The 72,089-nt window shown below is 44.0% G+C and overlaps 1 pseudogene across 1 annotated transcript; it reads right to left on the bottom strand.

The window, feature by feature from the left end:
- Nucleotides 1-41,734: 41,734 nt before the first annotated feature.
- Nucleotides 41,735-46,448, bottom strand: LOC146811422 (up-regulator of cell proliferation pseudogene; annotated as a pseudogene). The gene has a single exon (XR_014966137.1). The product of XR_014966137.1 is annotated as an up-regulator of cell proliferation pseudogene (transcript).
- Nucleotides 46,449-72,089: the final 25,641 nt, after the last annotated feature.

The raw sequence follows: 72,089 nt of genomic DNA, 5'->3' as shown, positions 1-72,089 counted from the left end.
TCTTTACACCATCAAGAAACAATCGTCCCAACTGACAGCATGTCGTGCTGAGCAAAGATGCGAAAATAAAAGCCACACCTTATCTGAAAAACAAGCTCTTTTATACCCTTTCACTAACTTTCTATACCCGAAATTGAAACTTTTAGGGCTACATCCATTTCTGATTGGTTCGTTGAAGGGGTGGTGATGATCACCTCATTGTCCTTTTTGCTCAAACCAGTTCATATTTTGCAGAATCATTAATTCACATGCTTCACACTGTTAGTATTATTAAAGTTATGAGGGCATTAACTTCGAAGGGGGTATAACATTTTTTTGTATTTCCCCTGCTCCATCAACTCCCCCCTTTGGTGATTTTTAAACATCACCACAAAAACCATCTCTACCAATTTTTCAGAAACATGTTTCTTGTCCATTTTCTTTTTAGTTCAAGCTATTGTATCTTTTACATTCTGTCTTTTAGAGTTGTTGTACAATTTTTTTTTAATCTCTTCTAGTTCAATTTCTCCCATTTCTCATTTTCTTTGTCTGTTTTTCTCAATTTGCATTTTTATTTTGTTTTCTGTTTTTCTTTTCCTAATACACACTAAGGCTAATCTCAACATTAGTGTAATTAATATCACTATTGTTACTGATATTAGTATCTTTCCCACTAATGAACTACCTATTCCTGCAAACCATTTATTTATTGCGGAAAACAACTTTCACCAAGTTTCTCCAGAATACCGTCAACCTCCAGTGGAGCAATTTCTCTATGCAATTCAGTGACATTCTTTATATATTTTTGTATATTTTAACTTTTGTCAGGAATGTACGTCTAACAATGTTGCACTTTCAACACTCCACAGACTCCTCCTTCTTTTGCCAAAAGAATGTCAAGAGCAAGTCGATTTTGCATCACCATAGCTCTCATGGCAACCATATCAGTATTTACCATTAAAAATCCTCCAGCAGTATTCGTTGATAAACGATCTACTATTGTTGACAGTTTCCTAATCTTATTTGAATTTAATGATATAAGCACTGCTGGTATCAGTGCTCCAAAAATGTCACCTATTATTTCTGCAAAACTCTCCCTTCTTCTACGTGTTAGGGGTTTGCCTATTTCATGAATTCCTTTAGACCCTCTATCTACATGAAATATGTTTGGAAAGACCAGGCCTAGGTAACATGTTCCGTACCAATGGTACGGTAATCTGTAATAAGCTTTTTGCCACATATAAAATAGATCCCTGGAAATACTGGATCTTTTCCTCCTTCGAATCCCCATCCCCCTAAAATTCTGTATGTGTCTTTGCATTCACTGCCACCCACAAAATAATTGTCATACATAGTGTTATCTCTATGAATACACAATTTTCCTTGCTGTGGCATGTCTAATCCTATTGCTACATTAGTATCACTCTTATCATAATTTACTTCATCAAATCCCTAAGGTGGAGATTTCATCTTTTCTCCAGTTGCTTTTCTTTGAAATGTTGCCTTTCTTTCTTCCACCATATCTAGAAATACTTTTTTTTCTTTTCTCAATCTACAGGTAAGATTATATCTAAATGCATATTCTAGAGTTAATTCTTTTGTTTCTAAGAAAAATTCTCAAAAACTTTACTAGGCTTCACCTTGTTTAGTTTAGAAACAATAGAGACTTTAGCAAAAACATCATCCATATCAGAATAATAATATTCTAATTTGCATGTTCTATAAAATAAACTAGCTAATACACTACAAGTTATTCCATATGTCAAAGGAAGGTGATGATAGGCCTACATACATAACAATCTCTCACATCCATTGTTTCAACATATTCATACAAAGGTTTTGTAAAAACATTCTTTGAAAAATCATTAATTGATCTATCTCTATGAAGTTCAGTATTATCTGTCAGTGTTACAATATTCTTTGTGTTATGCATCTTATTAATATTCGTGTTATTCTTCATTTCGGATACATTTTCTGTATTTAGTCTAAATGGAATAATTATTGCTAGAAAAAACCAAATAAGCATTAGCAAACCTGTACAATAAAAACACATTTTACACCATTTGCGTAAAAATCTACATCTAAATCTTCTATTTTCATTATTTGCCATGGTAAATTGTTGAAAAAAAATTGTATATATGAAATATGTAATTTTCCCACACTTAGAAGTATGTCCTTTGGATCAACTGCTCTCAGTCCTTCAATATTTCTTCTGATTCTCCATTTTTAAAATTTGTCAATTTTTTATCTTATCTTTATTTTTGTTTCTCCAGTCTTTCATTTACGAATACAGTTCACTTTTAGTCCTTTTTACTCATGAGTTTCACTTTGGTTTTGTTGACTGCTCTCCACTTCCTCAATATCAGGTAGTGCGATTTAAGTCCATTCAGGCGATTTGTATTTCAAGTTAGGTCTTTTTACTCTTTTCGGTCTTTTCAAATGTTCTTTATTCTCTTTTACTTGACTCTCTTGGCTTGAAAAGAGAGAAGGGGCCGAAAATACACTGCAAGCTCAGTCTAGGATTACAACTGAGGATAAGAGAGGTACCAGATCAGAGAATGGATGGCAAACAGCTTGGAGGGAAAAGGGTGTAAAAAAAACGAGAACAATCGGGAAGAAGGGAAATAACACGAGACAATAAGGCGAACGAGATAACAGATAATAAAGAACATAGTAGCCGAAATTCAATCAAGATCACAATAAATAGAAAAGGAAGATCGTGCAAGTTGCCATTTATCGACAAGCACAGCGAGCCAAAAGGGCCTGCAATACAAATAGAAGCTGGAAAATTGGAATAAGGGTTAAAAGAAGTAAGAAAGCCCGAAACTTTGCAGGAACAGTTCATCAGAGAACAAAGAAGTCAAGTAAGACAGATTGATAATGAAACTGCGTGTGCCAAAAATATACAGGCAGGAATAGAGGAAAGTTCGGGAAGTGTCAGCTGCTCTGAAAATAACCAGAGGGAGAACACCTCTAAGTTGACATTTGTACCAGAATATTGTACAAAAGGAAGGCAAGACACACTAAACAGAGGGAATATTTTAAGGTTGTTCAAAGAAATTCCTGAACTAAATGGAATACCTTTGCAAGATCTTTTAGCCGTGGAATTTAAGAATTCCCCGGAAAACGAAGACATTGAAGAGACCTTGACTACCTGGTCCTCAAAGGACCTAGTGGACAGGATATATGCTACCAGAACAACTTTCGAACTCTGGGGAATCATACTGCGGCCGCATAAACATCCAAGGTATCCTTACCCCCTCTTAATAAGCCAGAGGATTCAAAAATTGGAAGACGCATCCGCGAAAAGGGAAAAAACATGCTTACACGGCGCACGATCCACCACGCCTCCGGGGCAAACAAATTTAAAAGAGGGCAAAGAATCCGGGAGGCAGCTAAATTACCACACAGCCGACGGCACGGACTGGTCTTGGGTGCCAAAAACATTGAGCAACTCGCGTACCTAATGAACAGTTAAAGACTCCAACGACTGGCGAAAGGTGCGGGCAGATTGTTCAGGCTAAATAGCAGGGCCGAGAGTTGAAGGATGAAAGTCAGAACACGATAAAGATCTGTTCATGGAACGTCCATGGTTTTAAAAACATGAGTCATGACCAAGAAACTCTGTCCTTCCTCGAACAACAAGATATAATACTCCTTCAAGAAACGTGGATAGTGAAACCCACTGCAATATCTGGTTACATTGAACATCACACCCTAGCAGAAAAATTTGCAATATTTGGTCATCCGAGGGGAGGCTTATCAACATACATATTACAAAAACACGGTTGGCAAACAGAAGAGTTAGATGCCGAGGCAAACTGGCTCCAAGTTACAAAAGTTACTGGAAAGCGAAACTCAAATAAAATGGATTGGCAACTAATCTTAGTCAACGTATACGTTCATCCCGGAAAAAAAAATCAGAAGGAAAAATTTACAATACTTATTAATCTGATAATTGCATTGCAAAAGTCGCACGAATTCTGCCCTCTGATCATTTCAGGAGATTTTAATTATAACCTACTAAAACAAAATAAAATAAAGAGGCAGGAGGATTGGGGACATCATATCATAATGTGAGGGTTAGAAAGGTACAGCCTGTCAATCCTGAATGGTAACACCGTAGCGGATAGACCCTCAGCCATAACGTACTCCAACGGAAAAAGTCGATCTACAATAGATTTCACCATCATCAGCATTAACCTAGTCCCAAGAATAGACTCATTTCAAATCCTCACACGTATAGAAAGTGACCATCACCCGCAAATTACAAAGCTCAATATTAATCTAGCGCGGGGGGCGCAAAAAATAAATACGCTGGGACAACATGTAGAAAAGTTTAACTTGAGGAAACTAAAATGGCAAGGTACAAATATGGCGAATATAATGGATACCCTCAAAGAACATATGACTCAAATAGGGCCGCAGAAAGAAGAACATCGAATAACAACTTGGGAAAATCTATGCCTCTTCCTTACCCGAAGTTTTCTGGCCACTAACAGAAACACAAAAAGAATAGACATCAGACAGGATCCATGGTTCAACCTCTCCTTACGAGATGAAAAGAGAAAGATGGCAAAAGAGGCACGAATTCATAACATGGCGGCCAAAACGGGTAAGAAAAGAGACAAGAACAAATTAAAGGAGCTACAGAAGAATTATAAGAAAATGCTGAGGGAAGCTAAGACAGAATACAAAGAAAAAATCTGGACACAGTTACTGTGGGCAACTACTTTGCCAAACAGCAGGTAATTCTGGGGCATTATAAATAACATGACCAAGGGTAGAAAATTACAACAAGAAGCGGGAATTGGTGAAAAAACCTGGATGGAGCACGTACATAATAAGTACAGCAGTGCGAGGAATGATAAGCAGGCAATGGCAAAACCACTAAAGGACCTAAAACCGGTAGTAGTAGAATATACTGGTCAAGTAGAAAGTAACAACGACCAACATTTTCTAATTGATAATAAACAATTGAGAGGAATAATAAGAGGGTTGAAAACGGAGGCGGCAGCTGGCCCGAATGGATTGCCCAACGCACTATTCAAACACGCGCCAGACTTTTGGGCTGATTACCTCGCGCCATTATTTAACCTGATCTACAGTGAGAACAACATCCCCAAATCCTGGAAAGGGAACATCATCCACCCAATATTCAAACAGGGAGACCATAATAAACCAGAAAACTACAGGCTGATATCATTGATTGATGTTGAGGCCAAACTATACGGATCATGCCTATTACTTCACCTTCAAGAGTGGATGGACAAGACAAGCATAATTTCAAAGTTTAAAACTGGTTTTAGACAAGGGATGGGTACCTTGACAAATCTGGCCACGCTAGCACTCCTAACCGAGAAGGCAAGAAAAATGAAAACTCGGTTATTTGCATGTTTTGTCGATTTGAAAGCCGCATTCGACAAAGTAAGCAGAAATCGCCTCTGGGAAAAATTAAGGGCATGGGGGCTGCCGAGCAAATTACTGCATGCAATAATAGCCCTGCACAGCGAAACCTGGGCTAGAGTGAAACTAGGCAATGGACTTAACACTACCAGCAGTATCTGCACAGAGCAAGGGCTAAAACAAGGCCGTGTCCTTGCCCCAAGTCTATTTCATTTATTTATGGCAGATATTAGTAAACATATGCAATCAGCCAACTGCCATCCGCCAAACCTAGTCAAGGAGCCAATACCGTTCCTACAGTACGCAGACGATATCGTGGTACTGAGCCAAAGCCCTATTGGGCTACAAAGAGCGATTAACAACTTAGTCATCTATCTGGACAGAGACAGCTTGGAAATAAATAAAGACAAAACCAAGGTTGTACGTCTTGTTGACCCAAAAAAAACCAAGTTTAAATGGTACATAAAAGGGACTCCAATAGAAGAACAAGTGGCCTACAAATATCTTGGTTTAAAACTAGGGCGAGGCTCAACACACAAAGAACATAAAATGGGCTTAAAGGCAAAAGCACAATCGTTAATCTTTGTGTATAGACTCCTGAATAAAAAAATGGGCTGTCCGAGTTATGTACATCTTCTAAAAGTGATGGCAGCTCAAATTGTACCGACATATTCATACGCCCTAGTAGTTTGGTGCGGCAAAGAGGCGGAACTGCTAAACGATCTCCAGACAAAGGTCTACAAAGCTGTTTTTAATTTACCAAAGTCCGCCACTCCAGCTCAGGTCCGGCTGGAGTTCGGCCTTCAGAATCAGAAACTTCGGAGCATGAGCGGATTTGTGAAACTATGCCATAAATTCCGTGCATCTGAGCCAGGGTCATTGAACAACATTTGCTGGGAAGAAATCAAAATCCAGATGGACCAAGACATTACACATTCATGGGGAGCATACCTGAGAAAATCATTAGCGGAACTTGATATACAAACAACATGGGACAGCCAGTTAGAGCGGGTAGCTTTTGGTAAATTGATAAATAAAACATCAAAGATGAAGTCTTTCCTGGAAGACAAAATAACAACTTCGAAACGCAGACATGGGTGGACCGTGATTAACTCTTACATATCAATAAAACCTCAGGCATACTTATTAACACATTTCAGTACTGAGCTAAAAAAGAGTTTCACAAAATACCGCTTGGGCATGCACGATTCGAAAGATTTACAACCCTCCTGGCAAAGCAATCATCAAGCGGCACACTGTCGACTATGCGGCTTCTGTTATGAAACATTAACACACCTGCTGTGCGCTTGCTCAGCAGTTAAGGATATAAGGAGGAGGATTTTAAAATCAATTTTTAACGAATTGAATATTCGCACTTGCAGGCAAGCAGTGATACGTTGGCTGGAAGGATCCTCAATTATTCTGGCATGCCGGGGTTTTAAATACCTAGCAAAAGTAGGGAAACTTTTAAGGCAAGCCGATTTAGAGGCCATGAATAAAGCATGATCAGGGACGGCAGGGGCGTTGCGTACACGACTTACTAGCCCAAACAGCAAGTAAAAAAAATCAATAAACAAAAAAAAGGACACTTTATCTTGAACAGGATCTAGCTGAAAGTAATTCTGGACTTTCTCAGACATTTGCGCAACTCTGAAAGCTTTTCATAGAATCCGCACAGATCATTTTAAATTGTTAGATAACATTTTATGTGTATTATAATGTTATTCAGATTTTTAAATCTTGGTAACTATGACACTAAAAAGTAGTATTCAATGGAAGATTAAGTTTAATATGTTTTTTAAAAATGTACATTGTAACGATTTTAAGTAATCATATACAATAAACTATTTTGACTTTTGACTCTCTTGACTTGTTATTTCATTCACTTGATCCTCCTTTTCTTTATTCACATTTATTATTTAATATTTTAGTCCTTTATTTTCTTCGGGCCAATTATCTCCTTTTCTTGACCTTTTTATTTCAGTCTCTGTTATCTCTCATTCCACTTTCCAAGTCCTCTTTCTAGGACTTCTCCTTTGTTCTCCTTCTCCTTCACTTTCCTCCGAATCTGTCTCAGACTTTATTTCATTTCCTCTTACTTTGAACCTTATGATTTCAGATTCTTCGTCTGAGCTTTGTTCCTCTTTCGTTATCTCAGTTCTTTCAGGAGGAATTGCACCAAAGCTTGTACTCGGTTGTTCATCCTCACTGTGAGTTATTTCTGTTTCGTCAGTTTCAATATCAACAACTGTCTTTCAGAATTTTCTGTTTGTTTTGCAGAGTCTTCAATCTGCTTTTCACCAGTTTCAAATTGTCCTGTTTCAGTTGCTCAACTGGTTTTCGATTTTTTCAGATATCGACTTACAGGTCGATCTTCAAGATCTGGAATTCTTATTATTTCAGTCTCTGCTTCAGATGCTGAACCTGGGTCTGATATTTCCAGATGTCGACTTACAGGTCGAGCTTCTGAATCTGGAACTCTGTTTGTTTCATTTTCTGTATCAGATTCTGAACTGGTGTCGGTTATTTCCAGATGTCGACTCCCATGTCTATCTTCAGGTTCTGGAACTCTGATTGTATGACTGGCATGGATCCACTTTTTAACACCTGCACACTTTACTGCTGTGGTAGTGACCAGGATCACTTGGCGTGGTTTATCCCAGCGAGGAACCAGGCAATTTCTTCTTCTGTGTACTTTTATACAAACCCAGTCTACGGGGCTCAGATCATGGGTTGGATGTCTCTCAAGGTTCACCTCTGTTCCAACCTGATGAGACACAGAATGTACCACATCAGCCAATTCTTTGCAACAGTCCAGAATCGGATCATCAGTTATAGTCAAAAGCTTGTTGACAGGTACGAATGCTTGTCTCATTACTCGTCCCATTATTATTTCATGTGGACTCAAACCTGTCTTTCTATCAGGTACACTCCTTAAGGTCATGAGGACTAGAGTCAACGCATCTGGCCATTTAAGTCCTGTAGCAAGACACATTTTTCCCAGTCTGTTTTTGATTGTGCCGTTCACCTGTTCAACCACTCCAGAAGCCTCTGGTTTGTGAGCACAATGCAATTTCTGCTGAATGTCCAGTGCTTCACATATAAGTAGAATGATTTCATTCTGGAAGTGACTTCCTCTATCTGTCTCTATCGTTAATGAGAAACCATACCTAGGAATAAATTCTCTCAGCAAGAGTTTGGCTACTGTAACTCCATAATTTCTTATAGTTGGGTATGCCTCTACCCACCGAGAGAACAAACGGACAATCACCAAAACATATCTCAATCTATTACATGGTGGCATTTCAATAAAATCAAGTTGCATTCTAGGAAAAGGACCTTCTTCTCGTCCAATTGCCCCTAGACTCACAACTGTCTTTCTTCCTGGATTCAATTGTTGACATATAAGGCATCTTTGACGCAAACTCTCAGCTATGATCCTAAACTTTGGGTTATACCAAGTTTGTTTGAAAAGTCTGATCATTCCATCTCTACCAATGTGTGCCTGTCCATGGTACATCCGTGCCATGTTAGAGATCATGCTATCAGTCATAACTGGTCTTTCATCTCTGTAAACCCAAACTTCATCCTCCTATCTTTGTCTGCATCCTGATTTTATCCATCTATCTTTTTCCTCATCACTTGCCTCATCTTGCAACTGTCTCACTTCTTCCCAAGTGTCAACTACGTTAGTAAACAACAAAGGACATGAAACGTGTTCTTTTTCCTTTCTCCGATTCAATGAGCTCTCATGTTTAGCACAATATTGAGCTATTGCATCAGCAAATGTGTTTCCTTCAGTGATGTAATCATCTCCATCTTGTGAGCTGCACACTTCACAACCGCAATCCTTTTAGGCAGGTGTATCGCCTCAAGCAACATTTTCACAAACTCACCATTTCTTATTGGAGATCTAGAAGAAGTCATAAATCCCCTCTGGGACCAGATCTGTCCGAAATCATGCACCACTCCAAAGCCATACTGGCTATCCATGATGACAGTGATTCAAAAATTCTTTCCCAGTTTACAAGCTCGAATCAGAGCAATCAGCGCAGCAACTTGGGCTGAACGTATTCCTCTCAAACAAGATGCTTCCATTATGGTTTCCACTGTACATACAGCATGCGCGGCACTCAAAACTCCTTCATCTGTCCTCAAACAAGATCTATCCACAAACATCACATAATCCGATTCTTCTAGAGGTTCACCCCTAATGTCAGGTCTGGGCTTTGTACAATATTCAAGTACATCTAAACAATCATGATCAACATCATCTTTGACTTCTGCATTCACTGCATCCGGCAATAAGGTGGAAGGATTCACATTTATGCATCTCACAATTGTCACATTGTCTGCACCCAAAATCACTTTCTCATAGTTGGTCAATCGACCGTGGGTCATGAAATGGGTTTTGGTTCTGGTCACAATAATTTCAACTGAATGAGGGACATATAGCATCACAGGACATCCCATCATGATACCTTCACTCTGTTCCAGACTTACACAAGTAGTTGCTACAGCTTTCAGACATCTAGGTAATGCTTTTGCCACTGGGGTAAAACAGCTGAAAAATAGGCTATTGGTCGTCTCATTCTTCCATGCCTTTGTATCAATATTGAAAGCACGCATCAGTCCCTTTCACTGCAGTACAGTTCAAATTCTTTCTTATAATCAGGCATTCCTAATGCTGGAGCCTCACACAAACTGTTTCTCAATTGCTCAAAAGCTTCCATCTCTTTCTCATTCAACACAATTGGGTCTTTTACATCACCTTTTGTTAATCGCTGTTAAGGTTTTGGAATCAATGAAAATCCACTTATCCACTGTAGGCAATATCCAACCATCACAAGGAACATTCTCTCCTCTTTCTGTGTTGCTGGGGGTCTCATTCCTTTGATAATCCTGATTCTTTTTGTCATCACCTTTCTGATCCCTTTTTCAATCTTATGACCTAAATACTGTTATGTTAAATGAAGCTTGTAAAGCGCACTGACACCAATGGTTTCCTGGCGCTAATGACAGAAGAATGAGAGCAGCAGCAGAATGACAGACAGCAATAGGCAGGTTAGCAAGGAGGGGGGAAGAGGGAAGTCTTTAACAGTTTCCTGAAGTCGAGGAGGGAGGAACTAGACTTGATGGGGAGAGATAATGAATTCCAGAGGGAAGGGGCCAGAAGGGCGAAAGAGCGGGCACCGAACTTTTTAGTTTTGACTCTGGGAACAGTCAGTAAGTGGAGGAAGGCAGAGCGTAGATTACGTGATGGCTGGTATGCCGTGACTAAGGATTGCAAGAAGGCAGGGCTAGTACAGTGAAGTGCTTTATAGATGATGCACGCCATCTTAAAAGCTGCCCTTTGACCGATTGGCAGCCAGTGAAGTCGCTGTAGTAGTGGTTTTGCCGACTGCCACCTGGGGATTTTATAGATAAGACGGGCCGCCTGGTTCTGGACAACCTGAAGGCGATGCAGAAGACACTGAGGAAGACCATGATAGATGGAGTTGGAAAAATCCAGGCGGGACAGGACCAGGGAGATGACGACCTGGATTAATGCAGGGGATGAAAGTAGGTGGCTAATCTTACGGATCTTCCTGAGCTGGTGCATAGAGGAGGAAATGACAGCCCCCACTTGGGCTTTTAGAGAAAGTTCTGCATCGATTATCACGCCGAGACTTTTCACTGTTTTCAGCGGGACCGGAAGAGGGCCTAATTCAGTGGGCCAGAACTGTGGGCCCCAGTGACCAGAACTGGAACCAGGGAGAAGTAGTTCAGTCTTCCCCGGGTTCAACTTTAATTGATTAATATTCATCCATTCCAAAATGTGGATCATGACAGAATGGAAGGTATTAACAGCATTAGGGGAGTTCAGAGGGAAAATGATTTGCAGGTCGTCGGCGTAATTATACACCGTGATGTCCCAGTTCCTGAGTGAATGAATGAGTGGACGAAGGTAGAGGTTGAACAGCAACGGCGAAATGGAGGAACCTTGGGGGACTCCACAAGTAGTTGCAGTTCTCCCGGCTGTGTAAGGGCCTAAGCGTACGGCCTGAGTTCTGCCGGTTAAAAAAGACATGATCCAATTAAGGGCGATGCCCTGGATGCCCGCCTGTGCAACACGGCGGAGGAGGATGTTATGGTCCACCGTGTCGAACGCGGCGGACAAGTCCAGGAGCACCAAGGCTTGAGGAGTACCAGCGTCCGCATTACTTCTCAGAGTATTCAAGACTGCGAGAATGACCGCCTCGGTCGAATGGGCAGGTCTGAACCCAGCTTGATTGGGCTCAAGGAAGCCAGAGGATTCAATAAAGTGTGACAGAAATTGAGTAACGTGGGCCTCCAATAACTTTGAGAGGTAGGGGAGGAGGGAAATGGGACGATAATTAGAGAGTTCTCCCGGGTCTGCTCCAGGTTTTTTTAAAAGGGGCACCAAAATTGCCTCCTTAAAAGATGCAGGGACAAAGCCGCTGTTGAGGGAGCTGTTCAACAAAGGGAGGATGTGATCCGGTAATTTAAGACAGATGTCCCGCATGACTGAGGGTGGGCAACAGTCACTAGGGGAACCAGATTTGACTCTAGTTGCGAGTCGAGCCAATGAGTCAGCGTTAAGAGCAGGGAGCGTAGTGATGACCGAGTGGTTGTCAGGCATGGAAACCTGGGGGGATGGCTGGGGAGGAGAGTGGATTGAGTCTTTGATTTTTATAATCTTTTTGATAAAGAAAAGGTTGAGGGCATCGCAAGTTTCTTGAGAAGGGGTCTGAGCAGGAAGGGTTCTGTCATCGGTGGTAAGCTCATTCATAATTTTAAACACTTCCTTGGATTTGTTGGCTGCAGAGAAGCGCCTGTCCGAGAAGTGGACTGATTTGGCTAAAGTGATGGCTGCTTTGTATTCTCTACGAGCACTAATGTAGAGTAATCTAGCTGAGTCGGAGTAAGTGTGCCTCCAGATACGTTCCTGTTGGCGTACTTTTAGTTTATGTAATTTAAGGTCATGCGTATACCATCTATGAGAGGAGGCATGCTTAGTGGGGGGGAATCGCGTCAGCGGGGCAAATTGATCGCTGGCCGACTTCAGCCAATTAGTGATGTTACTGTCTAATGTGTCGATATCAGGGCAGGCTGTAAGATCCCGGGCTGGGCTGGTGTCTGCTAGGGTCGTGAGAAAGGCCTGGGAGTCCAGTGTGCTCCATTTTCGAGAGAGCCCGCCAGCCATACGAGGGGCCGGGAGACTGCCGCGGAGGGTAATAACCGTGTCGACTAAGAAGTGGTCTGACCAGACAACGGGAGAGACAATAGGCTGAGACAACACTAGGTTGTGTGACCAAATCTGGTCCAGGATGTGGCCCTTAAGATGGGTAGGGCAAAGGATCTGTTGCGTCAGGTTCAGACTATGAAGCATTTCAAACAGTTCAGAGGCGTGAGGGCCGGCATTAGGGTCGTTGTACCAATAATTGAGGTCGCCAACAAGTGCGAAGCTAGCATGATGTGTCAAGATGGAGGACAGATGTTTGCTCAGCATAGTGGCAAAGGTGCTCATGGGGTGTGGTGGCCGGTAAAGGAGGAGCAGTGTGAGGGCACCTGAGTCAGTTCCCATGCTGAGTAGCAGATTATCCACCCCCGGTATGGGGAGAGAAGAGGAGGAGAGAGCGTTGAGGCGTTTAGATATGATGGCGGCTACTCCACTGTACTTCTTGCTGACAAAACTGTCATTTAGATGGGGACACCTTATGTCCTCCTTCTGCCAAGTGGTTCATTAATGCAATTGTGTCAGAAATGCAAGCTTCTTTTGATCTTGATGCCAAAAATAAGTCATCAAAGTATTGAACCAACACAGATCTCTCTGGCTGCTTTAAACTTTTCAAGGATTTCTTCAATATCTGATTAAAAATGGAAGGACTTTCAGTATACCCTTGAGGGATACGGCACCATGCCAAAATACGCTCACCAAACCTGTAGGTGAAAATTGGTTGGCTGTCAGGGTGTAATGGAAATGAAAAGAATGCATTGCACAAATCAATGACTGCGTAGCATTCTGCATCGTGTGGAATTTGGTATAAAATTACAGCAGGATTTGGCACGATTGGACAACAGGAGACAACAATTTTATTTTCCTTTCTCAAATCTTGCACTATTCTAAAAGTTACATTAGGCTTTTTCAGCCCCATTATAGGTGAATTACATAGACTACTCATTATTTCTTTTATAATTCCTTGTTCAATCATTTTATCAATTACTGCTGTTATTCCTTCAATGATTCCTGGTGTCAATTTGTATTGTGGGGTATTCGGGTAAACTGCTTCTTCTTTTATAGTAATTTTCACAGGATCTACTCCTTTCATTAAACCTATCTCTTCGCCTGTAAAATCCCACACCTCATTCTTAACTGTTCTTTTCAATTCATTGGGAATTTTCTCTTTGTCAAACACAGGAAACATGTCACCGTTTCCTGCATCAATTACTGACACAGTCATTTTATACAAAACATCATCATCTGATGTCTGGAAAGCAATGCCAACGGGGGTACAGTAAACGGCACAATACATTTTACATAATATATCGCGTCCCAGCAGATTCACAGGACTGCTGTCGCAGACCACAAAACGATGCATCTTTTTAAAGGGACCAATTGTGAGAAGTTGGCCTGGTATATGCTGTCCACTAATTATAGTGGGCACCTTGTACCAGTCCAAACAACCCTTATTGATGATAGGTTAAAGACAACCTTTATTGAAAGCTATCCTAGTGGTAGCTATGGAGAGCAGCCTTCAGGCTAAGTCTTGAAGGAATGTAAAGCAGCTTGTTTTACCAGTCTATCATGTCTTGAGTGACCAAATGAAAGAGGACCACACCAGGTATATATATAGAATATATGTATTTAGTCTTAAACACACCCCTCTAGTCTCTTTATGAGGCTAGAGTTCAAAGTACATAAGTTACAATGCAAATATCAGCAGTTATTAGCACAATACACGTTTGAGCCCTAGGGACGTACCAAACCATATACCAAAATAGTGGTATAAGAACCACGACTGAGCTAGACACAACGCCTAGAGTCTGTAGAAGTGCTTGGACCACAAGGAACCACCCAAGGTAGTGACACAGGAGACCCACGGGGGACGCGTGCAGTGTGTTAACACAGCCGCGAAACGCCGTTAACTTATATGAGGAAAGTCGCGGTTTGATTTTTAAAGAAAAATCACACTTCGGAGAGGACTTCCAGTTTACCCCTTAAAACTTAAGAGTTTCTAGGGCCCACACCCACGTGAGTATCGAAATACTCAAGTTACCTCACCCAGGGAAGCCGGATGCATACGTGTAAAAAGGTGTCGGGAATTGTCGTTGTTTTCAATGGCGATCTTCTGGAAAGTGCTGCTGCCGTGAAGAGGAAGAGTGTCCTGTGCGATCCAAGCCTGGATCGAGGAAGAGGAAGACCTGAAAGCAGAGGGGACAGAGTCTGGGTCACCAGCCAGTGACCAGGGGCACGATAGTCGAATGCCATCAGAAGTTGGGTGCTTCAGGTGAGTTGACGGGTGCCTTGACTCTTCAGCCATGAGGTTCAGGAGGCATCGACGACGACCAGTAGCTGGATTCGAGCGCTGCGGTATCGGTGACCAGATTGGACCCAACAAGCCTTGACAACGGCAAGTCATGTGGAAACAAAGAAAGGACTTCGGTGCAGACCAGCGAGGTCTGAGGGATTCACCCAGTGAGGGTAAGTCAGGGCACATCTGGAGCAACCAGGAAAGCCCAAGCAAAGAAAGTGTTGCCTTCGTGGGGACCCACTAGCCAACAGACTAGAGATCACGAAGGAGCCTCAAGCGGCCGCACTTGGAGCTGGCCCACGGAATACTCGTGGAGTGTAGGCCAGTGATCTTCGGTGCGGTTGGTGCTCAGGGCTGGGGCTACTTGGAGCCCAAAGCACAGCTTCAAGAGATGTCAGGAAGATGATGCACTCGCAAATGTGCTCGGTTTCCAGGGGTCACGGTTCCACGTTACCCACGACAGCTACGTGCCTCAGCTTTGCTGGGGACTCAGGGCAGCCTCAGGGAAGTCTGGAAATCTACCTCTGGTGATGCAAAGACATTGGCGTCCGATGGGTGCTTCAACGATGCAGACCGGACAGATGCTTTGTTGGTGCCTGCCAAGCAGGGGAGTCACTCCTTGACTCCAAGGAAGATTCTTCAGTCCTCTAATCTTCAAGCAGAACGTCGAAGGTCCAGGATTCACGTTCAGAGTTTCGTCTAGGGATAATCTAAAGTCCTAAGGACTTATACCTAAGGAAGGGGTTGGACTAGCTCTGGGGACCCACCAATGGGAGGGTATGGAAAGAGGGGAGGCTGCACCCATTTCCTTTGTCCTTTGTTTGAACTGGACTATGCACAGGGACACCAAATGTGCCCCAGTGCAGGACTTCAAAGCACTCGAGAGTGCTCCCGTCCATCCCCAATACACATCATCCTGTCTGGGGAGGTGGTTACACCTCCCTATGACAGGAAATCTATTGTCCAGGCCTCCCCTGCCAGAGTTTCGGTCAGCAGCAGGAGGCCAGACTCGTGTCTGTGGCAGTAGCATCCATTTTGTGATGCCAGGGCTCTGGAAAGTTAATACCGGGTATACCGGTGGGTACATGTCTCTCCCTCTAGAAGGGTGGAATTCTACCCCCGCCGCCAGGACTGGCAGGGGGTAGGATTCCAAGATGTTTGACACCAAACACGACATGTTTCCGCGCAGCCATCTCAAAGTTAGCATTTACCGCGAGGATATAATGCACTTAAGAGTATATGGTCAGGCTGCACCACAAACAGCATCAGAGGATTGACTCTGAACGCTGCAGAGGGGCTCTGCTCATGCAGGGGCACCCTCTCACATGAAAACCAAGCACTCTGCCTTCAGGATTGATAAGGCCTGCCATAGGAGTGACTTATAGGTTTATATGTGTGTGTATATGTAGTGATACAGGTAACCTATATCACAGTAAGGGGTGCATGCACCACCTTACCCAGACTGCAGTAGCAGATCTGTGGTGTCATTTTGGAAGTCTGTCCAGGGGTGGCATAATACATGCATCAGCCCCTGGTGGGCCTCTGGGGTACCAATGCCCTGGGTACATAGTATACCATATACTAGGGGCTTATAAGCGCACTCCAGAATCCAATCTGTAATGTACCTAATGTACATGGAAACCATTTTAAAGAGAAAGCAGATAGACTGGGGCCCTGATTCGCAGGATCCCTGTCCAACTAAGTCATAAACCAGCAAAACACCAGGAAAAAAGTGGGGGCAACCATCTATTCAGATTCCACCTTCCTATACCAATTTCCACCTTTACTGGTTGAGCAAGAGGAGCTTTAATTTGTCTGTTCGCTACACCTACAACTTGGATATTTTCTCCTCAGATAGGAAGTTTTGGAACTTCTACTGATCTAATAGTAGAACGGGTAGCACCAGCGTCCACAAGGAAAGTAACATTTACACCATTCACCTTTCCATCCACAAAGGGACATTGACTGATCTACCTCTAGAGTTGCGCCAAGCAGGCACTCCTCCTCCTCTCTTAGGCACCGTCATAAACTTTGATCTGATTCGTTTCCATCCGGTTGCAACCAATACTGCGAAACAGCAGCTGTGCGCGCCAATTTTTTTACCTGCTCTACACTGTAGAATCCTGTCTCTGCACTGTATCTCTGAGGATGTACACTCTGTGGGAGAGGTGGCTATGGCACCTGACTCTGTTGAGTAACTACCTGTTGCTGTGGTGGTGATTGGTAACTCACCTCATTCTGCACCTGTAGATTCAATGATTTATTTTCATCATTAATGTTTGGACGTAATTTACACTTGTTCTTCCAATGCCCTAATTTTCCGCAATTATGAAATGGCCATTTCTTTTTAGCTTCTTCTATATCTATTTGACCTTTTCCTTTACCAATGTTAGGTTTACATTTTATCTGCCCTTTTTCATTAGATGTATTAATTATCTGAGCTTCTTCCTGTTCTACAACTTTCACCTGTGCCCACATTGCCTTTTCTTTGTGCTTACGTTGCCTAGTGTCAATGTCATCACTACAATATTTCGCATATCTCAGTACTTCATCTACTGTACTTGATTGCCAACACAACATGTGCTGCTTAATCATTTCACTTATCTCAGGTCTCAACACAAACACGAATCGATATACAAAGTGACTCATATCCTTTTCACTCAAGTCTCATACCCAATATACTGTTTGAAAACCAAAAGTAACCTTTCATATTAAGCATGCACAGATTCTTTAGCTTCTTGAGTTGTTCTATCAATCTTTACCCAATCTGTTTTTTGGGGGGAATCTTATTTTTCAAAAATGTTATGACCTGTTCATACTTTCTCATTACCTCCAGACCTGGAGCCCCTGTTTTTGTACCTTTAGGATATTCTTCCTTTGGCCAGTCAACTGTAATTTTACATTATCTCCATAAGTCAGCGGATACAACAATGTCAAACAATCCGTCCAAATCTTCCCACAAAACTTTCGAAACCTTTACAAACCTTTCTACTTGTCTGTACCATTCTACAGGTTTTTCTCGCTATCTTGGAAAATCATTTGTAAATGACTATATCTTGTCTAGACCATGGGACATGTACATAACCTCCTCCCGGAATTTCTCCCATTGGACATTCTACAACCACTGGTTCTTTTTCTTTTACAGGTAAAGCTAACGTTGATTTATCTGTTGTCTAATCTTTCTTCTTTGTCCACCTACTTCTCCATCGGTCTAAATCTCCCCATTTACTCAGCAATACAATCAATTCTTTTATCTGAGTTAACCGTCCTGAAGTATTCAGATTCTCTATATCTTTCTCGGTGAAATCTACTCTGTAAGTTTTCTGTAATCCTTTAACTTTTGACAAATCTACTCCTAACTCATTCGCTGTTTCTTCCAATTTGTCGTGCAAATTCTTGGCTCTCCAAGTAATGCTTTTACACATAAACATTATTTTGTCATCTTGATATGTTTTCAGTCTGTCTGTACCAATTGTTCCGATAATCAGTTCTTCCATATCTATTTTTAATCTAACCACATCCAAAGGATGTGGTTCTTTATCTTTCTTTTGTAAAGTTTTAACCCACTCATTTAATTCTTCTGCAGTTGGACCTACAGGGGTTTTAGTTAAATCTATCCTATCCACATTTTTCTCTGGTGTTTCTGTGGCTGATTCAGTTCCCATAGGAATTCTATTTATTGGACTCTGATTTATTGTTAAATCCATAGGTGGAGTCAACCTCATCAACTCTTTCATCTCACTCAGGTTAGGATACATTTTTTCTCGTAGTTTCTGCATGCTAGAATTTAAAGGAATCGTTAATGAATGTTCATCTATTTTCTGAATCTCAAATACCGGTACCACTGAACCTATAGTTACTGGCACAGTTACAGCTTCTACATTCTGTCAATTCTCAATACATGTTTCTTCTTCTCAGTACACTTTCTTCCCACTATTTCATCAACCGTTCTAACAGGAAACATGTCAGCTGTCATATCAGCGTACCTCCATCGTCTCATTCTATCTTCATGATTTTCTCTCCAATGTCTTCCTCTATTATAACCAATCTCTTGTATATCTCTATGTCTCTCTCGCTCTGACTCATATATCTCATCTTCCCATTCAGTTAAAGCTTCAAATTGAGTCGGTCTAGGTCTTGGTTCAAGTTGCATCATCCTTTCTCTCAGATTTCATAGTATAGCTATGCTAAACAAACCTGTTTCCGGAAATGCCAATACTCCATCGTTTTGTGTATATCTTACCCAATTTTCCAGCCAAATACAAGTGTGATAACCATATTTCGTCATCATGTAAGACGCTGGTGTTTTCGGCAGAGGAAGCACTTTTCCCTCTCTTGTTACAATCTCTGTGTCTTTCTTAACCCCTTCAGCGCGGCGCGGATTCCCGCGCCACGCTGAAGGTTTGTTGCGCGGGCGGGCTCATGACGGAACGGTTCCGTCATGAGCACAGCCCAACCGACGCTCATGACGGAACCGTTCCGTCATGAGCGTCGAAGGGTTTAAAAAGGTTCTTGACTTTTGTAAACCATGAAGGTTTCTCTTTCTTATAGTAGTAATCCATTTTTCACAATTTTTCACCAAAACAAAGTCATAGGCTTCTTTCTACTCTGTTCGAGTATTCTATCCTATCCCAGCGCAGACCACACTAACGCACCAATCACAACACTTCTACGTCACACTTAAACTGTCCAATCTCAGCGCGAACCACACTAACGCACCACCCAGAACGCTTAACGTTCTACAGCAGCTGTCCAATCCCAGAGCGGTTCTTGTTGACGTCAGCTCCACTCCTACTGCTGCGGACACCTCCTTTACAAAAATTATCGACACTGACTTTTATAAACCTTTTTCCTTAACAAAAATCTGTTAGTTATGACATAAAACACATTATAATCTCTTAAATTGCTAATTGAAAGGACACCACACAGGTATATATATCAAATACATATGTATTTATTACTAACAACTCTCTGCTAATCTCGTTATGAGATTAGAAGTCAGGAACATATGCACAAATCAACATTTCACAATAACTTAAGCACAAATATGGCTGGGGCCCTAGGGGCTTACCAGACCATATATTAAAAAAGAGACCTAGAGATAACGGCTTGCGAGGGGACAAGGCCTAGGGCCTTCAGAAGCTCTGGGGCCTCACAAAACCACCCAAGGCAGGTAAGTAAAGGACCCATGGGAGACGCATGCAGTGTGAGAACACAGCCGCGAATCCCTATTGACTTTAATGGAGCAAGTCGCGATTGGAAATTTAGAGTTTAAGGATACTTCGGGAGAGTCTACAAGCAAGTCACTTACAGGGTAAGTAGTTCTAGAGCCACCACCCACAGGGCACTGTAGTGCTGGAGTTACCTCACTCAGGGAAGCCGGGTGCACAGGTGTCTTTTGATGTCGGGTCGCGGCGTCGTTTTCAATGGGAGTCAAAGAAGACTTGCTGCTTGAGAAGACAGGAGAAGTGTCCGGTGGAATCCAAGGCTGGATTCAGAAGAAGGAAGACCTGAAAGCAGAGGGGACAGTGTTCAAAGTCGCTTGGCAGTGACCCGGGTCAAGGAAGATGGATACCCACAGTCGTTGGGGGATTTCAGGTGATCCACGGGTGTCTTGACTCTTCAGCCACGAGGTCCAGGAGGCGTCGACGATGAACAGGAGCTGGATTCGGCCTGTCCCACGAAGTCTGCAGCTTACTGCGGTGTCGGTGACCAGATTGGAGCCAACAAGCCTTGGTAACAGCAAGTCTCGTGGAAAGGATAAAAAGTCAGCGGTACAGACCAGAAAGGTCTGAGGGACTCACCCAGCAAGGGTAAGTCAGGGCAGGCCTGGAGCAACCAGGGGAGCCCTTTGGAACTGTAGAAAAGTCTTCTGGGGACCCACGAGCCAACCGGCAAGGGATCGCGAAGACGCCTCGGGAGGATTCACTCAACAGGGGTCCACGGTCACTCGGGACGGGGTAGGCCTCTGATCTTCGGAGGGTTTCCTGCTGGAGGCTTGACCCACACGTGGTCCAATGCAAAGTTCGTAGAACATCGTGAAGGGGTTGCACTTGAAAATAGTGTACGGTACCAAGGGATTGCGGTTCCTCGTCACTCGTTTGGTCCACTTGCCTCAGTGTCGCTGGGGACTCACGATGGCCTTGGAGAAGTCAGGAAATCCTCTTCCTGGGCTGCAGGGACTTCGGACTCCGGCGGGAGCGGGAAAGTTTGTGACCGTTGATTGCAAGATTGGGTGCCTGCCAAGCAGGGGAGTCACTCCTTGACTCCAAGGGAGATTCTTCCGTCTTCCAGAGGTAATGGAACGTCGAAGGTTCAGGATTCGTCTTCAGAGCATCATCCAGGGGTATCTAGTTTGCAAAGGCAAGGGTTCCCTAACTTATACTAGAAGGAAGGGAGGGACTGGTTATATGACCCCAACTATGGGAGGGTCAGGGGAGTGGGTGGCTACACCCACTTCCCTTTGTCCAGTTTCGCACCAGAGCAGGGGCAGGTAGCCCCTGAGCCGGTTTGAACTGGTGTATGCACAGAGGAGCCTACTGCTCCCCCAGTGCAGGACTTCAAAGCACTCTAGGAGTGCACCCACCCAGCCCCAATACACTAAACCCTGTCTGGGAGGTGGTCACACCTCCCTGTGACAGGATACCTATTGTTGGGCCTCCTCCACTGCGAGTTTCGGTCATCAGCAGGAGGGCAGCCCAGTGTCTGTGACTGGTGGCATCCAGTTAGTGATGCCAGGGCTCTTCAGGATTCTACCGTGTTTCCACAGTAGGTACATATCTATCCCTCTAGAAGGGTGGGATCATACTCCCACACCAGTTACTAGTGTGGGGGTATGATTCCAAAGCGTTTGATACCAAACACAACATGTTTTGATGCAGCCATTCCAAAGTTAGCATTAACCATGAGGTTATAATGCACTTAAGAGTATATGGTTTGACCGCATTCAAAAACAGCCCCAGAGAATGGACTCTGAGAGCTGCAGAGGGGCCCTGCTCAGGCAGAAGCACCCCCTCACATGGACACCAAGCACCCTGCCCTCAGTATTGATAGGGCCTGCCTTAGGGGTGACTGATAGGTTTAAATGTGTGTGCAGGGAGAGATATAGAGAACCTATATCTCAGTGAGGAGTGCTAGCACCACCTCACCCAGGCTGCAGTAGCAGGCCTGTGGTGTCAGATTTAGTCTGCTTCCCAGGGGTGGCTTCAGCCCCTGGTAGGCCTGTGAGGTACCTAGGCCCTTGGTACCTAAGGTACCATATACTAGGGGCTCATAAGATACCACAGTATCCAATCACTAGTGCACCTAATATGCACTCCAAGTTGTTTAGAGAGAACAGAGAGGCTGGGGCCCTGATTAGCAGGGTCCCAGCCAGACTATAGCCAGAAACCAGTGTAAACATCAGAAAAAAAGTGGGGGCAACATAAGAGGCAGATCCTACTCTCCTACAACCATTTACGGTGCTATAAATTGACATTATCTCACAACAACTCAACTTTAAGACAACTGGTTAGTGCTTAGGTTAAGTCCACTTGAATCACTTAACATTTCTATGCAGTCAAGAAACAGATCTTTTATGACATTTACATAGTCCCTTTTTCCACAGTTCGTTATAGTACATTCAACATTGGGCAGGATCATAGTCATAGGCACTTAGGGGCGAACCGGTGTATCATTCTTTTCTGATGCATTGTTGGCGGGGAGGCTAGGCTCAACGCTGTCATCCGTTGCTCTATTGCGGAACCACGCCAGCATTGGCTCCCAAATATCCTTTGGCCTAGAGGCAATGGGCATTTGCACCCAAAATAATGACAATTGGGTATGACAAAAGGCAATATCCTGTAGCCAATTTTTTACTGTCGGGTCAATAACTGACCCCCAATGTATAGCTACTCTATGTTTTGCCAGCAATAGTAGCATGGCGAGCAAATGACGGGAACTTGCTGGTGTATCATTTACATATCCCAGTATGCCTTATAGGGGTGTAGGCTCAAACAATGTTTTCAGAATATCCCCTATGACGGTGAGATCAACAACCCAATATTTCGCTATCACCGGACAAGACCAGGCCAGGTGTAAAAAGGTTGCAGGTGTAGCCCCACATTTCCAGCAGCTAGTGTATGATCTAATCCCCATCCAATACAGCTGTGTAGGGGTACGATAAAATCGATGTAAGTATTTAAAATTAATCAACCTTAGTTTGTAGTTGGGGGACAGCATGCGCAATTTGACACATCAGTATTTCCATTGCTCCTCCGTTAGTGGAGGACTCAGCTCTTTATTCCAACTGGCTAGCGCTTTGGGTGTGATCACCGGGTGTGTATTTTGCATGCTGTTGTATAGGCTTGTGATAAGCTTACGCTGTGACGAGCATGTTAGCATTTGTGCAAGCGCAATTAATGTAGGTGGAGGGTTGGGAAAGGTCTCATATTTCTGCTTACATGCTGCTCGCAAATGGTAATATAGGAATAAGTCAGTGAGTTTTGGTCGCGTACCCTCTTCCCCGACCGGAAAGGATTTGAAACTGCCCTCCGGGAACAAGTCAGTGAAGGTATGGAGGGCTAACTGTTGTGCCCAAGCCACCTCGCTCCTGTCACTCAGGTGTAGGATGTGTAGGTGAAAAGCCAGCTGAATGGCTGGAGCATATAAATTCTCATGTTTAGCCCTTTTTCTTAAGCCCTACCAGCTCCAGCGTAGCGCCTCCACTGTAACGATCTCATCTTGAGGGCGTTTGTATGTTTTATATACCACTACTGAGAGTGGGGTTGGAGCTACTCTGTCCAGGTCCACTGCCACATGGGGCTGGAATGGCACAGGGTGAGTCCAAAAATGCAGGAACTGGGCTTGTGCACAGTAAGCATAAAGTTGGAGATCCAGGGCACCCAGTCCACCCTGTGTCAGCGGGAGAGTCAACAGTTCCCAGGAGATTCAAACTTGCTTGCCTGCCATCACACAAGAGATATCATCAAGGAACGTAAGGTGTTAAAAAAGGCCTGTGTGAGAATGAGGGGTAAATTTACAAATAAATATAAGAATTTTAGCAAAACCACCCTCTTGGCAATCGCCACTCTTCCGGCCCGGGAGAGCGGTAATTGAGCCCAAGTTTGCACCTTGCTCTCCAACCAGGTAATAGCCTTACCATAGTTTGCTTCCCACAGCTCCTGCAGATCTCTGGAGCGCCAAATGCCAAGGTAACAGACAGGGCCCTGAGCCCAACCAAGAGGAAATTCTAGCGAAAAAGGTGTAGTGTCACTTGTGAATGGGAAGATGACCGACTTTGCCCAATTTATTTGCATGCCTGACAATCCACCGAAGCCGAGACGCTCGCGCAGTACCGGGTTGAGATTCTCTGCTGGGTTGTTGATATATAGGGTAATGTCGTCCGCATATAGTGATATAATAAGTCCCCTGGTGGAGAACCCCAGACCCCTAGCAGCATGATGCTGCCTAAGTCGCGCCGGGGGTGGCTCCATGGCTACGGCAAACAATGATGGAGATGGGGGCAGCCCTGTCTCATACCACAGGTGATTGCCAACAGAGCTGAAATTACGCCATTCAGTCTGAGTCTAGCGTCGGGAAAGTGTATAGCAATTTTATTTGGTTTATAAATAGTGGGCTAAACCCTACTCTAGTCAGGATTGTGAATAGGAAGGTCCATTCCAGTGAGTCGAAAGCCTTGGTCACATCTAATAGAGCCGCCAAGGCTTTATAATAGGGGTCTAGATAATGTAACACAATAAAAAAAGCTGCGTAGATTATGGGCAGTAGACCTCCCCGGTATAAATCCATATTGGTCAGGGTGCGCAATCAGGGGTAACAGGGGCTGCACCCTAGTAGCCAGGAGCTTTGCATATATTTTTGTATCAGTATTGATCAATGATAATAGTCTATAGGAGTCCATTTTGTTTGGTGGTTTGCCTGGCTTAAGGAGGGTTAAAATTATGGCTTCTCTCATTGTGGGGGGTAGAGTACCCGTCTCTTGAGCCTCCTGATTAAGAAATTGTAATTGGGGCACCAACATTTCGGCGTAGCATTTATAGAATGACGCTGTGAGGCAGTCAGAACCAGGTGCCTTTCCCGAGGGTAGGCCATTAATTACTTAAATAATGTACTCTTTTTTGAAGGGCTCTTCTAAGAAAGCTCTATGTGATCTGCCCAACCAGAGCAACTCAAGGGAGTCCAGATATTCCTCCGGGGTTGTACTCAAGGTAGATGTGTATAATGAGGCGTAGAAGTTAGTGAACTGCTCCATAATACCCTGTGATCCCTGTACCAATTCCTGATTGGCACCAAGTATTTCTGCAATACATGTATCCCTGCTAGGTGGGCGCCAGAGGTTAGCAAGTGTCCTTCCTGGTCTATCACCTTCCCCTTATTTCCTAGCTTGAGTATATTTCCTTAAGAATTTTACTTCTCCCTGCACCTCCTCTTCATACTCGAAGATCTTAGTTCTAATGTCTCCCCGCAGTTTGAAATCTTCTGACTCGAAGTAATGAAGCTCAAGGCCTCTGATGTCTGACTCGAGTTTACCGAGAGAGCCTCCTATGAACATTAACACCCCAGCTTGCTTGGCTATACATTTCCTGCATATCACTGCTTTGAAGGACTCCCACAGTGTAGCTTGAGTCGTGACTGATCCCATGTTTGTAGCAAAATAATTGGCTATGTCACCCCTTATCTCCTCACGGAACACTGCATCAGTAAGGGCATGTGTGGGTAGCCGCCAGCTAAACAAGCGAATGGGGCCATCTGGCATGTTTAATCGAAGATGTACAGGTGCACGATCTGATAGTGTTCTAGGTAAGTGTTTCACCTCTGTAGTCCAGGCAGCAATGTCACGAGACACCAGTCAGAAATGTGACCAGAGGTTGTGTTGAGATGTTATGCAGGTGCCCTCTGGTGTGTCCGGGTGCCATTCCCTCCAAATATTTACTAAATTACCCTCTAGGACAATTGCGTTAAGTGCTGCATTTGCCTTAGGATGCTACTTGCGAGTGCCACCCTTGCGGTCTAAGTCCTCATTCATTAGGGCGTTGAAATCGTCCACCACCCCCAATATCAAAGTTCAGTTTCCCACAGTTGAGATCTTAGCCCATATCATATGGAAAAATTTGGGCGTATCCACATATGGCCCATATACTGCCACCAAAGAAACACTCAGTGCCAAGCCTCCCCGCCAAAATAATGTACCTGCCCTCTGGGTCCACAATTCACTCACTAGTGGTCCAACCAATTTCTTTTCTATTGAATATCGATAATCCTCTGGCATAATTTGAATAAATAGAGGAGTAGGTTGGGTCCCAGCTTTTGTTATGAAGTTTAACATGTGAAGTAGTGTTTAAATGAGCCTCCTGAAGGAAACAAATGTTGGTGCTGTGCCCAGCTAGATACAAGTGCAGAAGTCTAGTCTTGTGATAATTATTCAGCCCCCCTATGTTCCAAGTCAGTACATTTTAAGAGGTCATTTAGATAAAGTTATATTGATTGAAATTGTAAGTAGTTGAATGGGAAACTGTTGATCGCATAGGGTCCTGGGCACGTATGCCTCCTGAATTACACGCATTAATCCTACAGGATAAAATACAAACCGTGTTTAAAGTGCTGACTGCAGCATCAAACCTGTACTTCTCAGCACTGACCGTTTCGACAACTTGAACAAACCCTCCCCTCCCCCCACTCACATCAACCCCAGGAGGCTTGGGGCCCAACGTGGGATGAGTTCTTTCCACAATGAACATTGTTGACAGATCTGAACTGAATAACTCACGCAACTCCTCTATGAAGGCTTCCATTTTATCTATGGCTGTGGTTTCGGGAGTGCCCGTTATGCTTAGGTTATTTCTTATCGGTCTAGCTTCTAAATCGTCATTCTTAACCCTTATAACATTCAGTAACTTATCCATTTGGAGTAGTTGTTCTTTAATGTCAGTATGGAATTCGTGCATTTCAGTGGATCGGTTGTCAAGTTTGTCAAGCCGAAACTCATGAGTGTCCACTTGCTTTTTCACTTGATCCAGCTGAGAGGTAAGGATATCTAGTTTGATGTCTATAGTTTTTAGGCTAGTTCTCATGTCTAGAAGTAGTGCCTTGAGGTCATCCCCGCTGCCCAAGGCTCCATCGCGTGTGCCAGACTCAGAATCAGTGTCGGCTTCATTTTCAGGGTGTCTGGTTTGGCACTTGCTCTCAAATTGAAGTTTAGATTGCTTTGCATCATTTTTACCCATTTTGTCTTATCCTGACAGCGAACAGTGAGATTGAATGATTGCAATAGCTAGGTATGGTGCCCAAGGACGTGCCCGTAGCAAGTCATGCGCTTATGCCCGATTGCAGCACTCACTTAATACTAAATCTAGGGATGAGGTGACTGTTCCATGGCAAGCCTTAATTTAGAGGAGCGTTAAGGACACACAGTGGAGTGCAACCCTGGGATTTGCGACCAAAAGCACTGCTTTCCTATCTGTCAGGTGTCTACTTTACTTCTCCAGGACCTCGGGCACACTGTCAATACACCCTAGTTCTACTGGTCTCTGAATAACGTGGTATAGCTTGGCACACGTAAAGAGTACGATGCAGATAGGGCCGCGATTATCCTTCTCAAGCTCAGGGCCTATAGGGGGGAGCGCACCACAAAGCAAAATTCATCCCTGCAATTCCACTTGGCTTCTGATTTATGCTACAATTCGCCACTGTCCAAAGCCCCAACAGTTTTTTTTTTCAGGCTAATGAGTATACATTCCTACCTAGTGTCCGTTATAGCACAACTTCATGCTGCTCACCCAAAGGCCACTCTGCTGCACAGTTAGCTCAGTCAGCAGCCCCGGCTGCAGCTTGCAAAACCAGCTCAGTCTGGGATTCCAGGCCCCCAATACCATGTCCCAGGCGGCGCGGGCAGCGCGACTCACCTCCAGATCTGTCGCAGATGGATCGGAGCAGCATCCACTGTTTCAGGCTTCACATCCGGCGGGCCTCACCGCGACACACAGCACATGTGTCGCACAGGGTTCTGCAGCATCGCTCAATATCCAAATTGGTCGGCGAGCCAGCTGCAATTCCCGCAGCAGCGTGGTAGGATGTAGGATAGTGTTGTGGGCTGACAGCAGACCCCAGGTCAGATCAGGCCACACAGGCCCACTCAGTTGCATGTGTGGGTCACGGCATGCACTTTACCACTCTCCGAGGCACTCCCAATACAAAAGCGGTTCATTGTTCTGCTGGCTCGTTCACGTTCCGTTTTCAGACCAGTAGCAGCTCCCCCACCGGGGATCACCATCAGCCCGACACCGCACCTTCAGCTCCCCACTGGCGCTTCTTGCGGGGCAAACTCGCACACTGCTCTTGTGGCAGTGAACCAGGAAATGCGCCGCAGAGCCGCAGATTTGCTGCCACAGCGCTCACCAGAGCTCTGTGAGTTGTTCCGTGTAGTGTACTGTACTGTGCGATGCCACTGATTCTTTGTTCCTTGATTTGGGGGAGTAGTAGGGAGTGCAGGTATCAGCAGTGCCCCAAGTCCTCCGCAAGTGTTCCTCCGCAAGTCACACTACTAGGCCTCAGCCCTCACACAGACGCCAGACCTGCCTGCGGTTGTTTTATCGGGCGTAAATCGCAATCGGCTTTATCAAACGGGTCGCGCTGCCGTCCAAGTCAATCTCAGGTGCTTCACAGCCATGTTGGGTTCTTGGCTATGCTGGATGATATAGGATTCAGATTACAGCCGGCAGAGCCCTCTCAATGAGTGGCCATCTTGCTGCTCGGTCAGCCAAGCCACCGCCGTGTCCTCAATCACTTTGATAGTCAAATCCAGGAAAGCATTGCTATTCCTGTCATATTGCATTGTGAATTGCATGTCTGGAGACCTATTGTTGATCCACTGTAAAAACGTCTCAACTGACGTATCATCTTCTTCCCAAAGCATAGAGACATTGTCTATATAGGGACGCCACATAGCTATTTTATGTTTGAAAGGATTCTGTTCATTTGTTCATAATCATCCATGAACAAATTCGCTAGATCTGAGGAAAATTTTGCTCCCATCGCAACTCCTTCATTTTGGTTATAGACGGTTTTGATGAACTGAAAATAGATTTTGTATAGAGCAATTTCTGTGAGTTGAACTATAAACTCTGTGGGGACGGAATGGGGATGTTTCCCTCAATCCAAAATGCCAGGGAACACCAGTAATGCCTCTTGCAGCGGGATGTTAGTGTAGAGCGGTTGTATATCTAGCGTAACTAAAAGAACTTGAGAGTTGATGAAGGGTGCACTCTCTGAGTTGAGGTCCGGCCCGGTCAAGAATCAATATTTTTTGTAGTGATCGGATCCTTTCTGCCGCTATAGGGGAACAGGGGGGGATCCACTTGATACACAGCTCTCTACGTGTACTTGTGGCACTTCTTCCTCTCCGACTTCCCAACTTTGAAAGTTTCCATTGCGTCCAGTAGGCCTTATGGACAGTAAAGAGATGGTTCTTCCTAAGTGGTGCAGATTTCACATATGACCACATGTGAGACATAGATACTTGCCATAGTAGTTTGAGGTCTTGGTCTGGCAGTTCCCTCCTCCAGATCTCCGTCAACAAAGTTTGCACTTCTTCCACGGCCTGAATTAACATCCAATACCATTCTGCGACTTCTTTCCCCAAAAGCGTCCGTGAGCGTATCCTAGCCTCCAATTGCCAATTCCCTTTACTGTCCTTTTCCAGGGTGCTTACCCTGCTTGCTAGTTGGTAATATTTAAATTTCAATAGAAGGTTTTGATGAAATGAAAAAAGATTTTGGCTAGAACAATTTCTGTGAGTTGAACTATAAACTCTGTAGGGGATGGAATGGGGATGTTTTCTTGAATCCAAAATGCCAGAGATCACCAGCAATGCCTCTTGCTGCGGGATATAGTGTAGAACGGTTGTATAGCTATCATAACTAAAAGGACTAGAGAGTTGTTGAAGGGTGTACCCTCAATGGGTTGAATCAACTTCATACTATATCCGACGTAGGAGCGGGTTAGAGGGACAAAATGTTTAAAGAAAATGTCATTGTATTGATACAGTGGTTGCAATAGAGATCCACAGCCAGAGACAATCGGTCAGCCATGATGTTTAGTTACATTTTTATGTATCTTAGGTAAGGTGTATATTGCTGGAATTCTGGGGTGTTTGACATTCAAGAAGGTATGTTCATTCTTTATAAGAAAGTCTTCTTGTACCCCTCGATTGAAAACAGTTTGGATCTGGGATTGCACCTCTTATGAGGGATCGTTTTTTGGTCTCGCTGAGCCAGCGCATGCACTGCCCTGAGACATTTAGTATTGGGGTTTTCAAAGTGCTGCAACAGCAGGCTTTTGGTGGCCTAGCACTTGCGTTCACGCGAGCGTGCACACGCGCTGCAGCCATCTGCCTCCCTTCCAGCGCTTCCCGACTGACCGAGCTTAGCCGTGTATGATTCCCAATGAAGCTCCCGCAGGTGCACATCACCGTCCTATCTCCTCAATTATAATATACGTTTTTCTGTTGTGATGTCAGGAATTGATGGATCTTTCATGGTTTATGATGTCACTTAGCACATATTACCGAAAGACATACAATCTTTAATTATTTATGCAACTTCAGTGATTGTTTTTGAGTGCTTACTTGGTGGTTTTTGCTAATTTAGTTCTCAATAGCAAGCTTGAGCGCTACCTGCTTTTGGGCATTGCCATATTGCACTCAGGCTTTCCATCTATTACGGTTAATTAAATCCTGACCCTAATCCCCACTAAAGAGCCTCTCACTCTCACAGACTCTCACAGACACTCTCTCACAGACACTCTCTCACAAACTCACTCTCACAGACACTCTCACAGACTCACTCTCACAGACACACTCTCAGACACATTCTCACAGACACTCTCTCCCAGACTCACTCTCACAGACACTCTCTCCCACACTCTCACAGACACTCTCTCACAGACACTCTCACAGACACTCTCACACTCTCTCACAGACACTCTCTCACAGACTCTCTCACAGACACTCTCTCAGATGCTCTCACAGACACTCTCTCACCGACTCTCACAGACACTCTCTCACTGACACACTCACAGACACTCTCGCAGACACTCTCACAGACACTCTCTCACAGACTATCACTCTCAGACACTCTCTCACAGACACTTTCTCACAGACACTCTCTCACAGAGACTCTCACACAGACACTCTCATACAGACACTCTCACAGACACTCTCTCACAGACTCGCAAACACTCTCTCACAGACACTCTCAGGTACTCTCTCATAGACACTCTCATAGACACAGACTCTCTCTCAGACTCTCTAACAGACACTCTCTCAGACACTCTCTCACAGACTCTCTCTCACAGACACTCTCACAGACTCTCTCACAGACAGACTCTCTCTCACAGACAGACTCTCTCTCACAGACAGACACTCTCTCAGAGACACTCTCTCACAGACTCTCTCTCAGACACTCTCTCAGACTCTCTCACAGACTCTCTCTCACAGACACTCTCTCACAGACAATCTCTCACAGACACTCTCACAGGCACTCTCTCACAGACTTTCTCACAGACACTCTCACAGACACTCTCTCACATACTCTCTCACAGACTCTCTCACAGACACTCAGACTCTCACAGACTCTCTCTCACAGACTCTCTGACAGACACTCAGACTCTCACAGACTCTCTCTCACAGACTCTCTCTCACAGGCACTCTCTCACAGACACTCTCACAGACTCTCTCTCATAGACTCTCTCACAGACTGACTCTCTCACTGACTGACTCTCTCACTGACTGTCACTCTCTCACTGACTGACTCTCTCTCACTGACTGACTCTTTTCACTGACTGACACTCCCTCTCACTGACTGACTGACTCTCGCTTAAAGACTGACTCTCGCTTAAAGATTGACTCTCGCTTAAAGACTGACTCACTCTCACTATCTCACTGACTCACTCTCTTTCACTCACTGACTGACTCACTCTCTCACTCTCACTGACTGACTCTCACTGACTGACTCTCTCACTGACTCACACTCTCTCACTGACTGACTAACTCTCTCACTCTCACTGACTGACTGACTGACCTTCACCCTCCTGTTATTTATGCCCCCATAACAAAAAAATACACAACAAGTAACCATTGGGACAGACAGATACAAGTTGCCAGCATTGAAAGGACAAAAAAAACTCAAGACATTATTTTTAATACTTTTTTAATATGGTCGTTTAGTTGTACATAATGCTTTTTTGGTCATATCTAAGGTAACAAAAATGCTTCTGACACATCTTTATTATAACTTTTCAGCATGCTGCAAACTTCTGTACAGCACAGCTTAAAGACATAGGTAAAGTCAATATCTCTGGCTAAACACTTATGAGTTCCCAAAGGCGAGACCTATTGGCTATGCCAATGCTTGTTTAACCTAGTTGAATGTTCTTCAACCAACAGTTGTCTGTGAAGTTCTGTACAATGAGAATCTTTGTCCTGGACCATATTCCCGCCCCCCTCATCAGCTGGTTTAATTATAATGTAAGGATTGGCTTACAAAGCTCGTAAAGTAGCATTTTTTTCTTTGGATATTGTGTATTTGATGTACTTGCATGTGTTGGTAATCTTATGAATGTCTCTCAAAGGTAATAATCACTGCAGGGATAGTGTTGGAAAAAGGATTAAAGGTAGAGGTGGGTATTAATCCAGTAATGCTGTGATCACCCAAGTGATCTTTGTTGGTGAAAAAATGTCTTAGTCTTATCTTTCGAAAATATCTCTGTAATTCTAGCTTAACTAAAAAAGTGTCATATTTAGTTGTGGGAACAAAACTCAACCCCTTAATTAATAAGGACATTTAGTGTAAAGTCAATGTGTGTCTGGATACATTAAATATAGGGGGTTCAGATGTCGCAGTCGGACCTAATTTAGACCTCAACATTGATATCTGTCTCCATGTTTGTCTTTCCTCATGCAAGTCTTGTTTCATTTGTGCATCTTGGTAAAGTTCAAAGGTTTTCGTTGTGTTTTGGATGAGAATTATGTCGATTGACCCAGTCAGTCGAACATGGCGCCTGTCACTTTGTCATGCACATTCCATTAGCCCTCCCTCTATCTCTCCACACAATTTATAGACGTCTCGAGCAAGTCCAGAGCCTCCAATGCATGTATTTTTCACACAGTACCTGGATTGCTGATTTACACACAATGGTATGTCTTTACAGCTTCTGGGCAAACCTTGCATCTGTTTTTTTGTCACTTAAAAAGTTTTGTATATTATTTTTGGTCGCTTACATAGTTCTGTATGTTGTTTTTAACTTTGTTTTTGGAATGGTAGGTTTATTGAATGCCAATATTTAAGAGTTCATTTTTTTGCCTTAACGTAATCCTTTGTTTATCGTTTGTAATCCTTGTATTAATTCTCAACATGTGACATCCTGTACCTGATTTTGACTTCCTTTTGCACTTGGCTGTAGGCTCTGCATGTCTGTTGTCATTTGCTATTGTGACTGGTGTGATATGGCCTGGCTCCACGTTCTATGTTCTAGCGTGGAACCAGCTCCATCAAGTGTAGAAAGAGGGCAAAAGGTTTACGTGAGGACATCGGCGGCCATTTTGAGGCTCCAGGTCTTTCGGAGATTTCTCGTTTTTTTGTAAAATTTGAAGGTAGGTTTGTTCTTCATTTATCTTGGAAAATCAAAGCTTGTGTCCTGTGTTTTAAGGTATACCTACATTACTTACTCGATGTGACAGGCTTGTCAACACGGTGACAAGCACACCTCTAATGGAACATTTGAAGAAGATTTTAAGTATTTGCTACAAGACATAGTGGGAGCCTTCATTATATTACGCATATTTTCATTCAGGAGGTTACAAGTGTGGTGTTTTAAAAAATAGGAAAAGGAAGGGAAAGGTGTTGTTTGAAATTTCGTATTAAATTTATTGTTTATTCCTCCTAAAGGGTTGTTGAGATGCAAAATGTAACTGCACCTCCGTTTTTTCTGTCTAATCCAGGGAATCTCCGGTCAAGTGGAAAAAATGGAGGAAAAATTTGAAAACTATGCAAGAGTTTGTGGCACTAATTTGAGTGCAGAGAGGAAACAAGCATTATTACTCCACTGTTTAGTTGGTGAGGGGCAGGAAGTGTTGGAGAACTTGCCACAGTTGAGCCCTGCAGTTCAAAGGGGATTGAATGAATACAAAATATGCATCAAACAATTAGATTTACATTATCTGCCTAAGGTGAGCACCATCATGGAGCGATATTATTTTGGGTTAAGAGAACAAGGAAATGAGGATACTGTGGAGGAATTTGTGACCTCACTACGAAAGTTAGCTTCAAGTTGTAAATTTGGGGAGCTTGTGGAAGAGAGAATACGGGATCAATTTGTTTTAAGATGCTGCAGTGATAAAGTAAAGGAAGAGCTGTGGTTAAAGGATGAGCCGCCATTAGACGAAGTAATGGTTATTGCTAAACGTGTGGAACATACGCTCAAATGTGTAGGTGAGTTGAGTAAGGTGGGTGTAGAAGAGGTTGTACGTCAGGCGGTACAAAAAATCTGACACTGTACAAAAATCTGACACTGCCAACTACAAGAGTAGAGAGGAAGAAAATAAGGCGGCTAATATGCATTTTGAAAGGAAAAGTTTAATGATGTTTCAGGGAACCTGTTATCGCTGTGTCAAATTTGGTCACAAAGCTAATGCAAGAGAATGCCCTGCTCTCAAGGTGGTTTACAGTAATTGTGGGAAAAGGGGTAATTTCACAAAGAACTGTCATTTTCGTAACAAAACCGACAGTAGGAATGAAGTGAGAGAAGTTTCTTCTCAAGTGAATGAGTGTGGTGTGGAACATCCTTCTGAGTGGGTCAAAGTGGGAGATGTAAAAATTAAAAGGAAATTTGATTCATGCTCTCACCTCACCTTCATATCTAAGGAGGAGTTTGGGAGGAATTTTTCAAGCAAGGTCAAATTAACAAAATCTGACATTAGACCTACAGGCTATGGTGGAACTCCAATTAAAATGTTGGGATACTTTATGAGTTGTGTAGAATGCAATGGAAGATTTACTGATGCTAACATTTATGTGGCAGAGAAAGGAGACAATTTGCTGAGTTGGACTCACCAAGCACGTTTGGGTATCATTCTCAATCCCAATGGTAACCCCTTGTGCAAGTACAGTCGATTGAGAATGTTTATAACAAGTTTGTAAAGAAGTTTGAGGGTTTGTTCAGTGACTCTTTAGGTTGTTTAAAATGTTATAGTCACCGGATTAAACTCAAGCTTGGTGCAAAACCCATTGCAGCCAAGGAGAGGAGGATTCCCATCAGTGTGCAAGAGGCAGTTCAAAATGAGATTGACAGGTTACTAGTTACTGGTGTGATAGAGCCTGTGGAGGCTACAAAGTGGTTGGCTCCCATAGTTGTAGCGCGAAAGGCCAACAATGAGATTCGTATTGGTGTGGATCTTCGCGCTCTCAATAAAGAGGTTGTGGTGGACAAGTTTCCACTCCCTAATGTTGATGAAATGGTTTCGACCTTAGAAGGTGCTTGTTATTTTAGTACATTAGACCTGGCATCGGCATACCACCAGGTGCCCGTCAATAAGGATTCACAAGAGCTGACTGCGTTCATAACTCCCATGGGGGCATTTAAGTTCTTAAGGATGCCTTTTAGGTTAGTGTCAGCAGCCTCTGTTTTCCAGAGAATCATGAATGATGTCATCGAGGGCGTTCCCGGAGTCAGGTGTGACCAAGATGATGTTTTGATTTATGGGGAAACTATTGAAGACCATGATTGCAGAGTAACTAAGGTGCTAGAGAGATTGCTTAAAGCAGGTCTGTCTTTACGTCGTGACAAGTGTAAATTTGGGGTAACTGAGGTTGATTATCTTGGACATCATAAATCTGGTAATGGCGTAAGACCCACAAAAGAGTTGGTGGACACCATAGTGAATTTGAAGGAACCGTGTTCAGAGGAGGAGCATCCTCCTTCTTGGGCATGGCTGAGTTTTAAAGCAAATTCATTAGAAGTTTCGCTGATAAAACGGTCCATCTCAGAAGCTTACTGTGCAAGAACGCTGCGTTTGAGTGGGATGAAGCGTGCAAGGAGTTTTCAGGTGTTAAGAGGGATCTCAAGAATGCTCCTAATTTACAGGCTTTTAAACCAGGTGACGTGACACACATCATAACTGATGCAAGCAAAAAAGGTTTGGGTGCCCTGCTGATCCAATTGAGAAATGGTCATGAGCATCTGGTTGCATGTGCTTCCAGATGTCTGAAGGGTGCTGAGCTAAACTACTCAGTAATTGAAAAAGAGTCTTTTGTCATTTTTTGGGCACTCAACAAATTACAAAAAATTGTTTGGGGTACCTCCTTTATTGTCAGGTCAGATCATAAGCCTCTTAAAGAAATTTTTGAAAAGAAAGGCCTTGACTCAATTTCTTTGAGGATCAGGAGGTGGGTTATATCTTTGCAAGAGTATAATTTAGTTTTTGAATATATTCTTGGGTGTTCAAATGTGTCTGCTGACTGCCTCTCGCGTTTAGTGGACACTGTAGACTCAACAGAGTTGTCTTGTGAGGAAGGACTGGATGAGGAGTTTGATGTAAGAGTGTGTGATATCACTTTAGGTGTGATAAAAGAAATTGAGTGTAAGGAAGAATTGAAGAAAGATCCAGAATTGTTGGGTGTGATGTGACAAGACAAGGAAAACAGACTTGAGAAGCCCTTGTCGTTAGTGTCTAAAGAATTAGCCATTGTTGAGGGTATCTTAACTAGAGCCACAAGGCTAGTTCCACCCGAGAGATTAGGGAGCAACATTATCCAGATGGCACACGAAGGTCACATGGGTATTTCAAAAACCAAAAAACGCATTAGACAAGATTTTTGGTGGCCTGGTTTGGATCTCATGGTGGAACTTGTGGTGCGTGATTGTGTTCCTTGCTCTTTGAGCGACAAAGTTCTTAAGCCCAGACAACCACCCATGGTTTGTAGGAAATTACCCATGTGTCCTTGGGATGAAGTTGCCATTGCTATTGTTGGACCTCGTCACGGTAAACATCAAACTCCTTATTTGATTGTTTTGTTGGAATTATACTGTCTGTGGATTGAAGTGAGTTCTCTGAGAGACATTACGACACAATGCATAATCAAGTTTTTGGATTCTATCTTCAAGCATGAAAGTTTTCCTTGCTCGTTACTAATGGACAATGGGCCACAATTTTATTCACGTGAAATGGAGGATTATTTAGTGAAATGTGGCATTGAACATAAGAAAATTTCTCTGTATCATCCCGAGTCTAATGGTGCTATTGAGAGATTGAACAAAACATTGAAATAAAGCATACAACTTGCGAGAGTCAACTGTTTAAACTGGAGGGATGAGTTACAAAATCGCATTTCTGCTTATAGATTTACTCCTCATTCTTTAACTTTTGAATTATTCAAAGGGAGATCTGAAACCGTTTTGTGTCCAGGGTGAATGATTCTGGATAAAGGTCTCAAGGACAATGGCATTGGTGAATGGAGAGACAAGGAATTAGCCCTTCAACAAAAAAGGAAGATCTATGTTGATGCTCGCAGGTCTAGTAACGTTGTTAAGTTCAAAGTTGGTGACAAAGTCAAAGCTAAAGCTCCTGTAGGCTGTCAAAACTGGTCCAAGTTCACTTCTGTAAAGAGTGTGGTTATAATATTCAAAAACACTGTCAAAACTGATGATGGTCGCATCTGGAACCACAGTCGCGTTGTTCATGTTAGGCCAAACAACGAGAACATTTGTGAGTCTGAGTCTTCTGATGGGGCTTCATCTCATTTGATATCTGAGCCTACTCGTAAGAGTGTTAGAGCCTGCAAAGGCCCAAGATATCTTAATGATTTTGTGTGAAGTTAATTTTGCATTTGTTGTGTATTACTGACATACTGTTTTCTCCCTTTTTTTGTGTATTTTAAGGAAAAGAAGTATTATGTTTAGTTTCTTTCTTATATCTTATTGTAAAAAATGTATTTCAAATGTAAGAAGGAAGAAGTGTGATATGGCTGGCTTCTATGTTCTAGCGTGGAACCAGGACTTCAGAGTGTTCTAGATTTGTCAGTTGGCCAGCTCGTCAATGGATGGGGTTGCATATTAAAGCCTCTCTTGAACTTTCCCTGTATAGTCCATCTTACTTTGTAACAACTGGGTCACTTTCCAGAGCTGGTTTTGACTGAGCCTAAATATGCTTTTGTGGACAGGACACAACATCTAATGGTTCCTATTGATGACTTTCTTTAGTGTGCTTTTAACACTGCTTTTTGTCTTACAATTGGTTTATGTACTAGCTCTGGTTGTTGGTCTATGCATTTTCACAATTTGTTTGTGTCTACGCCTAACTTTGTAACTATTTATGGTTAGATTTTAGGTTCAACTTTACACACTTGTATTTGTTGGCCCATCATTTGCTTTTATTAGTGATCCTTGGTTTTGGTTGCTTTATAGGTTGTCTATACCTTTTGTAGAACATTAATTATCTGGTTTTCTTGTGACATTTATTGTGGTGTGTCCCTTGTTGTGTCAGGTAAGCAGTTGCATAGGATCTAAGATGTGATTCTTATATGTCATACACCCCTTATAGATTCAGAAAATTCCTCTCTCTTTCTGGGTTGCTACACTTTCTGTCTTGAGAAAGACCCTGTCAAATAATTTTCTATGGTCGAAACTTCAACTTCTACATCTTAAACATATTTGCATTCATTGCCTGGCCTCTGGGAAACTGATTCAGTCTTTTGATTTCTCGAAAGGGCTTTCACCCTCAAACATATGTCATTTTGGTTAAGATACTCTTTTTTGTTATGTGCATTGGATATTCTGTCACATATTTTTCACCTTTCGGTTTCAGTGCGCCATCACTTGAGGCACCTTTTCACGCTTTGGAATTGTCTTCTTATTCATGCAATGTTAGGAACAATTAAATTGAAGAATTCTAAATATTATTTTTTGTCATAGCAGGTCTTATGTTAATCCCTGCCAATGTATTGAATGTTTCTAAAGGATTACCATTGGAACATCATTCTATTTATGTCCTATATTACCCTAGTTCCATTGGAATACAGGGTGCCCCCCATTTCTTCCCGATGGGGACAATGCCAGTCATGACCTGGGCTGGAGTTAGGTAGTCACCCTAAACACCTCCACACCCACACACACTACAAACAATGCAAAGCTAAGCAAGAAACGAGCACCACACAGGTAGGTAGGTTACAACGAGAGAACATATATTGTGCAATATAATAAGAACTCGAGGAGAGAGTGTTTGTATATAAAGGTCAAACCCTAAACCACAGCATTAGATATACACACAGCATAAGGTCTATGGCAAGGCCACTAAAATTATGCAGCAAAGGAGAAGGAAATTGTCTAATAATACGTTCACATATATCAAAAGGTAGTAGTCCTTCACCTCAATTCATTAATTCCAGATAATTGAAGCATAAGCAAGACAAACATGAAGTTATGGTTTTACTTTCATAATACAGCGTATAATGGTACTATTAAACATTTAAGTCTTACTGCCCATTTAGTTTACAAGAGGCATATCATCTAGGTTTGCCTTTTTTCTTTGACTGCGTAATACATATATCAATAACATCGTTACCAGTGTGACTTGCCACTTTTGTGCTATTTCTTGTACTTTGTTATTTTTGTAAACTCTTCTGTTTGCAGCATCTATTTGTAAACATACCTTGAGGCTTAGATGAAAGATTGTAAGGTTTGAACCTTGAATTTTGTAACTTTTGATACTGTGGAATAAAATACATATCTCTTTTTATTAATTTATATAATTTGGTCTCCTAGCTTTATTGGCATAATTCAACTATATGCGCCATCAACATTATCATTATTCCTTAAATTACAAAAGAACATGTAACCCATGGGAGGAATACACCATTGACTCGCTGCAGGTGTCAGAGTATAACGTTTTAAGTAGCTTTACCCTGTTTCAAAATATTTCAAACTTCTGGCTTAGAGCTATATATAAGGTTCAATAGTCACTGCCACTCCCATCCTCAGTCGGGTAATCAAAATTAGAGCCCCAAATTGTTTGTTTAAATCATTCTTTCACACTGCAAGGTGCGGTGCAATGAGTATTTCGGGGAAATAATTTGAGTATTTTCGTTCCTTTGGTGGGCTCCACCTTACTCTAAACTTATAAATGGATATGATGGAGCAGGGGTTTGCGTAAATAAAGCCTGCTTGGATTAAGCCCCTAGTAACTGTACCATTAGCTAACAGTGTGCTGTAACATTTATTAACGGTATGCGGAGAAACTCTTCAGAAAGATAACTAACATGGGGAATGCTTTTGCGCATGCATATGAAAAAGTGTATATTAATGCATTGAACTAGGCCGCAAAATGCGTGTGAAGCTTATAAAAACGTAACACTAATGCTGCTTTCATATGCATGTTACTAATGTTTGCTAGGGATAATAATGGGTTACACATGGATCAGTGCAGCATTTGGGTTGGTGCGTTTAAAAATCACATTTCATGAAAAATAATATTTGTCTGTGTTTTATTCATCATAGTGAACCGTGCATAGGCCACCATTTCTGCTTCAGTTGCCAATATGGGTTTAAAGAAAAATAAATCAAATTAAATGAAAATTCTGAGTGGAGAAGAGAGCAAAGGCACAAAAAGTGGACTTCTACAGATTCTGATTGACAGTCAAACTACGGAAGAGTACAGTTTGATAATAAGAGAATGAATTCACTTCCTCATGAAACCGAGGAACTAAGACAAAGAGAGGATGGAGAACTTGAAAAAATGTTGCAGAGAATGCTCTTCAGGAAATACGTGCCATGATTTTGCTTTGAAAATGTTTCTTGGGTTATGAATGATGTAATGTAGAACATCAGAACAATACAAGATTGAATAAAGTGATCATGCCAAGTGTGGTGTGACAAGACACCCCTTGCTTTAGCCAATCAGAGCGGGTTATTTTCTTAGTTTGCAACAAATGTGGGATGGTCATGTAGGTTTTAGGGTATAACTGGGGTGCTCTGCGGGGTGTGGTTTGTAGATGTCGCTGAATCTAGTTGGTGATTGTCGCTGTCGTCGGTTTGCTGCTTCCAGATAGAGGCCTACCTGTTTGCTATTTCTCTGATTCCTGACTTAGTCTTTGCCTTTCAAAACCTTCTTGAAGGGCTTTCACTACCTTTGTGGCCAGCGGGTAGATTTCCTTATACCTTACTAGGCCTGTATTTAGTAAACTTCGATTTGCATTATCATTTGAGATGTATATTTCTCTCTGAAACTTTTCTCTCTTCCCTATCCAGTCCTCAAATGTATTGTACTTGATATGAGATTTATTTTCGCTCTCTGCCAATGTTTTCTTCATTTGTGCTGAAATATGATTGGCGATATATTAGTCTGTAAATTATGAGCATTAAAAGAACTACACATTATTTCGATAAAGAGTTATAATTATACATATAGAGTGTCATTATTTTATAGTGTAGTAATAATCAATAATTAGGGTAATTCAGTCTTCAACTTCTACATAGGTCTTTCGCCACATCTACGTGGTATGATTGGTAAGACGAGTTATGAAAACCGTATTTTCACCGAAATCAGCGTGAAGGGGATCATTGTTGGGTATTGTGAATGGGCCTTGTAATTTGAGTAAAAATGATTGATCCCTGACCGCTGGACCAGATATAAAATGGAATAAAACATACTAGATGCTTTTACCCCATCACCGATAATCTGATTGCAATCCTAGTCCAGCATGTACGTGGGCAATTGGTTTGTGACTGCTTACATGTTAATTGTGTGAATCATCACATCCTTACTGTTTCTAGTTATTTTTTGTTTTAAAAAGATATGTTTCATCTAAACTTTGCAAAGCCTCCTCTTTTGTGAGCTCTTTCCAATCATCAGGAATTTCAGCTGGCAGAGCTTTGTACGCCTGAGCAAACTGATCGTTGAACTCTTTAAAGACAAACTTCCAGTAATCCGAAGCAGTGAGACTGGCATCTGGCTGGATCTTCCAATCAGGGTAAAAAGTACGATAATCTTTATAAGGATAATATTTCCCTTCTGTGTCACTATTTCTGAAGTTATGGTTAGAACACACTCTTGATGTGCAAATACTAGTTACAAGTATGGTTGTGTCGATGAATCTATACTGACCCAATCCTACAGACCTATGGCTTTGAGCAAAATGTTCCTCGTGCGCCCTTGCTCCAGCCTCACATGGAACTTTGCAAAATGGGCACTGTTTACCACACCCACATAGTTTCATAAAAAACTCATCGAGTATTTTAACTGGAATGTCTGTTAGCCTTCTCTCGATTTCAATTGCTTTGAATTCTCCCAGGATTTCATGTTTTAGGCTATCCACATAGAAGTTGACATAGTTTACAAACTGTGTTATATTAAGTTTCCGTTGTAAACCAAGGGCTGCAGTAGAGCCTTTATCGATGTGAATGTCACTTTCTAATAACGTACTGAATGTTTGCACAAAGGCTGCCATGTTTTTTTGATTTCCTGACTTGGACAGAGCTGCTCTAACTTTGTTTTCTATTTCAGAATATATTTTTGTGTCCAGAGCTTCGAGACCTGATTTATTTTGATAGTTTGTTAAAATACGATCCCAAATCCATTTTTTAATAAAAGATTCATAGTTGGATATATATGATAGGTAGGTTTCAAAGTCATTTTTTTCCAGGAGCTCCTTCAAGAGATTGTATTGCAATAATGATCTGCTGCTGAATGCTTCTGAGCTGATGTCACCCATCACTTCTGTTCCGAGTCGTTTGTTGACATACTCAACAAGACTTGGCTTGAGGCACTTAGAACAGAAATGTTTAGCATTTGTCAGACAGGCATCTTTCTCCTGGTAATCATCTATAAATCTGGATAAATACTGATCTTTAAATTTTGTTACGTTGTTTTGTGGGTCATTTTCTTTGAGAAAGGCGTCGTGCATTTCCTGAAAGTTACAAGCTGCCTGCCCTAGAATCTCACGCTTCAGGTGCACCTCCATTTGAGGTGTGATGTCCATCTTTTCAGCTTTCTTCTGGTCGAGGTCTTCGTTGATCATACGCAGCAATTCTTTACAGTAGTTGCTGTGATAATCACCCTTGGACTCTTTTTTCCCCATTACAAACTGCATACATTTTTCCTGTAATGAATAACAGTCTGTCTCATTATGTTCCTTTTTATTATCATTTAAACCGAACCAATGTTTAACTTTCTTTGGTAGCCATTGAAATTGTTTAAATGGTCCAATTACACCTCTGGACACTTCCGGTGATTTACCTTTGTAACCTTTCAAACTCATACTTTGTGCCAGTTCATTATGTGCGGGCCCGCGATTCTGCAAGTCTTCGATCGCGAGCCATTCCATATCCTCATGGACCTGAATCTTCTCTAAAGGGCTGCGAGGCAAGCTGAAGAACGCTCTTGTCCACATGCTTTCAAATTCAGTTTCCAGCTCTTTCTGGGTAAGTTTCTTTTTCTTTTTTTTACAGTCTTCCAGCAGACGATCAACGTGATCTAAAATGCTTTTTATACAATCGTCTAAAATACGGTCTGTTTCAATCCGACCTTTTCGAATCGTAAATGCATCATCGAGTTTACTTTCTAAAGTGTTTTTGAGTTCTTTTTTGAGAGATGTTGTGCTTAAAATAAAATCACCTTTATATTTCTGCACAAGTTGCACATTTCTGACCCCACTCTTGAAGTAGTTTTCAAGATCTTTTAATATGACCTGCTCTTTTTGATTGATTTTCTGATTTGCTTCTTGTTTTATTTTCTTGAAGACATGTTCAGCTTGGTCCGGGGACTGATTCTGAATTTTAGTTACTCCTCTAGTTATCAATTCCTGCACCTCTTTGCGGAAAGCCCATTCCCAGTCACCATAAGTCTTTGACAGCTGGTTATAGGCTGCAGCAGCGAGACTATTTCTAAAGCTGAAGATGAATCGTTCGTGCTTCACGGCGTTCCACAGACTCTTCAACCACTCGATGAAAGAGGGTATATCTTGGGCAGTCCTGGTCTTCATGAACTCAAACAGGTACATCTTTAGCTCATGGACACTCTCACTGTATCCCAGGTTCACGGGGGCCATGGGTGGGACACCGTGCCATAAACCAGGGATGTACCAAGTATGTTTCTCTGTATCATAGTCAATGATATCGGAGAATGTGAGCACCTTGCTCTGTTTTTCCATCACACTTGCAGCCCTGGTCATCTCATTGAGCTGCTCCAGGAGTTTTTCTCTGTCTCTCATGTTTTTTCCAGCAGCGGAAACATCACTGACATTTTGATGCACAAATTGGCAATTTATTTTCTTTCCTGTTTTTTTCATTCTGAGGAACGCATGGACCACAATCTGCAGAACATCCTTCATCTCTGTGGCATTCTCCATGGCCAAGTTAATAATAGTGATGTCACTTAGCCCGATCACCATGGTTGCCAGCTCGTTGTCATGGTCATAGCTGTCTTCCAGCGTCATCAGTTCTGGGGCCTTCAGTCCTTCGGTGTCGATAACAAGGATGAAGTCACAGCCAAGCTCCTTCTTGAGGTTTTCATCCACTTTGATAAGTAACATGAAGGCGCCGCGTGTGCATCTTCCGCTGCTCACAGAAAACTGGAGTCCAAACATGGTGTTTAGAAGGGTGGATTTACCAGTGCTCTGCACTCCCAGAACTGTGATAACTAACATTTTGCTCCTTCCTCCCAGTTTTTTGTTGAGCGCGGTAAAAACATCTGTTATCCACAGCAGGGGGATGTTAGAGACGTCCCCATCAATGAGCTCTAAAGGGAACCCCCCCAAAAGAAGGTGCACCGCAAAGTCCGGTAGGTTAGAGAACTGGCATTTCTCTTTTTTAAATTTTCCCTCTTTTACCAAGAAAGCTTCTGACTCATATAACTGTCCCAACTCACGCATGAAGTGCTCAACTCCCAAAGAACTCTCACATATTCTTCGATCTAGTTCAAGCAGGTTTTTTTTGTCATTTCCTGGGGTCTCAAGTTGCTTTTTATATTCCTCCCTTAGGCTAGAAAGATTATTTCTTGCAATGTGATCCAAGGAAAGTTTCATCCATTTTAGGAAATAATGCTTCTTCACCTTGGATCGCTCCGCTATGCCAGAGACAAACTTTTGTATGTCTGTTGGCACAGGGCCTTTATGTTGTTGTGTGCGAAGATTTAACAACTCTTTCTTCAGCTGAGATCTATAGGTCTCTACTGGGGTATCCGCTTGTCTTTTCATTCTGCACATTTCCTTTTCGACTCTAGTCACTTCCCTCCATAGACCTCCCTGTAGTCTCATGGTTTCCTCTTTGTACTCCACCACACTGGTGATCTGCGCAGTGATTTGCTCAGCACACTCTCTGGCACTGGTGCATTCCTCAGAGTCCTCATCAACTTTGATACCTAGATTGCGTGCTGTAAAGACCATACTTTCTAAAGACTTTGGACAAGTGGACGTTTCTAAAATGCACTTAATGGTATTCTGTACGTTTTCCACAAACTGGGCATCATTCATTGTTTTATCTTTTATTAATACATGCGACTCATTGTTTTCCTGTGCTGACGTCAATGACTGAATATACTCCTGTGTTTTATGATTGTTTGCTTCTTCTGGGAGAAAGAAATATATTTTCTGTAACGAGTCACCAAGAGATGACAACTTTTTAAAAAGTGGCTTATCAATGTTATTAGTAAATATAAACACAGCTGATGATACCTGTGTTAAAAAGCTAAACTGCAGCCAATGGGACTCAATATCTCCCCGTAGATTTGTAACTGCAACAGGTTCTGGGAACACATCAGAATTCTTCCTCCCCCCAGGAAAGTACCAGGAGATCTCCACTAACCCATCAGAGATCCTCCGGGGCACATTCCCAGATTCCATCTCTCTATGAATGAAGAAGTCATGGTGCTGCTGAGGGGGGCTGAGAACCGCATTCAGAATCTTGGACTTGGATAAGCTGCAGCTCCCCAGACGCACGAAGGAAATGGTGGACATCGGGGTGAGCACAAGGCTCTCTTCTTTACTCAAGGCTCCATCTCCCAGATTCGTAGGCTTCCACTGCCTTACGATATCTCTCATGGCCCACAGCAGGAATGTGAATTTAGAGCCATCGCTGGGAGGCATCAATAGCGGAAGAGCAAAGTGGCACATGGACATTTTTTGCATAATCTCTTGCTGCAAGATGCCATCTGAACAATAAAGGAGGACACAGAGGACGTCCAAGGGATGGATGAAATCTATGTGGTTGTCACAATCAAATTCACCATGTCCCACAGTTCTGTTCTTTCCAGCATTTGTGTTTTTATCAGTATGGACAAAGGTCACTTGTTTCACTTTTGTTTGTCTTGCAGTCACATTCAGTGACATGAGCTTTCTCATAAAACACCAAGGAATATCTTCTAACCTCTCAATTTTAAACTCTGTGATACTTCCTGCGCATAATTTAAGGATGTCACACGACAAAAGCTTCTTGTTTTCATAAGAATTCATGTTCAGGTTGCATCGTATTAACTCATAGTCTTTTCTTACATCTGCAAAGACAAAAACGAGAAGTTCAAGAAGGTGCTCTTTTTTGCCATACTTTAATACAGAATAACTACTTTGCAACAGTTTGAATTAGGAAAGCCAATTTTATGTTAATGTCCAGTAGTCACATTTACCAACATTCAAAACAAGAAATCATAAATAAATAAACACATTTGTTGATTTATATAGCGTAGCTTATCACCCCTGAGGGTATCCTGGCACCGTCCATGTCCACAGGGAGATTAAGTGATTTGCCCAGAATCACAGGATGTGGAACCGACCCTGAGACTCGAATCCAGATACCCAGCTCCCGAGCCAGCAGCTCTGGCCGCTGCACCACATGAATTGCTACTAAAACGATTTGCAATTTTGTATTTGGAATGCAATAAAATGGATTTGCTAAAGTGGTTGCAAGATGCTCAATGACTTTTATTTGAATACATTTGTATTTTGCAAACTGATCTATGTACGAATAGGTCAATTAAAAAAAGACAGAACTGTAGTGGGTCGCAATTCAACCTACCTCATTAATATGCATAATGTAGGTTGCAAATTGCGATCCACTACAATTATCTACAATTACAGTGAATGCGCCTGCTTGGGTCAGCAGAGCACCCACCACGTTTGTGATTGCTTTTAAATAAAATAATCTTCTTTTTTTTTAATTAAACATCCCGTTTCCCTAAAAGAAAAACAAGATGCATTTAAACAAACAAAACAAAAAGTTCTAGGGACCCCTACCTTCTCGTAAAAATGTTGTATTATCATTCACAAAGGGGAAGGGGTCCCTAATTTGCAAATGACTTTCCACCTCCATTGAGGTGGTGGTAAAATATGAATATTTTGTGACCAGATTTCAGTCGCAAAACATGAATGCATACCATACGGAATTGGTTTTTAGAAGGAAAACTTTTAACATGCCCCGTCCAAATACCAATTCGTAATGGGTTCTCTAACCCATTTAACAATTTGGAAAACCTTTTTTCGAATCTTTAAATGATTAGTACATTTCAAAAAGGGTTTCAGCAGTCACAAACCCTCTGCTTACCGAATCAGAGGCTTTTCAAATACTAAAACCCTTAGTACATGCAGCCCAACATTCTGTGATCTCAACCCACAACTCACTGGATCCCCTTTACATGTATTTGCATGATCCCTGGAGATAAGAAGAAAAGATATAACCAATACCCCCAAAAATATATTTACAGGTAGATATCTGAATATATTTTTAGCAACCAAAAGTGCTCTAGGGATTTTGTTTACAGTAACTTTAATATTCCAAGTGATAAGTTATCAAAAAATAAGAAGCTTCGGATCAGCCATTAGGTCTGGCTTTAAGGTGACAACACATACAAATACAGGCTGGCAGGAATGCATTTTCATGTGATAGTAAATTACGAATGGCTCGCTAATGTTTGCTAGTGATGACATGGTGTTGTTGGTGCTGGAATTAGTGGTGGAGGTATTGTGGTGGTGATACTTCTGGTGGTTTTAATGGTGCAGGATAGGTGGTGGTATTGGTTGTGTGATACTGTTTGTGGCATTAGTGTGGGTGCTATGTGTAGTGATAATGATGGCAGTGGTCTGGTATTGTGGTGGTGATAGTGGTGGTATTCATACTGGTGGTGGTGGTGGTAATGGGGTGTTACTGGTGGTGGCATATATGGTGGTTCTGGCATTGCTAGTGGTATTGCTGGTCATATTGGTTGTGGTGGTACTAATGATGCTATGATATTAGTGGTAATATGGTGGTGTAGTATTTATTATGGTGTGTATTCAAGGTGGTTTTTCATTGGTGGTAGCATAGTTGGTGGTGCTGATATTGGTGGTGGTATGGGTGGTATTATTGGTGGTGGTGTTACTGGTAGTGTTACTGATGGAAGTACTGCTATTGTATTGCTGCTGGTGGCATTTCTATTGGTGATTGTAGTAGTATTTTATTTAATTAGCTATGCATTATGACACAAAGTCACAGAAGTTTAGTACAATATATTACCATCTGTATCAACATTTATACTTATATATCTCAGTGCATTTATATTTTTGGACTATACTCTTCTTTAATTGTTTTGTTTCTGTATCATCCATTATCATAGTGGTTTGGCTCACTGGCGGCAATTACCTGGTATAGACTTGATGTCTGCTATGTCTTCTACATCTATTAACGATTTTTTACATATACAGGACTATTTACAAAGGTGACTTATACTTTTGAGTAACTTTACATTTTTTGGCCATTTATCATTTACGAGTGTAAAGTTACTAAAACTTGTAGACTTATGTGTCTGCATCCTTTGAAACGGGGGTGGAGACAAATGTTATGAGTGCAGTTTACCACGGAAGAACAGAAGAGTTTGCCTGCCTGCAAGGCTGACAAAGCCTGCTTCAGATACTGGTGCTAGCAGTATTCCATCCGAGGAAATGACTGCCTTTGAGGCTGGAAGATATTATCTTACGTTCGAGCGATAGACCTACTTTATCACAAAAGAAAGCTCATTTAACCTGTTCCCCTGCCCTCGTTTTGTGGGATTCTGGTACTCAAGATGGATTGTTGAGGATACTGTGGGTTTTTGTTACCCCATCCCACTTTTAAAAAGGCTACAATGCTTTGAATGGTTCAGAGTACTTTATCATTCCACCTCCTACTTGCCTTGCAGTTATATTTACAGATAGTAACTTTTGTAGCACATACAGCAAGTGAGGAAGAACCAACACTGCAAAGCGCCAGACTTCCCTGGAGGTTAAGTGGGAATGATGTGCAAGAGTCTAGTTCATTGCATGTGTATCTCTCAAAAAACTATGCAATGTTTGTGTCCCAAGTGGCTTGCTGATCAGGGGTAATGTGAATAGCCAAGTATAGGAATGAGCCTTGTGTGATCTGTCAGTGTGTCCTTGATGTCAATTAGGGGGCATACTAGTCAAGTGTCTGTAGGCTGTTTTCCCCAAGATAACTGTTAGTCCTGAAGCTTCACTTTTGTTGAACGAGTTCATGGGCCAAGACCTCTTTTCAGTTGTTGACGCTCCTGCAGGAAGAGCTTGCAAAGTAACTTGCCTGTAGCATTCATTCACGATGCAAGGGGTCTCTGGGACTCCGCATGACGGTCTTGGGCATCAGGGGGAGTCCAGTGATAAGAAATGATGGGACAATGATGGGGCTCAATCAATCATGGTCACCATCTCATTGATTCTGATGGAATCTTTCCTAACTAATATGAAGGAAGTGAATCCGTTGGTTGTAGTTTTATTTTCAGGTCATATTTTACTATATAAACTTGCAAGAGTCATTGTGCTGTGTATTGCAACACTCCTGGATTCTGACCTGGTTATTATCTCCTGTGATCCTGCTGATCCCTGAGATTTAGTTCTGTGCTATTGCTGTTTTCTGGAGGTTTTTCTGCCACTGGCTTTTTGTCTTATGTTGGTTCCCTTCGACGGCACATACAGCTCTGTGTTTCTTTCACTGGCTGGTAAGGTGTCTTCCAGAGGAGATTGTCCTTTCTTCAAGTCAAGAATCTACAGGCCAAAACAACTCTTGGCGCTCAGCCCTTCAAACACCATACATCTTTAGCATTTGCATCAGACGTGATTAAGATGCCTGGGGTGCTTCAGTTACAGAAGCATATAGTCGGTGTACAACTCCACTCTACCTTCCTGGTTGTTTGCCCATGTGTATCTGAATATCTGCATGTCTCTCCTGAACCACTCGGCCACGGATTCTATCACTCAGGAGAAGAGGAGAGGAGAAAGGGGGCAGCCCTGTTGTGTATCTCCTTCAATAGGGGTAAGAGATGAAGATACCCCGCTAATCCACACTCGTACTCTTGGGGAATCATTGAGGGCCTCCACCACGGTTATAAATCTCAGGCTGAAATTCATTTGGCGCAGTATCTGGAATAGGGAGGATCAATGGATGGTGTTGTAGGCTTGTTCGTAATTTACCAATCACAAAGCTGCAGGGCCCTGCAGTTTGTTGATTATGGAGAGTCTGATCTGAACTCAATGCAAACAATGCCTTGTGCCCCTACCAGGAATGAAGCCCTTTTGGTCTTCGTGAATCAGCGTTTTAATGACCTTGGCCAGTCTAGTGGTCATAATTTTGGCCAAGGGCTTACTCTCCACATTCCAGAGGAAGGCAGATCTGTAGGAGGGGAAACACTCCAGAGGTTTATTGGGTTTTGAAATAGTCAATATTGTATCACATTAGAAGTCATCAGGCAAGGAACTGGAGCGCCCACCTCATCGACAAAGGTTCCAGAGGTGCCTCAAAAGTAGGGAAGAGAATGTTTTAAAGAACTCGATGGGGAAGTTGTTAGGGCTGGGGTTTTCCAGGAGGAGGAGGCAGATATTGCAGACTGGATCTCCTCCAAAGTCAGAGGGTCATCTAGCTCCTCCCACTACTCCCACAAGAGAAAGTCCATTGTCAAGTCCAATGAAATTGGATAAGAATGCTGTTGTCGGGGTGTGTGTGGGGGGTCTACGACTATAGAGGTCCCAGAAGCACTCAGCATAGACCACCGCGATATCTGCAGATTTAAATACTAAGTGGCCGTCTGGAGCACGTATTAAGTGAACCAGACACTGCCTCTTTTTGAGATAACCAGCAAAGCAGTTTTCTCACCTTGTTGTCCTGGTCGTAGTCTGTACTGGGAGAGGAACGCAGCTGTACAGGCCGGGTCAAGAAATCTATGCCATAGCGCCTCTCAGTAGTTTAATCTCTTCTGCTTGGGCATCAGGAGCAGTGAGCACTAGTCTAAGGATCTGCCCATCCAGAGTGGCAATCCGTAGCTCCCTACCACTTTCTCTCCCACGCAACAACCCAAAAGCTAAACCCTGCACTACAGTCTTTTAGGTCTCCCACAAACTCACCAAGGACATCACAGAGGGGGAATTAACCAAAAAATAAAATAGTCACTGATATCCTCTCAAAGAATATCCACAAAGGACTTCTAGACCAACCACCTGTTTTGCCGCCACATGCCTCCCATCCCCCAGACCATACTGCCCAGGAGCATCTTCACCGGTGCATTGTACGAGAAGCCCTTAGGGAAGATGCATGCACCCATAACCACAGTCAGGGAGGCTAAGGGCAAGAAAACATAATCAAGTCTGCAGCTAGACTAATGGGAGGCTGAACAATGTGAAAAAATGCACACTTGAAGGTGCCATGTATGCCACAAATCCTACAGGCCAAGCAAGGCTTCCCACCCACCTACTCAGGGCCTGAGTTCTGATGGGTGTGGTCACTGACATCGAATCTAGGGACTTGCCCAGTACTGCATTAAAATCACTCCCGACAATCAGCGCGCCCATCACACCTGGAGCAGCTTCCCTGACAGTGCTTGTAGTGTACTAAGGATCAACTTGGGTCGAACATTTTAACATAAAAATAAATAAAACATTAATTTATTTAAAAATGATTACCTAATTCTAAATGAATTATAAACATTTTACAATAGGTGTTTTTAAAAACATCTTAAAAAATGTAATAATAATATTGTTTTAATTTAATACATTTAAATTAAGTGATTATTTAATAAAAAAATAAGTTAATAGTGATGTAGATTTGTTTACATTGGTCTACATTTAAAATAAATATATACAATCTACCAACCGGCGGCATGAGGGACTTTGAGTCCCAAGAATCAATGGGACTAGGAGGAAGCCCCTATACTGCCGCACGTGTGGCCACTTGCCGGTGCTATAGAAGTGCATTTAAACACCCACTGTGTGGGATCTACCGGCCGGTGGCATCAAGGACTTTGAGTTCCAAGAATCAATGGGGCTAGAAGTAAGCCCCTCTACCGCCCGCACCTATGGTCACTTAACCGGCGCTATATAGGCATATTCCAACACCCGCTGCACAGGAGGTGCCTAGTCTAAGCCCCAGTCAAGGGCCGGCCCATCCTCTGCCAATCATAGCCTGGAAAGGGCTGGGCTGGGCCACCCCTCTTTCATCGCCTATAATGTAAGGACAGCTGCTAACTTTTTTTTAACCTCCCATCGGTCTCACTGTGACTTTCTGGTGACATTGTCTTGGTTTCTCAAATGGGGAAGAGAAAGGTACCTGATGCTCTTACTAAACCTGTAAATCCCACATCCAGAACTCCCACAACAACATTGGACAGCTTGTACAGAGAGAAGTTGGTGTCATCAATATGGAACCTGAGTTGGCAGAATGCCATTTGTCCCTTTCTTTTCCGCCCTCTTTCTTGGCTAGTGGTCTGAGGGCTGCTAGGGACACTTTTATTATTGGCTTGAGCCCTGGTGTGGTCCAACAATCTGGGGAGCCTAGACCTATAGATTGTTCATCAAGGTCCCCGGCACAAGCCCCAACAAGGTAATACAGGACGGACATCCCAAAATCATCAACGGGGAGTCAAAACTAGGAGCAAAGTGGGCAAAAAAAAGAAAGTGGGGTACATCCATAAAAGGCTGTTTTTGTCAAATTCCTCCATTTTACTGGGGGGAGGTTTTGAAGAAAGGGTCATATCTACAGACATAAAGGATGCCCATATGTAATAACATCTTGGAGTTTCTGAACAACAAGCTCAACCTCATCTTGGATTATTTGGGGAAAACTGAGCGTCAAATAGCCAGACTGAGTTCATAGTGGTCTGCCCAGTCGATGGATACCATGTTATCGGGGTTTCATCTGCTGGGGTTGCTATGCTGTGCTCTTTAAAATTAACACGCATCTCTTCCAGATCAATTCAAGTAAGGCCAACTACCAGTTGGTCTTGCTGCAAATCCCACACTGCTTTGATGTGGTTTTGGTTAATTTGTACAATAGTATTTCTGACTCACATGCAACTGCCATACTTGATGACATGGAGATAGATCAGAATAAGGAGATTTCAATAGTCTGGGCGGAGAACTTCAACACAAGGCTCTGTGGGAAAACTGATTTCTCTTCTTGTGGTATTGAGTGGCATGGTGTTATTGCTTGGGGGAGGAGCATTTAAATTTTCATCACACCCATTTTGGGGAGGCTCTGAATAGTTTTTCAGATCCCTGGTTCTTGCTAAACAATACAAGGCATTGGGTGCTCCTCCCCCCACCCACTTATAATGGTGCATTAAAGGGAGGTGAGATTGATTTCATCATAGTGTTACAGGACCTAGCTAAATTAATATTACATTTTAATATATTAGTGTTTTGAGTTAGTGAGCACAATGATAAATACATTTTATTCCCTATGGGTTTTTATTTTAATTACCTCCCTTTATTATTTTCAGTAGAAGGTGCTGCAGTAACAATGGTTGACCAAGTTTTGGTACTGGACTACTCCAGCTACTGTTTTAAGTCCTTTCTGGCCTTGGCAACCTCAGAAGTTCAGTTTGTGAATAGCAATTGGCTTACTGTTTTGCAGGTGGGTGTATGTCCCTCCCTACTCCTCCTTAAGACCTTTCCATTTAATAGTAAGCATGTCCTTTTTCCTAGCCACTCCTCCTCGTCCCTCCCACATTTACTACTATGTAATAAATCGCACATGGGTAAGGATTCCCCAGTCAAAAGATAGGATAGGTAGTGATTTACACTCATAGGTTTGTGAATTGCATTTTGTAATAATTAGTACTATTGTAGTACTACTTTACATACAACAGAATGCAGTTTGTGAAACAGGCCCATAGAGTCTTCTATGGGAACACTCATCTCTTTTTGCTTTTAATTCTATTTACGATATCTCATACTTTCTGTGTGGCACCCTGTGAAGTAGGTTCCCTCATAAAATACAGAGGAGACGTCATTCAGGAGAAAAAGGGGTTTATTTGTGACACGGAAATACAGAGACCCCATCCAGTAACAGGCTGAGGGTTAACTGACAAAACTAATAGTTCCAAACACACTGCCTGGCAACCTTCCCCACATTCCAGAATATGGAACATGTGGATGGCAAGAAGGTTCAGAACATCACATCTCCTCCCCCTTCACACCCCGAAAAAGAATTTAAACTTTATACAATACAACTAACAAATTCTGTAAGAAAAGTAAAGAAACAAAAGAACACAATGTACCTGGAAACAAAAGCACATAAAGCAATTTTAAGAAACAGAGTCTTGTAAGCGCCAGGGAATACACCTCAGGCGGCAAGGTCTAAAACCACCTTCAGATGCAGCAAGCTCCTCTGCATCTGAATTCGAGGCAGCTCGACAAGCCGTAGAGGATAACCCAAAAGCAGACCCAACATGAAACTTCGCACCTCTGCTCAGATTCCAGATTCTATCATCACTGGTCTTTAAGGCATTTTTGAAAACCTTAATCACCTGAAAGGGCTGAATTAATTTGGAACCACCCCAACCTTTCCTGGGAGATTTGATCTTAACCCAGTCCCCAATGTTGATGATCACTGTGTTCTTCACCGCCCTTCTTCCATCATGCCAGATCTTCCTTTTACTTATTACCTCTCTCTCTTTCTCTCCAGCCATCCATGTTACCCACCTTGTCGTCCCACCTTGGAGCTCACCCACGCAGAGCCACTTCCACATTAGGGGCCCTTCTTTTAAACAAATGAAAGGGGGCCCTCACCAGTTGAAGAATGAGCAGTGAAACAATACTCTCTGACCATTTTTCCTCACAGCTAACTCCCAACTTTCACCACAGGAAATAGCTTGTTGCATAGTCTCCTTATGCACCCAGATAAACCTTTCCACAACACCATTACTTAGTGCAGCCTTCTTGTGCCTAATTCCCCTAGAGGTCAGAAATTCTTCCATGACCACAGAGGTGAATTGGACACCATTGTTGGACAAAAGCGTCAGAGGGAAACCCTCACATTCAAAAAGCTCTTCAAGAAAACTCAATCACCACACTAGGCTCCACTGAATTCACCACCTTGATATCAGGCTCAAAGAAAACATTTCTATGCAGACAATAACATAGCGATCTTGAGTTTTTAGCTTCACAGGCCTCAGAATGTCTATTGAAATGTCTGTCCACGGACCAGCTGCCTGTTCTCTAATGACCATAGGCTATGTCCTGCATTTCAGAACCCTGTCACAGCCGGCTCACTCTGGACACTCAGGCACCAATCTTTCTACAAGCACATCCATGGCAGGCCACCAGTATGCCTCCCTGATCCTTTCCTTGGTTTTGGCGATGCCCATGAGTGATGCATGAGTGCTTTTGGCTAATTTGTCCCTCAGGGCAAGCTTGCTTCCACCCATGAGAAGACCATCCACCACAGCTAAATCTTCGCTAACATGCCAGAAACCTTTGAGTACCTCCTCACAGTCCTTCCCGCACCAACCACCCCTCACCATGGTGATGACCTTCTGTAAGTCAACATCGCTCACAAGGTGATCCCCCATTCACTCTCTGAAATCAGCCCTTCACTGATCAGACACACATTGACTTCTTCACCACCAAACCACTCAACATCATCGTCGGTCTCATCATCTCCGCAGCCAAGTCTTCATACACAGTCCACCACGACATTGTTAGAGCCAGGTAAGTATGAGATGTCAAAATCAAACTCCTGCAGAGCCACCACCCATTTCCACATGAGGTGAGAGAGAAAATCTATGCCCTACTTTGAGAACACTTCCTTAAGGGGTTTGCGGTCGGAAAGTATCTTGAATCTTTTTCCCCACAAAAAATTCCTTAGCTTTCGTACAGCTCACAACACCCCCAGAACCTCCTTCTCTACTATTGAATAGTTGCATTCAGCACCCTGCAAAGCCCTGGAAATAAACAAAACCGTTTTCTCCTCCCCATCAACCTTCTGCAACAGAACTGCTCCCAGACCACTCGAGCTTGCATCAGTCATATTATAGGACATCTTCATGGGATCAAAGCTACTTAGGCAAGATGCATCATTAAGATGCTACTTGATACAATCAAATTCCTCCTCACAACCCTCGGACCAAACAAACTCACTACCCTTCTCTAGCAAAGACCTTAAACGTGATGTCTTCTCTGCAAATTTTGGGACAAACTTGTGGTAAAACTCAGCCATACCCAGGAACATCATTAGCTCCTTCTTACTTGACTGGGCACACAAATTATAGATGGAGCTTACTAGTGACGCCTTGGGCTTGATACCTGCAGCAGACACAAAATGACCAAGGTACTCTATTTCCTTGACCTTAAACTTACATTTGTCTGCCCTAAGGGTGAGGCCAGCATCAGCAACTTCTTTAAAACAGACCTCAGCCTTGCATCATGCTGTTCCTGATCAACCGCAAAGATAAGTATGTCATCCTAGTACATCTTTACACCCTGAAAGCCTCAAAAAATGCCCTCCATCACCCTCTGAAAAACAGAGGCAGCGGAGATGAGACCAAAAGGCATTCTCAGAAACCTAAAGGTACCAAAGGTTGTAACAAAGGTTGTGAGGTCTTGAGAGGAAGGGTGAAGCTTGTTCTGGTGGTAAGCAGAGGTCAGATCCAGGGAAGAAAAATGTTTTGCCCCTTGAAGTGAGCACAACATCTCCGTTATGTTGGATAAAGGGTAGTGGTCAACAACAACTGCTCAGTTAAGTTCTCTCAAGCCCACACAGAGCCAGCCAGGCCTCACTATTGGCCTTGCGGGACTTCACAACAGGCGAGACCCACTCTGTTGTCTCAACTTCTTGGACGATGCCTTTGGCCAGGACCTTATCTAACTCAGATTTCATGCTCTCCCTTACCAACAGAGGCACGTTCCTAACTTTAGCAATCCTTTGTAACCACATTGGCCTTAATCCTTATACGGTGCCTATAGTTTTAAGACAACCCAGGTTGCTAGCAAAGACTGCTGGGAATTCTTTGATCCAGTCTCGAATGGTATCATCAACCACCCTCACTGGCGGCAGTTCTTTTAGGCACACTGGAAGATTCTCATTGGGATCAAGAAATACATGAGTCACCCTTCATCGAGACATAGATTTTCCCTGGGATGACTCTCCCTTTGGAATCAATTGTGCCCCAAAAGTAACCAACCAACTCTATGGTCACCCCACCATACCCTTTTGGTCTAATGTCTGGCTTCAAGAGGGTGACCTTACCCACCAAATTACGCTCATTCATAACTTTGGAGACAAGCGTAATCTTGGCCCCAGAGTCAAAGAGCATATTGACAGGGGCATCATTAACTAACACGAGCTTCTGCAGCCCGTCACTCACTTTTCCTGCAATTTGACAAATGATAATCTTGTCGAAATCCTCCTCAAAAAGATCAACCTCTCTGACCTTCTTGCGGTCCTTGCCTGACGTACAGCACTTGGGAGACATGATCTTTTCTCCCACAAGATTTGCATATGGCTTTCCATGGACACTCTTTAAAATTGGCCACGTGAACAGAGTCACCACACCTGAAACACTTATCTTGAAAACGTTTTTGATAGGGCAGTTTTTGAGCTGAATTAGACTTGGGTCTAACACTTTTATCCACCACCACCTTAACCTCAGAGTTCTCTTTCTTATCAGCTGACGAGTCCTTCCATATGATGTCAACGCATGCCTTGGAATGTTCATGACTTTTAGCTATAGTAAGTATTTCTTGAAGAGTGGGAGTATCTTTTTGCCATAATAAGGCATCCCTAGTTTTATCTAGCGCACATTCTAACATGACCTGATGCCTTAAGCATTCTTCCAAGGTGGGGCCAAAATTAAAGGTAGAGGCCAACTTGCGCAAGACTGTTATATACTGCTCGACCAACTTCACTTGGCTTTGCATTCGTCTTCCGGAATGATACCGCTCAAGAACAGTACTTACTTTAGAGAGGTAGTGCAAATCCAGTTTCTTGATGCAGACCTCATATTCATTAAGAGTAGCTGAGTCACCACCGGAGAGCTCAGGAAGATGTTCACATACTTCATGTCCCTCTGATCCTAGACAATGCATCAGGAGAGAGATCCTCCTTTCTGCAGTCAATGAGGTACCACAAACACAAGCATAATGCAACAACACTTTTTTCCATTTTTGCCAGGGAAGTGGGGGATAACATAGGGATGTTAAAAAAACGGAGGTGCAGTAACATTTTGCATGGCGCAAATACAGCGTTGAACAAAATAAAAAAATAAAAAAATTATAACTTTGTGCTGAGGGAAAAGTTACACAACAAATACTATTCAGCAGTGTAAGTAAAGCTGTGTGTTTCAGCAAAAGTCATGGGAGCAATAGTGTACAATTGTAATAAGGCTGCACGGAGAAGAACTGCGCGCATCATAGAGAAAAAGTTCCAAACTGTGTATAAAAGAGGACGATATGTTAATGCAGAGAAAGCTGTGCGCATCAGCATAGAAGTGACACACACATGATGAAGCCAAGCTGCGTATGAAGAGGACGGTATATTAGTGCAGAGAAAGTTGTGTGCATCAGCGTAGTAGCGACACACACATGATGAAGCTAAAAAGAGACCGTCATGATGTAGAAGCAGCTGTGTGTATCAGCGTTTTGAGCAACTAATACGTAGATATGTTATTAATGCTTTGGAATCTGTGTACATCAGAGTAGAAGTGACACACACACATGACCCGGCCGTAGCACAGAAACAGCGATTCTGCATATAGTAGACAACGCCCTCCTGGCTCCTGACCGTAATGAAACCTGCCTACTAGTCCTGCTCAACCTCTCATCAGCCTTCGACACGGTCAATCATGACAAAATTCTAAGAAGACTGGAAAACAGGACGGGTTTATCTGGCACAGTCCTTCAATGGTTCAAATCCTTTCTGGAAAACAGAACGCAATCGTTCATGGTGAACAAACATCTTTCTCTCTCTTCACCCAACCTACTAGGAGTACCACAAGGCTCAACCCTATCCCCCGCGCTATTCAACCTTTATGTCGAACCACTAACCGAACTACTTCAGCAGGCGTATATCTCCTACCACATGTGCGTGGACGACACTCAACTTTATATTAAGATCTCTTTCATTGAAGAGATAAAGATGATGAATCAAGCTCTCGAAAAGACTGTCCACTGGCTAACAACCAACTTCCTCAAGCTAAACTCGCAAAAAACTGAATTTCTTTTAATCTCCCCCCTAAAAACTCTCTGGAGATAAAGAAATGGACAAAGATGATCACTGCTCTAAATTGCACGCCAACTCTGGTGGACTCCACCAAATCGCTTGGAATTACACTGGATAAGAACCTTAACATGCAAACACATATCAACCTGTTGGCTAAAAATGCCCGCTTTCACCTCAACTATCTCAGAAAAATGAAACCATGCATTGAGAACCCTGACCTCAAAACTGCAGTTCAGGCTTTAGTCATCTCGACATTGGAGTACGGATGTACTACACTCTCGGGGCTTCCCAAAATCTCAACAGCCCTATAAAAGCCTGTCTCAAAGTAGCAGCAAGACTCCTAACAGGATCTAGGAAATTTGACCACATATCGCCACACCCGAAGGCGCTCAATTGGCTACCCTATGAAGCTAGAATCTACCTAAAGATGGCCTGCATCACTCATAAAGCTCTACACCACAATACCCCCCGAGTACCTATCCCAAAAACTCACTTTATGTGGAGGAAACGGACACTGTAGGATCTCAGACAATCTACTCCTGAAACCCTCTCGTTTCAGCAAGACAAAAACTTCTGGCAGAGCATTCTACGGAGCGGCACCTAGAATATGGAACTCGCTACCTCTGTGCATCAGAAAAATCTCTTCTACACCACTATTCAAAAGGGAAGCAAAATCATTCCGGATGAGCAAATTTCAACCTTAATTCCGCACATGCCTCACCATATGGGGCCCTACTTTTCCACCAGCTTTTTCACTTTCAAGGCACTGAACCAGTGTACTACTTCAAACTTGTTTCTACATCCCCTTTAATGACACCTTTGCCTCTATGACTTACGTGTACTCAAACTTGTTCCCATTGCTCCAAACAAATCATCTCCATTTTTATTTCTGCTACCTGCCGAACCTTGTTAAAAATATTTTGATACTTTTTCTGCTCTGTTTTTGCAAACTATTTTATACTTGCTTGCTTCTCTTTGTAAAGCGCTCTGATACCCTACTCTGGGTCTTGTTCGGGCTATAAAAAAACTCGCATTGCTTTTTTTTAAATGATGAATACAGTCAATTAAAAGTCGTGTTGTAGATGCAGCTGTGTGCATCAGCATTTTGAGCAACTAACCCATTGCTTTAGCGACTGTGCACAGGCTTCCAGCCTGGTTGTGAAGACGCGGCTGTGTGCATCGGCGTGTCAAGCAACCCATCCGTTGCTATGGTCACTGTGCGCAGGCCTCCAACATCCTAAGATGGCTGAACGCAACGTGATGACGCTGAGAGGAGCGATGGTGTTGCTTGAAAGTGACGTCAGGCAGCCAAGCTGGTGAAAGGCAGCAGCGCTCGTGAAGGTGCGCGCCTGTGAGAGCTTGAGCAGGCACTTTTTTGCGTGCCAGGGACGTTGCGTGGAAAATGGAGCGGGGCCCTTCAAGTGCCCCAGGGTCTCCCAAATTTGTCAAAAAGAAGGACCCTTTCCCCCCATGGGCCAATGTATTTATGGGGGCAAGGCAGACCCTCAAAAGAAAATGGTCTTTCCTCCTAACTGGTCATTGTTCGAGGCAATGAGCAGATCGAGGTGATAGAGCAAACGAGGCAGACCTCCAAGACAGGAGAGGAAGAGCAGATGGTCGCCAAGAGGTGGCTTTTGAAAACGCAGGTCGTGTCGTCTTGTAGGTAAGTTCCAGTATTTTCTCGATATTTTCAAGGCTGTTGGGGTCTCTTGTTGTCTCCTGCGCAGCAAAGAAATCGTCGCCAAAATGCAGAAGTAGGTTCCCTCATAAAATACTGACTTGATTCAGGAGAAAAAGAGGTTTATTTGTGACACGGAAAAACAGAGACCCCCATCCAGTAACAGGCTAAGGCTTAACTGACAAAACTAATAGTTCCAAACCCCACTGCCTGGCAACCTTCCCCACATTCCAGAACATGGAGCTTGTGGATGGCAAGTAGGTTCAGAACACCACCCACACCCTCCTCTCTGTTTCTTTATTATTCAGAGTGTGCCATTTTCTGGATTATCTCATTTTTCAGATCCACAAACCATAATTTTATTAATGTGCCTCTGTGGCTCTCCAGATCATGGAAATTCGTCTTTTTGCCAATACCTCGTAGCCTTCCATTTTGTACATCTGTGTAAGGCCCAGCAGTCATGTTGTCATTATTCATTTATCTGTAACCCCCTCTATTAAATATATTACTATCTCCTTAAATAATGTAATCACAGTACATTCCCACACCATGTCATCATCAGTTGATTATAGTCAGGTGCCTTTTGACTGAGGTATTCTGCCCAGTCTTTCCAGTCTACTGTATATGTGATGTAACTGTGAATAAAAGGAACACTCTTGGGACTGTAGATGCATTTCTCTCTAGATATCATGAAAATGACTCTGTCGCATCCATGCATTATGCCTATGCATAAGTGAGTAAAACTGGACATTCTGCACTGCAGGTACTAATCTAACCAATTTTATATTGTGAACACAGTTATAATGCTAGCCCCCAGATGGCCAGAGCCTGCAGGCTTTCTACTATACATTGGGTGTTTCTAAGAATTGTGTTTGTTTAACATTAGGAAGTAAACACTCACCAGAGGTACTAGTTTGCTGTCCAGGAATGCCTCTGTTATGATATATCTTACGTCTGCAAATATGTGTTGGGATCTTATCTCAAGACGTACCACTGTTGGGGACCATACATTTCAAAAGGATGTGAATCCTGTTTATATTACTGGGGGTGGCCATTCCTCATACAATCCATGTTAGGAATCTGTAGTTTGGGGGCCTGTTTAATGCCATTATCTATCCTCATATATGTTGCTGGGCTCTCCTATTGTTTTGTATAGTTCCTAGGGAAGTCTTCTACTAGTGAAACTTCTGGAAGTTTATGACCACCTGAATTTCTCCAGGTTCTTCTTTGTTGCATGCCTATTTGGTTCTCATTTGCCCAAAGTGATTGTATTTGAGATTCAGAACTATTCATACCTTTTCCCAACTATGTCACCGTGGTTGTGGTGTGTCTATCACTCCAACCAACATTACTTAAGCGAGTGACTTGAAGATCATCTACTTTGTTCTAACCTTTTAGTGTGGTAATGCTTGGTGTTAAACTTGCCTCCATACTACCTGTCCACCTCTCTTCCCCCAATTCAACCCCATACATACTGACCTTGCCAAATAATGTTCAATTCTGGGGTTTGATTTTCTAACATTTCCATTTTTAATTAGAACCCCGGGTTTAGGCAATGTCACCAGCTGTCATGAGGGTGACCACCAGCTCTTATTGAAGACCATTCTTTTTTATGTGGCATATATGTCTAATGTATACTAGGAGGTCAAGCACTAGGAAAGCTTTTCATGGAGGCAAAGCTAGTGTAAAGGTAACTTCCTAAAGATTTTTGCTAATTTGACTTCCTTTTGAGGCCGTACATTTCAGAATCTAAAGAGGTTGCCCCCTTCTAATGGGATAATATGCATCTGACAGTCATCTGATTGGGTGATATTTCGGGATCTGGTACTTACCATTGTTTCAAAGCCAATCAGAGATGTTCCACAACTTATACGATTGCATCCCTTTTCCAGGTTAGTACTCCTGAGTCTAAGCTGTTGGTGTGTGATATGTTTGACTGTTTTTAGGGGGTTTATCATGTTATGGAGGCTGTCCCCTATGACTAGAGCCAGTTCACATCAGATCTCTGCTCCACTAGTTGCGATCCTGTGATTTTGTGGAATATAGCCCCACTACATCAGGTCTACAATATCAGGAGTCCTTAGAATCCAAGGCACTACATCAAAAGTTCGCTATGTTACATTGGACATTAAATCGAAAGTAATTATATGTATTAACTAAAAGAAGTATGGGCTGGATTTAGAGTTTGGCAAGTTACTTACCTTCGGTAACGATGTATCTGGTAGAGACGATTCTAGCCGCAGAATCCTTAATGTAGAATTATCCGCAGGCGTGAGACTGGATTCGGAAAACGTTCTTGCCCAGCATCTCTGCGCGCCGGGGGCGGTACCTTGCGACTCCGGCCTGCACATCCTCCACGGGCGTGACGTCAGCGAGGTCACATAAGCCCCACCCGGCGCGCTGACGTCAGTTTGCTTGGGAGAACTTTTCCGCGCCACAACGCGGAGCCATCACAACAAAACTGAGGAACAGTGTGCGAAAAAAACAGAGAAACAAAGAGAGAGAGAGAGAGAGAGAGAGAGAGAGAGAGAGAGAGAGAGAGAAAAAGTGAGGAACAGCACCAGGCGGTACCGAGGCGCCAGGAGGCTACAACAGGAAAGCCAAAGCAGGAAGAGAGCAGACCACCTCTGAGGATCAACTGTGCATGCCAGGTGGTAGCACCAGGCAGCACAAAAGTACCAGAACACCACATCAGGAAAGTCACAGTAGGGAGAGTGGAAAGCACCCCTCCGCGGAACCACCGTGCCAGCCAAGGCGAGATCCAGGCTGGAGGCACAAGCCGTGGAAAACGCTGTAAGAGAAAGAGAGAGAGAGACTGCAACCATAGACCACACAGTAAAGGGCCACAAGCCCGGAACAGAGGGGCAACAGCAATCCACCCCCAGACTACACAGTCAAGGAGGGCCAGAGCCGCTGAAAGGAGCAGGAGGCCAAGGACAGGCAAAAGAACCCCCAGCGTTGAAGACTGCAAGGGGATCAGAAATGATAGCAACAAAGGGAAAAGAGCAAAAGCAGGCCCCTACCCTGGAGAGAACCCAGTTGGAGGGAAGTCCGACAGGCCGAAAACGAAAAGGATCCCTACAGAAGACAAGCCACCCAGAGGGAGGCTAGTGCAGAAAACCAAGCTGAGGGTCTTCGCAGAACGGGGAGGAAGGGTGGGTCGTGAAGGAATCTGCGTCTAGAATCGTCTCTACCAGATACATCGTTACCGAAGGTAAGTAACTTGTACATCTGATAGAGACTAATAGCCACAGATTCCTTAAAGTAGAATAGATACCCTAGCCACACCCAGATGGGAGGAGGGCCTGCGAGAGAGCCTCCCCACCAGGAGAGACCAGGGCCCCAGCAGGGGACATGGCACAAGAACAAGAAGGAAAGGGCCAGGATATCCAAGCCCAAACAAGAGAAAGAGAGCGCCCAACACCCCGCTGGGGCAAACAGCGCCCCAAAAGCCTCAAGGAATGCAAGGGCCACTTCGAACCCAGTGAGAAGAGGTAGAACCAAAGGCAAGGCCCACCAGAAGAAACACAGGCATAGCAATAGAAAAGAGCTGAATAAACCATGGCTGCTAGCAGCGGGCAAGGCCGGAACGGCGCCACTGCCAACCGCACAGGCAGCAGAAGAAAAGCACCGGTGCGCAAAGCTCCAGCGGAACCAGAGGCAGGGGCGCACAGACACATCAAGATCACAACGGAGGAGAAGAACAAGCAGGCCCGCACGGGCATGCTCCACCAGTAACAGGCAACACCACGGACCAGCGCACCCCAGACAAGGCAGATGCCAGCCAAAGGCAGAGGCCAGGGAGGGCCAGGACACACACCGACCACGAAGAAGAGGAGGAACCGGCAGAAAAGAAAAAAGAGACGGAGACGGAGGATGGCCTAAGCCCGCCACCAGAACACAAAGACCAAGGAAAGCCAAACTCCCTAGAGCATCAGACCGAGGACCCAGCCAAAACACAAGACAAAAATGCAGAACCGCTACAACCCGATGCGGCAGACAGCAGGCCAGACCGGCCAAGCGACGTAGCGACAAGGGGAAGGACAGATCTAGCGCAAGCTGCTCCAATACAATTGGCAAGAAGATCGCACCTGTGACATACCTTGATGCCGTGGAGAACAAGAAACCCGCAAAGGGTGACCACCCCTCCCCAGCACAGGACAGAGCTATGTAATAGCTTCAAGTACCCCACATAGAGTAGGTAAGGTCCCAAGAACCATGGGAACACCTCTTAGGAAATATTTCCAAAGCAGAGGACAAAAAAGAAAGACCTGCAGAAAAAACCTGCAGACGGCTTACCAAGCAGCCAATAAAGAGGACACAGAAGGCCTAATCTCATGGCCTACCAGGCTTACCAACAGCCAAAACCACAAGTCAACAAAGGGTCGGACCAGCAGCCAACAGCACCAAGGGCCCAACAAAAGGACCCCAAGGGCACAGGAACCATACAGAACACACAACCCTGGCTAGCCGTTACAAGGCCCCAGGAAAAACAATGGAGACCACCTCCCAAAACACAGACCGGCAGTCAGGTCACTGAGGGGGAGGGGGAGGAGGAGGACGAAGCCCCGCAAGAAACCTCTGAATGGCAGAATCCGCAGGGGCGTGGAACAATAGAGTGCCATCAAAGGGAAGGTCAACCAGCCGTTCCGGAATGTTCTCAGGGAAAACACTATCCCGTAGCCAGGGATGGCAACGGAGGGCCACCAAAGTAGCCATGGTACGACCAAGTACCTCCGAAACGACCAGAGTCGAGCGAAGAATAAACACCACCAGCTCCCGGCCATCCAACACATGGTGCCGCAGATCAACGCAGGCACCATCCTGAGAAGCAGAAGACAAAAGGAACTCCGCCGAATCCCACAAGCAAGAAGTGGCCCTGGCCAACACACAAAGAGTGTTAAGGGCCCGCAAAGCAGCACTGGAGGAGGCGAAGATGTTGCGCCCCCAGGAATCTCACAACCGGGCCTCCTGTGACGGGGGAGACAACACCGATGGCAAGAAGGGAAAGGCAGTCTGTAAAAGAGGGCCCCTGGTAGAAGGGTGGAGGGAAAGTCAGACAGGATCATGCAGAGCAGGACGGTGTCGGTGCAGAAGAGGCTGGGGCACCGGGTCCCCCGTGGCAGGATGCCCCCAAGCGCCCAAAAGAGAATTTTGGAGCTCAACCTCGAATGGAAGAAGCAGCTCCCATCCACCAGAGCCCTGATGGAGAACCTCCAGCAGATGATCCGTGGGGAAATGAGCAGCTGGATAGCCCATGCACAAGATACCTGCAGCCATGGAAACAGTCCGAGCGAAGGCAGCACTCACCTCCATAGGGCCCGGCGGTGGGGAAAGCAGTTCCTCCATGGGCGACGGCTGCAAGCTAAGGCGGCCGTCCCCCTGCCCAACCGGAAGAAGGAAAGGCCAAGCTCGAAAAGGAGGAGGGTGGACCGATGAATGGGGAACCTGAGGCACCTCCGGCGAAGACTGCGGGCGCGGTGACGGCAAAGAGCCGTCCTGAGAGGACGCCGGGGAAAAGGCCACGACGCGGCGACCCATCTCTGGAGAAGATGAAACCAACAACGGCCAAACCTCTGGAGAAGAGGGGACGCCCGAAGGTGAATCAACGACCCAACGTCGGCCCGGCGCCGTAGAGTCTGCCACCGGCGTCAGGTCAACTTCGACCGGCGCCGACGGGGACGCCGGAATGACCTCCGCCACAACACGCGGCGCAGGAGACCGGGAGGGGTCGGCTAAGGAGCGGTGCCAAAAAGGCATCGGCTCGACCTCCGACGAGGCAGCCGCATGCGTGGAGGGATGAGAGGGGCCCGGGACACGCCCGACCCCTAGCCGACCCCTGAGGCACCGCCAGGGCCAGCAGCCGCCGGTGCCTGAGCGGCATCACCTCGGCCTCGGACAAGGCCGCCGCCTGCCCAGAGGACCGAGGGAGGCTCGAGGACACGCCCGAGCCCTAGCCAGCCCCTGAGGCACCGCCAGGGCCAGCAGCCGCCGGTGCCTGAGCGGCATCACCTCGGCCTCGAACAAGGCGCCACCAGCCCAGAGGACCGAGGGGGACTCGGGGACAAGCCCCGCTCCCCGGCAGCTTCCTGCAACACCACAGGGACCCCCACGGGGGTTTGCGGTGAGGCAGAGGCGCCGTGGGCCAAAGGAGGGAACCCCGAAGGGCCGCACCCCAACAGCACCACATCCTCCGAACCTGGATCCGAACCTGTCGGCGCCAGAGCCGCCGGCGACGTTGCAGGAGTCCCCGCATGCGGCAAGGGATCCGCAGACGTCCCAGGAAGAGAAGGAGGAGAAGGAAGAGACAAAGAGGCCTGCAAGGCCACCGCATAGGCCTCCATCTGGGCTCTGGTCGCCCCCACGCCGGGGAACGGCGGATAGGGTGGCGACGCGCAGGGCCGCACCACCCACGGAGAGCCCATGCCCCCAACAGGCCGGGGACCGGGCCTCGGGTGCAAACTGCAACACTTACCAACAGGTGAGCAACGCCCTTACGGCTTGGGAGAAGGACGATGTCAGAGATGGAAGTGGCAGGTCTTGAAGCAGTCAGCGGGGGACAGACGTGGCGACGACACCTACCTGGACATGCATGCCGAAAGGAGTTTCATCTGGCGCTCCTGCCGGGACTTAGGCTTCATCTGCTGACAAGTCTCACAATCTGTAGAGTCGAGGTGCTCCCTCAAACACCACATGCAGATGGGGTGAGTATCCGTCGCCGACATCTGGTGCGCGGAAGACGAGCACGTCTTGAAGCCTGAAGGCATTCGCACACTGTTCCCAACAAGACGCTCAAAGCGGAAAAAGAAGGCCTGAAACAGGCCAGGAACACAATCCGGATACGCATTGCATGCGGAAAAGAAGAACACTGACGTCAGCGCGCTGGGGTGGGGCTTATGTGACCTCGCTGACGTCACGCCCACGGAGGATGTCGGGCGGAGTAGCGAGGTACCGCCCCCCGGCGCGCAGAGATACTGGGCGAGAAAGTTTTCCAGGTCCAGTCTCACGCCTGGGGATAATTCTACGTTAAGGAATCTGCGGCTAGTAGTCTCTATCAGATTACTCTATCACAAATGGTGAAGGGGTACCCTGTCCACCAAACTCTTTGACCACCCACTTTATTCTCATTTGGGCTTACCCCCAGTTTTCTGAAGGGGAACTCTACCATCAGAAAACTTACTCCAACGGCCCAGCAGAGTAAGGCATCAGACCACACTCCGTATTGAAATGATCTGATGGCTTTTGTTCTTATCCGTCACTCCCAAAAAAACACCTGGCAGTCATGAACAGAAAGAAAAGGTAATTACCCCCCCGATCCCAAAACCCAGGGAACGTGTTTCCTGGGTGTGGGAGGGTCATAAGCAATACGTTTTTCAAAACAAACTCCAACTTTGTTGAACTTGAAGGTAGCCTTCCACCAAATATTTTGTACTTTCAGAGGAAACATCTTGACAGCAGTACTGTTGAAGATATAAAGATCACTGCTGGGTTGGCGGGTCTCTAAAAGTGGTAGGTGATTTGACACCAGGCTGGTGAACGTTACCTATAACTTGCATTCTATCATGCAGTGTTGCCATCAATTATGTCGTTTGAGATGTTGCAGTCATGTAATCAATGATTATATAGATCATGTCATGTGTGGTAATTAGCAGTGTATGCCAAGGATACAAGTTATTTTAAGCAACAAGTTATAGTTAAGTGAGAAAACTATAACTGGTGAACTTCAATACTTTTGTTAATTTAAAACTGCATGTTTTAACTAACATTTTCACCTAACTATAATGTTCCTTTAACCTTTGGTTTTTCAAGAGAATCTGTAACAATTTTTTTGAGACAAAGTAAGATAATATCACCATACCCAACTATATTGTCTCTTTAACCTTTGTTTTTTCAGTGAATTTCTAGTTAAAAAAAAAAATTAATGTAACATTTTATTACCATTTGTGAGCCCAACCCCATGCCTTTGGCCGTGCTCAGCATGGGGTTGGCTGCAGGGCCTGCATCTAACCGCTCACAGGCAGCCAACCACATGTCGCACAAGACCTTCAGTCATGTGCAGCGTTGGAATGTCCATGGGCCAGGCCCTGCACCCAACTCCTGCTGGTACCTGTCTCCACTTGCTGTGCACATGCCAATGCGCAGTGAGGGGGAGGGGTTATGCACAGGGTCTGGCACCCAAACCCCTGCAGTCGAGCATGCTGTTTATAAGGGGTTTCATTTTTAGTACGGCAGACCTACTGACTTAGTCCACAGGCCACAACACTAAAACATAAAAAGTGGGCCAATTGGCTTTACGAAGGGGACATCGTAGCAACATATATAAAGCACACTTATTTTGTTATAAAAAAATCAACAATAATTATAATCAAATGTATTTTTTTTAATTCACACAGTGCAATGTTTAATAAAAGTGATTGTCTTGAAAACATTTTAATAAAGTTTTATTTAAAAAAAAAAAAATAACCAACATGCCTTGACAGTTTTCAGGATACAAAATGCCCCTATAGAACCTACCATAAGGGGGCTCTGAAATCCAGCTGAAGAACATAAAGCTCCAGCTAGGACTGTTTTAAAAAATATATATAAGTTCACCTGAAGTCATAGATTTAATGACCCAGGTGATTTACTGTTCTTTAGTGTTGTTTGGGGTTGTGTGGTTCTTGTTCTAGGGCCACCACCAAGCACACAAAAAATAAGCAAAAAAGCCCTTCCAGGGCATTATGGGGCACTGTTTCATAGAGCTGGGAGTAATTAATGAGTGGTTCCTGCCACTCATGTATTATTCATTTTATTTATTTAAAACAATTTCACTTGTTGGGTGCCCCAGTGCCCACCTAGAGCACACACACCTTTTTTCTTTACATAGGGACAACAGAGAATGCCCCAGGACCCCCACGGCCCCTGCTGGCTCCCCAACCACCATTGTTATTTTATAGTGAGTGCACTGGTGCCTACCCAGGACACACAAAAGCTTGATTTCCTTAGGGGCTGGGAGGGACTCCCAGGGCTCTTCCCGCCTCTGCTGGTCTCCATGGCGGGAGCAGGCCCTTACTTGAAGTTTTGGTGGGGGCCATGGTGCCTATCTGGGGCCCCCACAATGCGGCCTTTGTTGTGAGCTTAGTGGGAGACCCAAGGCCCCTGCTGGCTCTCCAGCCAGCACACCCTTCCTTTGCTCCTGCCCAGGTGGGAGTAGTGGGAGCAAAATTCTGTTCTGTCTGTGAGAGTGCAGGAAGGGTATGTCTACACTCTCCTGGGCAGGTATCTATACTGTCCTGAGGTTGAGGTCCCCAGGGTCCGAACTCGCTCAGGGTGGGGAGTTGCATGCACCCTCCTATTTATTCGTTATTCAGACCCGGGGGACAGGTTCTGGGGACCTTATTGAGTCAAGGGGAAGTAGGCTGTGGCAGATGTTTAGCAGAATCTATATCTGAGAGGTCAACCAGGAAAATCTGATTTCTGGAAAAGGCAACATCTCCATATCTAAATAAGGGCTCTGATGCACTCTAGCTCCTGCGACAGGACTAGGGATTCAACTTCTTGATATTTATGAGGAACCCATGCTCTCAGACAACTTTGCATATTCTTTTTACATCAGTTAGCGCCTTAAAAAAGAAAGCAGAGTTGCCCATCACTAATCAAAATATGGAAAAATCTGAATACCCTCTGCATGCAGAACACCTACCAAAGGTGCAAGAATCTTTGTGAAAACCCAGAGTCCCAACTGAAGGTTAGGACCTGGATCTGATAAAGGCTGGCTAAAAACACAAAGAATAAGTAGTAAAGTCTCTGTGAGTTGACGGAGTGTCACATGAGCAGAACACAGAACAGAATGCTGCATTAGTGGCCTGTCGTGCCCTCATCCTCCAGTTCAGCTATAGCGGGTTGTGCTCCTGCAGCTGAGCTCCTGGCACTGCTCCTGCCGTGCTTCTGCAGTGCCCCATCTGCTATCTGCTCACTGAAGTGCTGGCACCGGGCAAACCTTGTGGCACTGTTGGAGATGACGAACCGAAGTGGAGAGGAGAAGAGCGCACTGGGGGTGAATCAGGAGCCAGAGTTTGCCACCGGGAGAAGGGCTTCTGGGGGACAGAAAAAAATGGATAATTGAAAAGGGCGGATAAAGTGGTGAGTTGGAGCTCTAGTTTCAGCTTCCGCTCAGACTAAGCACCACCTCAGTAACTCCCACTTTCTGCCACTCCTGCCCAGGACCACACCGGTAGCAGTGCCAATGGCAGAGGTGGAGGAACACCACAGGAACACAAAGGAGCATTGCCTCCTAAGGTAAATAGCGCAATAGCGCAGGCGGCGTGCAAGATATTTTGAGTGCACTCTGCAAGCATTTTAACTCAAATTTCAAAACTTTTACCCTATCTACTGTTAATCTGGGATAATGGGCACCAGGCTATAGGCTGCTTGTCATGTACCGGCTATACAGTCCTACATAGCTCTACAGTTCTTGCAGTTCTTACAATCCCAGCAATACCCCAGAAGCTAGTTTGTTTCTTGGGCAGCCGATGTCCAGCTACGAAAAGTGAATCTTCAAATAATCACTTGGGCATAGTCTGAGGCTTGCCAGCATAGCTCACTTGATTAACAATTTAGTACAACTTCTACCACCTGCCGGTGGGAAAGCTGAATTCCGTCCTCCCCAATAGCCTGGCCAATGGTTCTTGGCCAGCAACATGAGAGGTATAGAGAAAACTCCTTTCCGCATTATCTAAATTCCAAAGTATCTAGACTGTTATGTAAGAACTCCGGTTGACAACTAAACTCAGGTTAGTTTGTTTATTGCAAACTCTGAAACAGATTAATATACACCAGTCTAAGCATATTTGTATAAAATTACAAAGTAACTAGTATGAAGCCAAATCTCCAGAACCTATTCACCCTATATAAAAACAAGAAAAAAACTAGCTCGATTACATCCACATAGGTTATCAGGAGACAAAAATGCATGTTTGATTGCATCAAAACTTTATTCAGAAACCCCTACAAGTCCCTAACAGTCCCTA

Source organism: Triturus cristatus, chromosome 7, assembly GCF_964204655.1.
Source record: "Triturus cristatus chromosome 7, aTriCri1.1, whole genome shotgun sequence".
In the NCBI taxonomy this organism is placed as follows: domain Eukaryota; kingdom Metazoa; phylum Chordata; class Amphibia; order Caudata; family Salamandridae; genus Triturus; species Triturus cristatus.
Note: the sequence above shows the minus strand (reverse complement) of the source record. Positions and strands in the feature narration are given on the sequence as shown.